Source organism: Rutilus rutilus (assembly GCF_951802725.1).
Source record: "Rutilus rutilus genome assembly, chromosome: 18".
NCBI lineage: Eukaryota > Metazoa > Chordata > Actinopteri > Cypriniformes > Leuciscidae > Rutilus > Rutilus rutilus.
This window is the reverse complement of record NC_140231.1, coordinates 27,620,165-27,692,253: the sequence shown is the minus strand read 5'-3', so window position 1 is coordinate 27,692,253 and position 72,089 is coordinate 27,620,165. Positions and strand designations below refer to the sequence as shown.

Genomic DNA, 72,089 nt, shown 5'->3' with positions numbered 1-72,089 from the left:
AGAATGGAGTGGGAGAATTTGACTAAGGAAGATAAGGTTGTGCTAAAAACAGTCACGATTTCTGTAGGCTACTCCCCGCAGGAAGGGGCGGAGCCTGACACAGGAAACAGGATCTTCACTTAGAACTTACACATAGAACTCTATTATGCTGATTCAGGATATCTGACTCTCTAAGTTTGCTAAATATGTTGTATTGTTCGGTTTATCCAAACTACTCCATCATAACAGATTGTGATGAAGAAAAGGAGAGAGAGGAAAGAAAACTGAATGAAGAGTGAACAAGGTCATGGGCATCTAAATTAGTTCAAGTGGACACTCAAAATTCTGCTCACAAGTCAAAAAGAGACAAAGACATTCTTCTATATACAGCATTTAAAGGCAACTCTGCAAGTTTTGACATCTGAGATCTACACAATGTACACATTAATAAAAAAATTCTCTCAATGGCCAAAGGCTTCCTGTATTTTTCCTGTTGTTTCATGAACGTTGTTTCATTCTCAATTCGTGAAGAGAATATGTTCAGATAAATCAGACCCATATCCAGTGTTAAGGCAATTAGACTGAGGAATCAGAGGGCTTTGTCAGTTTATGCATTTTGATTGATCGGATTGCTATCCAGTTGGGTATTAGCCACATACATATCTATCTACTATTCCCTTGCAAGTTTAACTTCACTTCTGTGATGTGTCTGCCCACTTGTTCAGCAGCCTTGGTTACGGAAGTATTTTTCCCATAGGTATTAAAAAAAAAGTATTTCTTTAAGAGTTATAGCCTAAGCCTTGAACCAAATCAACCAGCTACGAAGTGAATCACAACATTACGAACGTTGATTCAAGACTGAAGGTACAAGACTGTGTATACATATAACGAGGCAATCTCATGAAACATTGTGAACAACATAATCAAAATGAAAACAATGGATAAATATAAAACTATTGATTGAAATATGTTAATTAACTGTGGTTACACTTTATTTTTAAAGTGACGTTCTATTGCACTTACTCAAGTACTGAGTAGCCTAATATTAATTAACTACATGTACTTACTATAGAGTTATGGTTAAGGTTTGGTTAAGGGTTAGTTACTTGTAATTATGCATAATGTACTGTTATTACTACAGTAAATACATTTACGTAACGTGTAACTACATCACCTTAAAATAAAGTTATACTGGAACTTTTTTATTGCAAAAATACGCTTGAGTACTTTTGGCTTTTTGCTTGTTTCTGTTATGGAGATTTTGTTGCAGACTCATCATGGGTAATGTAGTTTTTCACTATGAGTTAAAAACTGTGTAACTCACAATACTGTAGGTCTATCTTTAAAGGTTTGTAAGTTATCATTTAAAAAAATCAATTCCTATATTGGAATTTTTACGTCCGAAATCTGACTGTTGCACTCTGGCAGACAGCAAAATGTTCTGTTGAATAATATTGGTATGTGACAATAAGTGTTTGAATTTTACTGAATGGTAAATTCAGTTTGGGATTTGGGGAAGGTGATGAGCAACAAATGCTGAGTTTGTACATTTTGATCTTTGCTGATCGAGTTTTACAGACTGTACAGAAATACAGGCAAATAAGGTTCCTTCCTGTATCCTGCATATGTCCAACATCATAACTATATGGGCATGCTAGTTAGTTACTAGCCATGAAGCAGACTAACCAAAGCAGTTGATCCTTCACTAATATTAAAATGTTACTAACCAATCTTACCTTAGTTTCTTCACAGTGAGGTGAACACATTGTATTTTCCCGCTTTTGAAAAATCTGCAAGTAAATATTAAGAAATGCAACTGTTATTTCTCAAATGTGATAAAGTTTGGTTGGAGGTGGTATTCATGGGAGGGGCATTCTTAGAGAGCATTTGATTGGACAGAACGAGTCATCATTAGTTTGATGATTAGCTAGATCAATATTTGAATATTATATTAATAAAAGCTGGATGACTTGTGTTGCTAAATGGCATGCAATTCATTTTAAAATATATAGAAAATGCTGTATTACTGTTATGTTAGCCACTTGTCTCTGAGGCATGGTAAACATATTACTCACATTAAAGGGATAGTTCACCCAAAAATGAAAATTCTGTCATCATTTACTCACCCTCAAGTTGTTTCAAACCTGTAAGAATTTCTTTTTTCTGCTGAACACAAAAGATGATATTTAGAAAAATGTCTGTAACCAAACAGTTCATGGACCCCATTGACTTCCATAGTAGAAAAAAAAAAAAAAATACTATGGAAGTCAATGGGGTCCATCAACTGTTTGGTGGCCTCACGAGTTACTATCTTGAGGCCACGAGATAGTTATAATTATTTTTTTTGACAAAGTGGGACTGGGGGGGGGGCTCCATAAATATAAGTGAAAATTCTTCAGTTACACTTTATTTTAAGGTGTACACTTTATTTTACTTACACTTTATTTTATTTAAATGTCTATACATGTTCTTACTATAGGGTTATAGGGTTAATTGCATGTAATTATGCATAATTTATAGTTATTACTGCATAATATATATATATATATATATATATATATATATATATATATATATATATATATATATATATACATATATACATATATATATATATATATACACATATATATATATATATATATATATATACATATATATATATATATATATATACATATACATATATATATATATATATACATACATACATATACATATATATATATATATATATATATACACACATAATTATGCAAAATTTATAGTTATTACTACAGTAACTACATGAAACAAGGACACTAAAATAAAGTGTTACACATTGTTCTAATGTTTTTTTGTGTGTGGATATTTTAATCTGAAAATCTTACATATTGTGCCTTTAATTTAACTTTCACTGGAAAGTTTTCTTAGACATGACGCAATACCAGGGCACGCAAGTTTCTGAACGTGATGAATGACGGGATACGCTTAGCCTCAATACCGTGATGAATGACGGGACACACTTAGCCTCAATACCGCTCCGAAGCTGTATTAGAGATGGTGTGAATTTAGTGTGTGTTGAGCATACTGCACTTTGGCTTTTTTCAGACCTAGGGCACTCTTGCGCATTTACTTCCAGTCATGTGCACGTGCTCTCAAGTAGCCAAGACCCCAAGTGTGGCTATTTGGACAGGCCCCATGTGTTGTGTATATCTACTAGTTCAATTTGTCACCATTAAGCAGTGCACCAGCACATAGGCGGCCTCAAAGTGAACACATATTGTCAAAAAACAGTCATAGAGCATTTTAGATTAGATCTGCAAAAACACAATATGGATGGAATGTAGAGCACAGTGGAAAAGACCAAACGGAGACAATGATGATAAATCAACACACAGAAACCTTCTTTATGAAATGGAAAGAAAGTACAATGTTATTTTTAATGCTGTAAACATTCAAATTCATAGAAGAAAAATACAATTCTAAACAGATGAACAAGGAATATAAACAGAAAGACAGACAGCTGAGCGACACAGTCCGTTTGCCGCCCGGTCTTTATATGTCATCAACTACAGAGGCACTTCAAGGCCTCAGACGGAAACAAAACAGAGCGAGAAACGCGCGGGCACAAAGAAAATTATTACCCCCCCACCCCCGCCCGCCTTCGCTATCTATCAGAGCGAGCCTCGCATGCTATCCGCGAGTGTGCTGCTATACTCTATTCTCTCATTGTCTGCTGCTGCGGCAAAAAAAATAACAGAAATGTAAACTTTCAAAGGAATGGAAGGTTAAAACCGCATAAAATTCTTCCAATGTTTCGTAATACTTGGAATGTTCCTCCGCACAACACGATGAGGTTTCATCAAACTCAACCCTCGTCGCATAAAAAGGCCTTCCTGAGAATCGGCTCCTCTAGTAACAGTTAAAACGCATATCAACATGGTCAAAAATAGGATTAAAAATGATCCAAAAAACACTGAAATGAGGAAAAACTACAACTACGCCAAAATACAAACACATAAACCCTGTTCAAACATTCACACTTCCTTCACACATGTAACACACACCTGGGCTAAAGAGTGTGCTTATTGCATTTCATTACCCCGGCGACTGGCTCAAACATTACCGGAAGTCTCCATCCCAAAGAAACGATGATCAACAGCATGTATTCTGTGGCACACTCAACAACAGAACTAAGCTTGTGAGCTGTGGATGGTCGAAATGTCTAACAATTGAAATCCCTATAGCTCAAAACGTAGCTATCATTTGATTAAGACACATTGTTACTCGACTGAAATGCAGCACCTTGGCATATTTCATCAGTGACATCCTGTAACACAAGGACATTTTATTTCATAGCTAGTGGCTGCATAATTCAACAAATGATTACAGCGCGTTCATTTTCATTTGGTTAATTAACACAACTGTCATATGTTTTGTTCAATTTCACTGGAGAATTCAGAAGTCTTTCCTTCAAAGGCTATGTTCCTGAGGTAATCTTTGCAGGCATCTTGAAATCTAATTTGGTTGTTTGCTACATTTGCTACAGTTCGAAATCACACACAAATCGGTTTTACATTCAACTTTGTCATGTAATAAATACATTGGGGGGAAACAGCTAGCTGGAGGCGAGGCTTATGTCCTGGAGGCGGAGCTGTTGGCCAGCCAGGGGTTTTGATTGGTTGTGCAGGAGTACAGTACTGCCTTAAACAGCAGTGGGAGCTGCTCCAGAGGAACGCCCATCATCCTACCTGGAACCAATAATTACATGATTAGCAGAGCAACATTTTGATTGGCTAACGGTTGCACGGTCAAACTGCGTATTCATGCAGCATGCAAATTTTCATTATGAAATACATTGCACGACAACATATTAAAAGGAAATTAATGTATTACAGTGCTGGGTTGATTACATACAAATTGTAGTCCGTTACAGATAGCATGATGAAAATGTAATCTGTTACGTTATATATTTATTCAGACTACTTTTTGATTACTTTTAGATTACTTTTGACGTAACACATTTAAAATATTGATTTGAATAGGACAATCTTATTGATAACATTTTGATATAAAAATATATATTCCACTGTATGAAGGGCATTAAACATAACGTCAGGGTTTCGGTTTCCCAAAGTGTGGTTTGTGAAGGAACTGCAGGGGGTTAGTGAGTTCATGAAAATGTCAAAATAAAATAACAGATTGATAACAGATCAACAAGGATGAGATATTTTAGTTGTTTAACTGCATGTCATGTGACCATCAGACTTCAGAGAGCAGTGAATATGGAAATGTGTTGTTAAATTATTGACTTAATTATTAAATATATTAGGTCAAAAGAGGTTCAACTGACTAAAAAAAGTTTGGGAATAACTACATGTAAATATGAAATTACATTAATTTGTGCATTTTAATATGTTTGAAAGGCAAAAGCCTTCCCAAGACAATGATAAATGGTTAAATGACTCACTGAGTGATAATTTGAATAATCATTCAAATGTGTTGATCAGGAGTTGATTAGTTATGCAATATTGAGAAAACACTCCTTAAAAGTTAAATGATTTCTGTAAATTCAGTGGTCAAATGTTGTTGCCTCTCAATTTTCCATGAAAGTATAGCTGCTTGACTAGTTGGCAATCAATGAATATATAATCATGTAATTGTAGTCTAATTTTGCAAATTTTAAAATGTAATATAATCCGATTAAAATGTACAAGTACCTATTTTTTTGGAATCTGATTACATAATCCAGATTACATAATCTTATGAATACATAAACCGTTTCAAACAACATGGGGTTGAGTTGAGTAAACTATTCCTTTAAGATACACTACTGTTCAAGATGTTTCTAATGTTTTTGAAAGAAGTCTCTTATGCTCACCAAGGCTGCATTCATTTGATCAATATTTCTGTTTGAATTTATTTTAAAATGTAATTTATTCCTGTGATCAAAGCTGAATTTTCAGCATCATTACTTCAGTCTTCAGTGTCACATGATCCTTCAGAAATCATTCTAATATTCTGATTTGCTGTGCAAGAAACACTTATTATTATTATTATTATTATTATTATCAATGTTGAAATCAGTTGTGCTGCTTAACATTTTTGTGGAATCCATGATACTTTTTTTCAAGATTCTTTGATGAATATAAAGTTCAAAATCTGTGTTTATTTGAAATAGAAATCCTTTTTTAACATTATAAATGTCTTTACTGTCACTTTTGATCAATTTAATTCATCCTTGCTGAATGAAAGTATTAATAAAAAATAAAAAAAAACATCTTTTTGTGTTCATTTGCTCTCATCCGCAATTTCTCTCCAAACGTAGTACACACCTGAGGTATGGCGTATCTCAGAAAGGCAGGTGATGATGTCAGAGAAGCGTTTGGGCCAGTGAGGGTGGAGATGTTCTGTCAGGTCGCGACACACAGACCAGTAACGTTCACTTAACTGCTCCAGCATGGGTGTGTTGGACAAACCTGCCACATCTACAACACACACAAACTCAAATTATACACATCTGCTCTTGTGGAAAAAAAGATCTCAGTGTGTATCAGGATTAGTGTATGTGTGTGTTACCTTGATTGAGCAGGGTGACCGTCTTTAAGCAGCTGAACTCCTCATTGCTGATGTTTAGTTGATGAAACTTACGAAAGAGAAAATTTAAGCTTTCCATGACCTCCATAGCATCCTCACCAAACCTGTACTCACACATGCATACATTCATAAATATCATATTCTGCACATATAATTCTCATTAAAAATCGAATAAACTCTATATAAAATATAACGCTTTACAATAAGGTTTTGTGTGTTAAATACATTAGGTAACATGAACTAACAATGAACATTATTAATCTTATTAAGTTACTTAACATAAGTTAATGCTAATTTCAACATTTACTAATACATTATTAAAATCAAACTTTTTTTGCTAAATAAAAAAAATAAAGATGAATAAATGCTTTAAAAAACATACAGACACACACACACACACACACAAGTATTAAGTATTACCAAAATATTTTATGGTAAAGTCACTATGAAATCAAAATGGATTTATAAACTATATTTAGTACACATGATTTAACACATCATTATTTGTTTGAAATTCATGTGCACTTCCCCTCCCTCTTGCAACGGCATCTCTCCTTTAGCATGAGGGCGGGGCAACCTGTCACTCACATGAGATCCACCAATAGCAAAACACAACCATCCAATCAATTCTCCATGGACAAAATCAAGTCCCTCCCTACATTTATTCTTGTTCAAGAAGCTGTTTCACTCAGATATATGGCACAAAAAGGGAAGAATAGAATATCATGGAAACTTTGATGGCCATACACGTATATCTCACCTCTGTAGTGTCAGGCCGGACGGTGTGTACTGGTGTGTGATGTTGGCTAGTTCTCCCAGTATCTGTCCGCTGTGCACCGTGAGCAAGGAGAGCAGGGTAAGCTGATGCCAGGAAGCCCCCAGTAAACGAGTGCAGTCTTTGATGGACAGATCACTGTAGAACGGTAAACGCTTCAGCCAGACGATCTGTCTGAATAGCAGCTCATCAGCTATACGACACAGCAGAGCCAACAGCTCCGACTGAGTCACGATATACCTGAACAAATGAGAAACAGAGGCACTTGGAATTGAACAAGCTGCATCTTTCAGCATCTTTAACACTTTTATATGTAAATGAAAATCCTTTTCCATTATATGTTTAAGGGAGGGTAATACAGAATTGATATAGCAATGGAACAATGATATTTAACCATTTTTTTTATTTATATGCACAAATAAGGTATACATACATTTTATATTTAAAATTAAGTTTGGTCAGTAAGATTTTTTATGCTTTTGAAAGACGTCTCTTGTGCTCACCAAGGCTGCTTTTATTTGAAAAACAGTATTGTGAAATATTATTACAATTTAAACTAACTCTTTTTTATTTGAATGTTTTAAAATGTAATTTATTCCTGTGATCAAAGCTGAATTTTCAGCATTATTACTCCAGTCTTCAGTATCACATGATCCTTTAGAAATCATTCTAATATTCTGCTCAAGCATTCTTAGTATTAATAATTATCAGTTGTGTTGCTTAATATTTTTGTGGAAACCGTGATATTTTTTTTCCAGGATTCTTTAATAGAAAGTTCAAAAGAACAGCATTTCTTAGAAATAGAAATCTTTCATATCACTTTAATGCATCCATTTTGAATAAGAATATTGATTTCTTTCAACGAATTTCAATTGATTTGTTTGAACAACAACAAAAAATCTTAGGGTGCAAAAGATTTTCAAATATAAAATGTCCTTCAGGAGCTTCTGGAAATATTTTTGAATGATGATACAAGCAACTCATCTGTGTTTTGAACAATTCATTGAAACATTGAAAAAACACAATGATTCAGTGAAATCAAATCAAACTTTCCAAGAGATAGAAGTAGCATAAAATATACCACAGAAAATTTATTTATTTCTGTTTTTGAACACATTAGACAACCAAAGTGGCCCTAACCCTAAGTTCAAAATGTTTATTTTCAATTTTACGGTTTGAATCACCCATTAAAAAAAATATCAACATTCAGCTCAAGGTCAGCCGCCTTTTGACGACATGCAGCTTGTTACATTTAGATAAAGATGGTGTCAGAGTTTTCCATTAGACATGACTACTGACACACATGTGAAAACCTAATGGGCAAGTAAGAGTGATAATCCAACAAAATCTAGTCAAATCCAACTCAAAAATAGTTTTTGTGTCAAAAGTTGTGTTTGAAATGTAATTCTGTGAGAATCTTACCCCTTCTCTATGACCATGGGTGTAGTGAGAGGTGTGAGGTCTTCAGCATTGAGTAGCTGGGTTGAGAATGTGTGTGATTGCGTCTTCAGGCTGCCGCCAGTAGGGGGCGGCAAAGGATATTTACACAACAGGAAAGAGTGTGTAAGTTGAGGACTGCTGCACTGATCTCTACAGGACACAGAGTACGTGCTCATATCCACAGAACGGCTGCAGAGAGAGAACGACAGACAAGGTTATATGTGCCATATATGCCCAAGCAATCTTAGTATATAAATGTAATTTGATAAAAACTGCAGAGTCAACATAAATAAAATAACATTTGCAACACTGCTACTTTAGTATCATTGATGTACTATTATAGTTTTTGTTAATATTTACATTCTTAGAATTTCTGTTGTCACTTTAATTTGAGTTAGTTTTAGTATTTTAAAAAAATGTCTATAGAACTATTTTTAAGTTTTAGTTTATTTAGGTTTATTTATTTTAGTACTTCAACTTTAAACAAAAATGGGAAAAAAAAATTCAGTTAACCTTTATTTAATTTTTATGGTTTTAGTTAACAATAACCTGATTTGCAACCCATTTCAAGTAACACATTTTTAGTAAAAACTGTATAGGGTCGCTAACGACCCCAGGTGTGTAACAGTGTAAGTATATTTTTTCTGCACAACAATAATTTAATCTTTGATGACTGAATAAGTGCAATTCACTCTATTCCAGAAGGTGGCAATGTCTGATACACAATGATGAAGTGACGTTTCACTCATAGTTACAGCAGGCAGAAAACAAAAGAATAGGAAGAATCATCAGCAAAACTTGAATTAGCTCAGCGATTTACTGCAGAACAAGTACTGAACGCAATCACATATTAGTGGCACTTGATGGTGGATCTGGTGAAGAAGCTGTCAGCGGTCAAAATATTGATTTTGAAGATGTTGAAAATGATCGTTTTGAGAATATGTTTGAGATTGCAAAATGAAATGGGAAATGAGTTCTGACGAGGACAGTGATGATGATTAAAAAAATGCCTCAATTTTGAGCGTTTCTTTATCTTGTTTTCATTCTCTGAGTCGTGGAACGAACCAACAAACACGAGCAAACGCCTCATAATTCAATTTAATCAAAGCCATTTGTCCCTGCACATAAAAAGGGCAGACTGGGGTCAGTGTGTCCGTGTGTAAATGCATTAGAAGATCTCATTCGGGTCACACCTGGTTGACAGTGTGGAGAACGATAAGGTCTGACCGCCCTCTGAGATATTGTTGCCAGGTGAACTGTGGTTACTGTAGCCGTGGCTCCACGTATCTGATAGTTCAGCTCCTTCTTTGAACTCCTGGCCAGACATGATTCGTTCGATCTCCTCCAGCGAGATCTACAAAGAGAGAAATGAAGAAAATCAGAGATGAATGCATGCCATCAACTGCACTTTATCTCTGAGCAGAACGTCGCTGCGAGATAAAATACGGAGATCGGTCAATACGAAGCCATCTATTGAGAAATCCTCATGTGCTCATTCTTTATATTTTCTCTTTTCTACAGATTTTTTTTTTTTGTCTGTTTTAATCCGTCAATAATAGACTAAATCAAAAGCGAATGGGGTGTAACTCGCCACTAAACAAACTCTTGCTTATCTTCCGTGGACTGAAAGCGATGGATCTATCGATTGTTTAACAGAGTGAGATGTAATCTAATGATTGAACTCGTGTCCAGTAATGAGGGAGAGTCAGCAGCAATGCTAACAAACATAAACACTTGATAACAAGGACACCAAGACACAAACTCTGCACATTCACATTCTCTATAGATTTATATGATGTATACATCATAAGGAAAAGAGAGGAAAGGAGAGGGTTTCTGTGTGTAACAATTGATCCCCATGTGTGGCCTTCAGATTCAGAATCTCACTAAGCTCTCAGCTCTCAGAGCAAAAACAAAGCACTTTAGGTTCAATTCTGCAGGAACGCTCTGAGATTGTGTGGAGAAGAATGGACGACTCAATTCATATATATGTATATATATACACAGTATCTCACAAAAGGGAGTACACCCTTCACATTTCAGTAAATCTTCTCAAGTGACTACTATAGAAATGAAACTATATACTTTAGAGTAGTCAGTGTGCTGCCTGAATAGCAGTATAGATTTACTGTCCTTTGAAAATAACTCAACATACAGCCATTATTGTCAAAATAGCTGGCAACAAAATATCGTTTAACCATGCAAAGCCACATGTCCTATTCATCATGATCATGTTTTTGTCTGCTTGACAGGACCATACAAATTTGTGTATCTTGTACTAGAGCAGTTCAAATTTGTGCTCTGAGTACAATTCTCTCATACTGACCACTGGATGTTCAACATGGCACCTCATGGCAAAGAACTCTCTAAGGATTTAAGAATTAGAATTGTTGCTCTCCACAAAGATGGCCTAGGCTATAAGAAGACTGGTAACACTCTGAAACTGAGTTACAGTACAGGCCAGGGTCATACAGAGGTTTTCCAAGACGGGTTCCACTCGGAACAGGCCTCGCAAGGGTCAATCAAAGAAGTCGAGTCCTCATGCTGTGCGTCAGGTGCAGAAGCTGGCTAAAAAAAAAAAAAAAAAAACAGACGCATGAGTGCTGCCAGCATTGCTTTAGAGGTTGCAGAAGCGGAAGGTCAGCTTGTCAGTGCTCAGACTATACACCGCACACTGCAACAAGGCGGTTTGCATGGCTGTCGTCCCAGAAGGAAGCTTCTTCTGAAGCTGGCTCACAAGAAAGCCTGCAAACAGTTTGCTGAAGACAACCTGTCCAAGAGCATGAATTAAAGCTGCCGTCGGCATTTTTTTTTAATCATATTCAGTGAAATCAACACTATAATCCGACAGAACAACATAAATAAGGTGGTTTTAGAAAAAAAACGAGCTTCTAACTCCACCTGGAGCGTGTTATTTGTTTTGCAAAAATCCACCGCTCCCGGATCATCGGGTCCAATCAGCGCTGGGGGGTGTGAGATCTGACTGTCAATCACAGGTCGTGCACACGCCACAGATCCCCCCTCCCTCGCGCACGTTACAATATCACATGCACACGACACGCCTGAAGTTCGCCTGAAGATTGCACGAAGCGTGATGGCGGAGAGAAAATCTACTAACAAGCTTCCAATTCCTCGGTTATTGCTATCTATGGATAGATTAGCCAGGGCAGCCTACCTCCGAGTCCATGGTGTTGATCGATGCTGAAGAGACGGACGCGTTCACGGAAAATCAGGTACACACGCACTGACGAGCTCGACCTCGATGGGAGGGTGCTCGCTGGTAGTGGGGGAGGGGCATGAGAGTTGTAAACATTCAAAATTTTGGCTAAGTCGACCCAATCTGCCAGACTTGCCGACTGCAGCTTTAATGGAACCATGTCCTGTGGTCTGATTTATAACTGTCCCAGCTATTGGATGGGATGAACATAGCACTGACAATAAGAACAAATAAACCATGTGACAGACAGTGACTGTAACAGATGAGACTAAGATAAACTTGTTTGGCTCAGATGGTGTCCAGAATGTGTGGTGAGTGACGCCCTGGTGAGGAGTACCAAGAAAATTGTGTCTTGCCTACAGTCAAGCATGGTGGTGGTAGCATCATGGTGTGGGGCTGCATGAGTGCTGCTGGTACTGGGGAGCTGCGCTTCACATGGATTCCAACATGTACTGTGACATTCTGAAGCAGAACATGATGCCCTCCCTTCAGAAACTGGGCCGAACGACATGATAACGACCCAAAACACACTGCCAAGATGACAACTGCCTTGCTGAGGAAGCTGAAGGTGAAGGTGATGGAGTGGCCAAGTATGTCTCCAGACCTGAACCCTACTGAGCACCTGTGGGGCGTCCTCAAGCGGAAGGTGGAGAGAAGCACCATGTTGTCTAACAGCCAGCAGCTCTGTGATGTCATTATGGAGGGGTGGAAGAGGATCCCAGCAACAACCTGTGCAGCTCTGGTGAACTCCATGCCCAGGAGGATTAAGGCAGTGCTAGATAACAATGGTGCTCACACAAAATATTGACACTTTGGACACAGTTTTGACATGTTCACTTAGGGTGTACCAGCCGGTTCTCATCCCAAGGCGTCATATACTGACGCTTTTGACATTTCGTCTACATCCAACGCACATGGCACCCTTTAGCATCAATATGAGATGCAGATAGATATGGGCCAGAAGGCACCTCCTAGCGGTCTAACCCTAACCCTACCCCAGACCTAAACCTACCCATAACCGAACAAAGCTATCTGTGTCTCATATTGACGCTAAAGGGTGCCATGTGAGTTGCATGTAGACGAAATGTCAAAAGCGTCAGTATATGACGCCCTAGGATGAGAATGCGTTGGGTGTACTCACTTTTGTTGCCAGCTATTTTGACAATAATGACTGTATGTTGAGTTATTTTCAGAGGACAGGAAATATATACTGCTATACAAGCAGCACATTGACTACTCACTAAATATATACAGGTTTCATTTCTATAGTATTGTCCCTTGAGAAGATATACTAAAATGTTTGCTGAAATGTGAGGGGTGTGCTCACTTTTGTGAGATACTGTATATATATTAAAAAAAAACTTTATTTTAAGTAAGTCTTATGCTGCATGTATTTGATAAAAAATACAGTAAAAAAACTGTATAACTGTCTTCTATTTGAATATATTTTCAAATATAATTTATTCCTGTGATGGTAAAGCTGAATTTTCAGCATCATTCCCTCAGTCTTCAGTGTCACATGATCCTTCAGAAGTCATTCTAATATTCTGATTTGCTGCTCAATAACCATTTAATATTATTATCAATGTTGAAAACAGTTGTGCTGATTAATATTTTTGTGGACTTTTCATGATTCTTAAATAAAGAGTTGAATAGAATGAATAGAAAGTTAAAAAGAAAGAAAGAGTAAATTGTTACAGAAAAATGTGCAATATATATATATATATATATATATATATATTTTTTTTTTTTTTTGATTGAATACATGTAAAAAACAATTGCACATTTTTCTGAAATAAACTGATTAATTGCATCTAACATTAAAGTTTTTCATATATACACATTTTCATATTGTAATTTTGACAGCCCTATAAATCCAAAAGATAGGTTTTGTCAGATTTAGCTCACTTCTGGGGACAAATAGCAATAGCCATGTAGAAACGCACACAACTGTACACAACTGTCTTACCTGTACAGGTCCGATCATTTTATTCCTCCCTCCTGGCATCCCATCCTCTCTGATTGCTGAAAGTGAGATCAAAAAGATCTGTAAGGAATTGCATACTAGCATTTTACAAATACTATTTCTGCAATACTCAGTATATATACTGTGCATAGATAATTATTTAATATTATTTACCAAAATGTGCACAATAACAGAGCACACAGCTCAAAAAATATTATATCCCACATGTGTCATCATCTTTTCCATTTGACAAATGTTTTCCGTTTGACCATCTCTGACTCAATCCTCGATGGGACTTTAAAAATGCAAGACACTTTTGCACAAAATTGAAAAAATATGATATGTATATGTATGTAATGTATGCATTACACAGTATATACTGTGTAGTATGCAGTAAGCAAGTCACTAGTATTTCAAATCAAACATTGCCAGGAAGAAGTTGGTGGTTAGTAGAGCAACACAGACCAACAGCTCCCTCTGATGCACACCGCAGGCAAGTACACTCAACAGTGTGTAACATAGGCTAAAGTGTAGAAATGGTAAATTATCTATATGTATATGTGTGAGTGAGTTTAGCCCCAAGTATCAGAGAGGGACAGCATGCTCTGGATCAAGAAATTTGTTATCAGAACCATCTGAGCAGCTCATGATTATACATGCAGCGGCGCAACCCAGATCTACAATCTGATTTCTGTGCGTTTTTTCCTTCAGGCATGGCTAATCAAACCCTGATCTATATCACCTAATTTACATAGTGGATAGATCAGATATTTGCCTCTAATGAAGCAGCATCAAAGAACAGACAGAGAGGGACAGTTAAGAGGTAAATAAACCTTGATGTTTTTGTGTTTATACAAAAGACGTGTTGCATAATTAGGGTGAAATTGTAATTCTGAATGGATACGCGTAAAAAAGGAGAGAGGGAAAGAAAAATAGCACAGGGAAAAATAAGAAAAAAACAGGGGCAAAGAAAAAGATTAAAGGATGCTTAATAGAAAGGAAGTTTAAAGATATGAAATCTTATAATATTCATAGCATCAAAGAATTAAACTAAAAATGATGGTTATTTTTACTTTGATTTGGATTATAAAGAACTTTTATTTTAGATTTGGTTTTTCCTATTATTTTCATTGCATTAACTATTATGCTTTAACTAAAATTAGCGGACAATGAGCAATACATTTGTTACAGTTTTTAGTAATCTTTGTTAATGTTAGTTAATAAAAATACAGATGATCATTTTAGCTAATATTAGCTAAGGTCCATTAAACAATATTAACAGATACAACTTTTTATTTTAATAATGTATTAGTAAATGTTGAAAATAACATTAAGATAAACAAATGCTTTAGAATTATTTTTCATTGTTAGTTCATGTTAACTAATGTAGTTAACTCTTATTAACAAATGGAATCGTATTGTAAAGTGTTACTTTTTATTTCTATTTAGATAATTAACTTTATTTTTTAAACTGAATCTATATTTTAATAGTAATAACCTTGATTTAAACAAGTTTCTCACTGCATTTCTTAAGCACTTTGGATTTAATCTGCTGGTTTAAATCATCATTGTGTGTGTGTGTGTGTGTGTGTGTGTGTGTGTGTGTGTGTGTGTGTGTGTGTGTGTGTGTGTGTGTGTGTGTGTGTGTTCACCCTTGCGGTTCATTCCCATCTGAAGGCATTTCTGCAGTCTGCAGTACTGACAGCGGTTGCGTTGCTTGCGGGACATCTGGCAGTTCTTGTCCCTGTTGCAGCGGTAGATGCGCTTGTTGCAAATACTGCGTTTGAAGAAGCCCTTACACCCCTCACAGGAAATGATGCCATAGTGCAGTCCAGACGCCCGGTCACCACAGATCAGACACCAGCGCTCACCCCCGTCCTCTACAGGGAAAGAAAGAAAGAAATGTCATTTAATTGCATGCAAAATAAAAGCGAGAGGCCTCATTTTCTCCTTTTTAATGTCCCCTGTATTCTTGATTTTAACATTTTCAGTGAAGTAATATCAGCTTTGTATAAAAACAATAAAAGTCTATGATATGTCCTAATTTGGATAGCTGGATCAATGATTGTGTGATGTTTTTGCCATCTTTATGGGGACAAGATGTGTAGGACATCACAAACAATCTACCAAATAATAGCTTAATTAAAATTTAAAAAATGAAAAAACAACAACAACAACAAAAAACATTAAAGTAATAAATTACATGATTTCATGTTATTTTACTACATTATTAAATATAATAAAATTATTATTATTAAATATTTAAAAAAATATATAATAAAATAAAATATAATCAAATTAATGTAAATAAACAAAATATTTTTTGTTGTTTTAATATATTGCTGAAATAAAATAAATGTATTTTTTATTTTATTATGAATAGTTTTTTACTAAAAATAATACATTTATTAATAATAAAATATGATAAATGTCAAATACAGAATTTTATTTTTATACATTATTAATAAGGTGAAATTAATTAAAATTTCATCAAATAAAATGGGAATAACTTATAAAATTCATATTTTTGTATGATTAGCCATTCAAGACATATTGGTTAAGCACCAGTCAATGGGATATGAATATATGTGCAAATATAAAAAAAAAAAAAAAAAAAATCATATTAAAAACAAATATGACCAGGAAGATAAGAATGACACACAGATGTCTCTGTGACGTCTGATAGTAGGTTAATCTGAGTTTATCGAGATGTTGAAATCATTGTAATCTTAAATTTACACATTTTTTAAAAAAGTTCTAAAAGTTCTTATCTAAATCTCAGAGCAATAGAGAGGAGGATTACGCAGACACATTGCCCGGCCGGCGCATATGCGTATGCCAGGAATCTTCTGCAGTCTCACTGTGTGTTTGAAATGACTTACAGCATCATGCGGCGTGACCCAGATTTTACTACAAACCAAAGAGACAGAGAGCCGGCAGGAAGGGGGATGGGAAACATAGAAAGAAAGACAACTGAATGCAACATTCAATCTATATTTAAACAATAATCACACGGTATTACGGCTGGACTGATATTCAAACAAAAGAATATGTAAAATTCCATGCAGGAAACACATTGCAATGATTATTCAAATGAACCTGTGAAGAACCTGAGAAGAATCAGCTAAACTTGACAGATCTCTTCATTTCTCAGAGGTGCTGGTGAACTGTAGAGGGAGCAGGTGAGCGCGGGGGGTCACGGAGAGGTCTTCTAAAAGCCTGAACGTCGTAAACGCAAAGGAAAGCACTCAACCTAACCCTGAACTCTAGAGCCATTTTACAACCCTCAGGAAGGTTGTGTGTTGTAAGGGCACAGTATTGTTGAGGATTGGGTCAAACACAGGTCAAACTTTATAGCAAACGGGAACTATGGAACACACATTTTTAAAATTGAACGGGGTGACACACACACACACACACACACACACACACACACACACACACACACACACACACACACACACACACACACACACACACACACACACACACACACACACCCACTCACTCTCACTCACTATAATGCGCCCAATGTCTAAGTAAAAGATAAAAAATACCCCCAGGCATAATCATCATGCAACAAATCCCATCACATTCTGACAGGGACAGAATAAGGAAGAAAAAGGCCAAAAAAAAGTGCTTTTCAATTGATAAGTCAGAAATCTCAGGTCTGTTCAGACCCTGACAGACATTTTCATACAATGTTATTGTTGCAATTTTGCATGCAGTTGGACCTGATTTTGCAGGTCACTGTTATTTCGCCAAGTAGATGATCCTAGATCAACATATTTTGTTGACCCTGGAACATCATTTCTGTCTGAAAATTTAGTCCCAACCATATCCATACCCCTAAACCTATCCCTACCCATAATGCTGGGTACACACCAAAAGATAATCGGGCTGATTTTGGGCCGATTTCCCCCCTTCAGACAGTCCTATGTCCCGATTATCTTGATGGTTCTACAGATTATCTTATCAGATTTTCCCTTGGTGTGAGGTGTGTTAAGAGTGTCCGAACCTGATCGGAAGAACGTCGGAGCCGCCCCGATCGCGAATCGTAAATATTCAACATGTTTAATATTTACGATCAGAAATCCTGATGTGTGGGGGGAACCCCGAGAACAAACGCGCGCACGCTCTGGAGATTATCACGTGAAACGAAACAATATTCAATCAGAAAGCGAGATGATGAAAGACGAAAGCATAACAAACGCAGTCATGGCGCAGCCCAAAGTGAATGGTCTAAAAAAGGCTCATGTTTGTGGTCTATCACATTTTGAAAATCTTATAAGATGTAAAAAATCTTTTGGTGTGTACTCAGCATAAGTTATCCCTAAACTCAAAGAGAAATGACAGGTGAATAACACTGATGTAGAAGCACCTAATCCTGCTTTTAAGCCTAAACTTGACAAACTGTGCACTCAAATCTGATTGGAATGTTGTTCCAGGATCAACAAAGATGTCGATTTTTCAGTAGAAATTGCAGTGCGAGTCCTCGTCCTTTGGAAGTGCAGCAAAGTGGATTTGCTTTTGCAGCACTGAAAACAGCATCTTCCTGACATGTGAACAACACAAACCAAACTCTTCCAGGCCTCAGCTACAACTGCAGTATTTGAGGGCGGGTCAACGTAGACCTTGTTTGCCGGCAGCCAATGAAGACTGGTATTATGCAATTTGTTACAAACCTCCGTAGGTTCGAGCAGGAAGTAAGACCGGAATTGCTGAAGACTCGTTTCAGGCAGGTCAGAATCGGTTCCTTATTTTGGGAGACAATAAATGAGGGATAATGTCCGTACATCCAGCCGTTTGTTATCGCAGAATAAACCCAGACAGGGTGATCAGGACCCCGATGCGAAGCAGAGTTTATTCTGCGATAACAACTGGCTGGATGTACATTATCCCGCTTATTACACGGCTACTTGCCACGCAAGTAAATAATTAGACATGAAATATTGTCTAAATATTTTATTAGCTCTTTAAATGCAAAGCTTCCGTGGAGAAAGCAGTTGCTATCAAGAAGCAAGTTCAAAATAGACGGATATTTAAGAGAGATGTACAGTCATACCACTTATTACACGGTATATCACCACATAAATAACAGATATTGATTTGAAATGAAACTTCAAAATCGTACCTGTTTGTTATCTGATAATCCATTACAGTATACAAAAAAAAATCGTCGCAAAATGGCAGCAGCCGTGTTTGTATGAAACAAGAGAGAGCGAGTCTGCGATACCGGATGACAATTAAATATCTGTACAAAAAATATTGATTTAAGTTTTATTAGCTCACCAAACACAAAACTTCCACAAGGAAAAAACGTTCCTAGCAAGCGTAAAGCACCAACTTTTTACCGGTTGTTATCGGGGAATAACATATCGCTGGATGGCGCGATTGACCAATCAGAATCAAGCATTCCACAGGGCTGTGTAATATTTCTACTTTGATAGACTTTGATCTTTGAAACATTGCAGATCTTTAACACTCACAAACCGCTATATTACACACTAAAGCTAATATCTGAAAAACATACCGGCACTTTAAAATGTTTATTACTGCATAGTGCATACTGTTTCACATTCCATTTAAAAACACAGTAGGTAGTACACAGTGCATCCTACATACCGTATTCAGTAAGCTAGTACTCTACTCTGAACAAGCCTTTGATTCTGCTGATCAGAAGGAACAGGCATTTCACAGTCAGCGTGTGATGATGATGTTGGCTCATATAGTTCACTTCACAGCACCAGAGGAAACAGCAGGAGCAACAAATCCCTTGATTTCCCTACATCCCTGTGTCATTCTCACTCCATCTCTCTCTCTATCCCCCGTTCATGCTGTTCTAGATCTGTCAGTGTGTATTACCGCCACCTACATTCAGAAGCATTCTGTGTCTTGCTATCTCGTCCTAGCACTTTAGCTCATTTATATCACTCACTCATAACAAAACACTGAAATTACGGAAGTAATGGCTTTCGAGAAACGTGTTCAAATAAAATGGGCTTCATCAAAAAGATAATGTCTAATTAAATAAAAACAACCGCACAAACGAGGGTTAATCTTTAAACCGGTTAAAGAAGAATGTAAAAGCTGAAATGACTATGAAATCAACTGTTATTTTACATTATCATGATTTTAACCTTCAGTCTTTAAAGGTATAGTGGAGGATCTTGCCAAATTTTAGACAAGACCCGCCCTCTCCACTTTTTGAATAAGTTTGATTGATTCACAAGAATGATTGACAATTAGGAGGACCAATAGTATAGGTGATCCACCCGGAAGTAAAAAATCCTCCGCTATACCTTTAAGTTTGTAGATTGAAGCTTTTGAAGATGATGATGCGGGGGATTCAAAATAGACAAATCAATGGCTAAACCACAAGCTAACCGTTGCGCATGCTAAACTTTTAGTACTACTAGTGATGCACTTATCTCAGGCTAAAACAACAAGAACATTATACCCTTGTGAAAAAAGAAGTGCACTTAATTGTATTGAATGTGCACTTCCAATAATAAAAGTATATCTTTTTTAAAAAGTGTACTTTGTTGGTGATAATATAACATTAAAGAAATAAAAGGACACTTACGTGTACTTAAAGAGAGTACACTTTCACGAGCATCTCCTTAAGTACACTTTTAAAAAGTGCACACTGACATATTAACATATTGACTAACATACTAAAGCATATGTAAAGTACTTGATATTAATTTTAACTGTAGTCAGCGTGTTATTTGATATTCAATTTAAAGTTCATATATTTAAATTGCTAAATAAATAAGTACTCTTTTTAAAGCAAGCTAAAGTGTACTTTTCCACAAGAGTAACGCTAAAGAAATTTCATTTGACTTTACTTATCAGTCCTCTCTCGGATTGAGAGGTAGGAAGGGTTTAAACCTGCACAAGAACCTGATGTGACCTGATCCAGCATCTAGATCATTGGTCTGTGAACCCCAGTCCTATTTGATGGGGTTTTAGATATGCCTGGTTAGTACACATGTTCCTACATAGTGCGTTGACCTAGTTGTGTGAGAGAATCACCATAGGCGATTTCTGAGTGTTCAGAAAGATTAGGGCAAAAACGTCAATGCAACATAGAAAACAAAGCCAAACACACACACACACAAAAATTTTTGTAGGTATTGGACAGGTGTGTGTTTTTGCTCCCAGCGGAAGGCAAAGCGTAACAAACCGCATGATTTAGCTGTACGAAAACTGCCCAGTGGCGAAATGTATCCATCTACCACATCTCCTCTTTCCTCTTTGATCATTATCTTTCATCAATTATTCCCAAGAGTCTCCCGCCCCCCCAACATCTCTCTCTTTCTGTTTGTCTTTCTCTGTCTACGCAAATTAACTCAGCCTCAGCCAATCAGAGAGCTCCAATTCAGAGCATCAGGAATCTCAGCCAATCAGAATCCGTCACTCAATGCACATGGTCAAATTCGCAGCACATCATTTGGGTCATATATAGTTCATCTCGAATACGAAGAACTCACAATGAGGATGTTAGCTCTGTAGTGACTCATCCAGCAGTGAATGTGCATGTTTGTTTACCACGGCAGCTTCATGATGCGAGCATGAGAGATTCCTCCAGAAAAGCAGGCATTCCTCCAGATAGCATTCAACTCTTCAACATCACAGGAGAGTCAAGGTAACTATGTTGAGGTAAGATTGGCTTATTCTTTCTCTTTTGATATATTTGTAGCTTTCTCCATCACTCTGTAAGTTCAGCTGCTCTTGTGTCTGATTCAGCTGGCTCAGCTTTATGCATTGTGACACTGACCCAGTTCTACTTGGATCCATTTTGCATATGCAAATGACTGCAATGCTAATTAGAATCAAATTATTATATTACAAGAAAACAGTATGACACTTTTCTATATAGGATCTGAATGATTATCCATGTTTCATATTCAAAAAAAAAAAAAAAAAAGAATCATTATTATACATATAAAATTACAATAATCATATTTCCACAGTATTTCAATGAATACTATGGTACATAATCAAAATATACCATAATACCATTGTACTTTTATGCCATGGTACTGAGTTGTTTTCATATCCTTATACCATGGTATTTAAAGGTTACTCCAAAGAATATCATGGTACAAATAAAAACATGGCAATATCACAGAATTTTCATATAAACCATGGTACTGATTTAACACTATTTTCATGTATCAAGTTATTTCTGTGGTACATAATCAAATAGCATACTAATACCATGGTATTTTCATACATACCATGCTACTGAATGATTATCATATCAATGTACCATGATAGTTTCTCAAACATAATAAATGGCAGCAGCACAACTCCTTCACAGGATAATAGTATATAACTATTATTATTATATATATATTTTTTTACAAATGAAATAAAACAATATTTTCAATCTCAGCCAAGGTAACAAAAATCAGACTGCTTGTGAATTTGAATGAATACCACTAAAGACCATCATACAATAGCAGATGATTGCAACCACATACTTTCTCTTAATAATAACACATGCGTTCTCTCGGCATATAATACAATACTAATTATATGCAAAAACATCAGCATATATTACACAATCGCTCAGTGTGATCTGCCTGTTTGATGCTCTTCTTCATATTAAATTGCATTTTAACCAATTTTTAGCAACGTTTGCATATATTATTTTACTGTAAAAGACCTCATGTGGTGAAAATCATTAAAAATAAGAAAAGTTTTTAATGTTGTTTATATGTCTGTGTGGTGTTTTTAATATACTTTAAGACAAACCATGTGCAAATTCATAAGTCAACACCATTGCAGAGTTTTTCTCCTTAAAACTGTAGTGTATCAGAGACAGTCTCAAAGACACAGCCTGTTTTCTGCAATTACAAACATGTAACCAAATGAACCAATCCTGTCAAAGTGCAGGCGGGGCTTTTCCACAGTGAGCACGAGAACAACTTTAAGGAGGGACAGGGAAATTCGGGTGCATATAGCAATATAGTGGGTGAATTATGTCTATTACCATGTTATGATGAATTATGAGCCTTTCTCCACTGGCTTTATGTGATGTTCAAAGCCTTTCTAAAGATGCTGATTTTCAGAAGGCAGCTGTCTGACTCTGAGATGGCGGATGGTAACATGGTTTGTGTAACAATACCAACACATTATTAGCTGTTTGATAAAGGCTAATCATATGAATGAACGTTTACTACAGTTGAGCGAGTGGATCAGGAAGGATCCGAGCTGGTGTGAGTGAGTGGAGGCGGGGCTAATTTGCATATTCATGAACGTTCACGTTAACTAAATGAAGCAAGGGTGTAGAGTTACATTTAAACTATTTTAAGGCATGAAGAAATTATTTTCACAGGTTAAATTCTATTAAAAACTATTTTCACATTTAAATATGTCATTCTGATTATCAAATCAATGGATAAAAATGGACTGCAGGGGGACTTGAAGTATAAGATAAAGACCTTTACAGAAAAATTTTCAGCAAATACAAATCTCGTTAAATCGAAATGGCAAATCTAGATAAGGTTCAGCATATTTCACATTGAGTTTTGGACATGCATATACACACCTGGTGCATTCTGGGAACATTCAACGCTGTCGGTGAGTTTGGATGCATAAGAAACCATCGACCGTTGGCTGTGCCCTGAGATTACCACATACTACACACGTCAACACTCTCTCCTAGCAAACAAACCGGCGCTTTCCTCATTATTACGGCTGCGATATACATTCATTGATGTCGTTGGGTTTAACATGTGAGCGACTCACTGACCAATGAGTGCAAACTGCAGGAGGAACACTGAAACAACGTCTGGTAAGACATTTCAGGCACTACACATTCATGACCTTCAGACTTAAATACTGACAGACCTTACTACTGACAAAATAGTAACCTACAGATGTCAAATTAGCTGAGAACCTCTCAAACCTTCACTTGAACAAGCACAGGATGGTGTAAAATGTAAGGTAAGCAATGCTGCACTTTTGGTTTTTACAGCTCTGAATGGAAACGACACTGGACAAAATTGAGCTGAATAATGTCACTATTATCTTCTGTAGAGCTTCTTTACAGATGAAATTGAATTTGTTTCATAATTGTTTAAAAAAGGATTTTACAACATTAGCATTCATTTTTACAGCAAGTATTTTATGTGAAGCTGCTTTGAAACAATCTGTAATGATAAATAAATGTGTCTTGACTTGACTAGAACACTTGATTTTGATTGGTTAACCACAGCATTTAGTGGTCAAAAAGTTACATACACTGCCACTAAATTGTATAATTGACTGTTGCGTAAAATTATAACATTTGAAATGATTACATTTAATATAATATTAAATATAATTATTAGAATACCGTAAAATTAGAAACAATCCAAATCACCCAAATACTTTCAGCCAATCAGAGGCCTGTTGTGCCTCATTGCTGACCTAACTTTGACTTCACAGACACAGGGAGTGAAGGTGATGTCACCAGTGTGTGTGTGTGTGTGTGTGTGTGCTTCTGAAGAGCTCTTCTGATGTTTTACAGCTTAATTGGTTTCTCACATAAATCAGCTGCTTTATCTAACAATGTTCAACACTGACTTGTGCTGCTTTACAACAGCATGTATGCATGCAAGCTCCTGAACTAATTCTGACCTCTAAAAAGTGCACTTTTACCAGAGCTTTGGAGAACTTGGGAGAAAGAAAGAGCTCTGTGATATAATCTACTGGCGAAGCTGAGTACTGCGGTCACATTTCACTCTGGATGTTTGTTTGTTTTTGTCCAGAATGCAGAACTACAACTCTCTTAAATGGCTCTATAAAAGCACACCCTATAATGTTCACTATTCATGGTCTGAAAATGTTTGGGACAGAGAGCATAAAAATTAGTGTGCGATATAGCCAGTAGATGGCAGCATGGAGATCATTGGCAGTTTCCTCACCTGTGTCATCTTGGAGGGAGTTCTCTTCATAAAAACCTGAAGATAAGGGAAAGAGTGAGAGAATATGAGGGGAAGAGAAAACACTGCTTTTAGAATATGTTAATGAGCTACTTTATTCCTTTAATATAATTGTGTTCTTTTATTTCCACATCTATAGAGTGAAACCGCAGCCATCAACTTTTTCAACAGCGTTGGTTCCGGAAGTTTCTTTCCCCATTCATTTCTTCCATAGGGATTTCAAAAAAGGCTATGTTAAAGCGTTTTAAGCCATGAACCAAATCAACCAGCTATGAGGTGAATCAAAACACTATTCAAACTGAAGCATCAGCCAAAAATAAAGCCATAAAGGTATATGGTATAAAGACTGTGTACTAAACGGCTTAAGTAATGGGAAGAACTACAATCCCATGAAGCATTGTGAACAGCATAATCGAGTTAAAAACAATGAAGAAAAATAAAAGTACTAATTTAAAATGTCGATTATATATATAAATAAACAATATATTTTAAGTTTATTGCAAAATATGCTTTTGAGAGCGTAGGGAGACAGACTCTATTATGTCATTTGCGGTGCTGCGGATTTAACAAGACCTTTTGGTGCATATTTTGTTTGTTTCGACTCTCTTGTCTTGATTGGTGGAATTTTTTGTACAGCATCATGGGTAATGATGTATATAGTATTCTATATAGAATTCTAGGGAAGTATTCAATTTCAGATGCAGCGAGTGACCATCGTAACAGACAAAAACATTTTAAAAGGGTAAACTGACTTTAAATGGAGTATCTTGTATCTTCAAAAAAAAATTGTAAATGATCATTAAACTATTCCTTTAAATTCCTTCAATAAATATGCTTGCAGGAATTTCTGCCATTATCATCATCTTTTTTAATGCTGTAAAGAATGTTAAAATATTCAGCGACGACACACTTAAAGTTCATCTTACCACACAGAACATCAAGACAACTTTAAAACAATGCCTCTTCTCATTCCTAAAACAACACTTTCTCTATCTATCTTTCTCTCATACACACACCCATCTGCCCATTCCTCTCACTTCTGTCCCTCAGGACACGACCTCCGCGACCTCTTCAGAAACCGCCACGTGTGTGTGTGTATGAGTGTGATCTCTTGGGCTCGCTGGCAGCTGTGTATTTTTGATCTGCCACACGCAGCGCATCTCACACACACTCCAGCAATCCACGGCATATGGTGGACCAGAACACACAGGCTCCTTGAAGATAATCTAATATCTATGATGGCTGTAGGCCGTTGGTATTGAGCTACAGGAGCAAATACTCACCGTCTGCCTTCTATGCCACACACACACACTTTTTCCCACTTCATCAGGCCAACAAGCTACAGTACTTAAATAGGCGATGTTAAACAGGTTACATTATTCAGGGATAGTTCTGTACATTCTGGTGTTGGTAATACTGGCTCAGCAAAATGGGTTTTCAGTGATTTATACACATGCAGTGGCTCCAAAAAGCACTTGTCTTGGACGCTTCAGCCATAATTAAAAATGTTTGAAAGTCATTGCATTTGATAACAAAATATCAAACCAAGTGGCATTCACTAAAGTTTGACAACCAGAAATTACACACTGCAATCTATTGGTTTATCATTAAATATATCATATAGAAATATTATAAATATATAAATCATATAAATATTTTGTACTTGATTCGACGAATTAAATTGAATGCAATTAAATTCATCAATTTTTTGTGTAATGTTAAAATTGACAAATACTTTTTGTGGCTTTGAATATTTCGAAAATGATATTTTATTGACTTGACTAGCGATTTTTGAAAATAAATAAATATATTTATATATGAATATCAATAATTGCATATTTATATGTAATGAAAGCAACTGGAAATATTTTGAATAAATAAAAAATAGATATGCTGATATTATCATCAAATAAATGTGTATTTTATCTAAAACAAGAATTTCATGATAGCAAATGAAAATGTTTTTATAAATAATAAATATATTAATATAAATAAAAGTTTATTTTTATTCACATTTTAAATGACCATTGAATTTTAGTAAATGTTTTTATGATAAATATATTGATATTAATATAAATAAATGTGTATTCTACATACAATTTAACAATGTTATGATAGCAAATGGAAATGTCTTAATAAATGATAATACATATATGAAAATTAATATCAACAAATGTCTTTATTTACAATTTAATGATAGCAAAGGACATTTTTTCACTCAATCACTTGAATTACGTCGACCAATTACGTCGTAAATTGGAGTTCAGGAGAATCAATTGAAAAGGCTGTTAGTTAAGAACTGCATTTTTACATTTTCAAAAAACATCCCTTAGTATGATTTATAAGCAGTTTTCTTCATGGGGACCAAAAAATATCCCCATAAAGAACAAGATATCGGATATAGCCATCTTTGTGGGGACATTTGTCCTCATAACGTAGGGTTTACCAGGACACACACACACAGACAGGCAGCAATATACACAGGTATAGAGACATATGCACACAAACACACACACACATACCAACACCCCACCCCCAGCTTTCAGAAGAAAAGGATGAGGCTGCCCAGATGTCTTCTGTTCCACTTGGCTGATGGAAGGAAAGAGGGATCGGGAGGGGAGGTGTACAGATGTAGTAGTGATATGTAACCTGAATATCCATTTATTTTCCATTTTCCAGGGCTTCATCATTCAGATCCAAGGACATGAAATCCCAGCCAACCCCCCCCGCGCCTCTGCTCATCACAATGTGTGTGCGCGCATGACCATGTGTGGTAATCCACACTCAAAAAATACCTAAGCCTAAATTTAAGGCTTAGATTTGAATTGCATTCAAAATTTCCACCCATTTGGAGAACACATTTTTAACATAAACAAAATATTATGTGACGCATATTTGTCAGTGATGCGAAACAGGTAAGATTTCTGCACTCAAAAAAAAAAAACATGGCAGTTTATTATTAGCTCTTTACATCTATTTGATGGTATTTAAACAATCATATTCTCAAAATGTATTTAAATGGTTTAGAATCAGCATAAATCTGTTCATTGTGAAAACATTTACACTTATTCAGGAAACAGGCAGCATTTAATTAGTTAGTAATGAGATTGAAACAAATTGGATTTATAATGATAAATATATAATTTAAAACACATTCAGATTATTTTTTGCTATTACAGAAATCGTATCTGTTTCGTACCGGGTTCATTTATGTATGGCTGACAAATATGCATTATAGGGCTGGGGCGATGTGGCCAAAAATATTATCACAATATTTTTTTTATATCCATTTTACATGATATCGATATTTATCTTTTATTTAGGGCCACAAGAAATCCATTTTTTATTTATTTTGTTCTACATTTTGTGTTTTCCATATTTTTTTTAAATGTAATCAAATGAAAATTTAACAACAAAACATTGCATTTTTTATTTTTGTTAAATAAGATGCTGCACAACAGAACTGCATAAATTTAAAACATGGATGAAGAAAATGTCTTGGTTGTATGATATTCCTTAGAAATAATAATATTATTACTTTGAGAAGCACATTTTAGTATAAAGTAGTGTTATATTTCTGTCAGAATTTCTTCAAATTAAACCAAACTTTTATTTTGATGGTTTGTTGTGAAGATCTTTCAGTTTTAGCTTTTACACAACAACGGTCTAAAAACCGTTTGCGTTTTTCACGTACAGACGATAACATTGTCAAAACGATAATCAAAAACGACTAAAACCGCTGTATTATACATGCCAGGCAAGTATAGTTGGCGATTTCACTTTGTAAAGAAACACTACGCCTATGCACTGACTGGCTGTAGTTTGTTCATGTTATTAAGTATTTTGTAATGAGAACAATAGTATAATAATTGTTTTCTTTCTTACTTTTACCATTTCATTGTTAAGCCCTTGTAATTAAAGGTTTTCAGCTTTTCATGAATATGTCTTGAATATACTTGCAATACTTTTTCCAAATTAAATTATGTGTGAGAAATAGACATATATTAATAATTAGTGGTTAAGCTAATGCATCTATCACTACTGTAGCTTATGGGATGGCCTAGAGATTAAAAAAAAAAAAAACCTTAAAGGGACAGTTCACCCAAAAATGAAATTTCTTTCATTGATTAATTAACTTTTTGAAGCGTCACAGTGGTAGCTGCGTATGGCTGTCTTTGGAGGGACAGAAAGCTCTCAGATTTCATCAAAACTACACACACATCAATGGGTGCATGAAGAACCTTTAACATCCATGGAACCTTTACATTCAACAAAAGGTTCTTTATGGAAATTCATTCGATTTTAAGTTTAAGTTCTTCTATGGCATCGCTGCGAAAGCCCCCTTAAGGAACCTTTATTTTTAAGAGTGCAGAATATCTTGATATTGCATTTTACAGGCGTTTTAAAAGAGATTAAAAATAAGATACGATTCAAACTATGAAAAAGTAGAGAAAACATTACGCTGAACATCTTTTTAGGATGTTTATGTTACGTTATCTATATAAATTCAACCTAAAATGCAGAAAACCGATACAACAACATTAAACCGCAATAAAGTTTTTTTGGTTTTAAATTGCACATAATATTGAAAAATTAATGAAAACAAAAACTCTCATGGGACAGAATGAAACTACCTGTTCCGTCAAAGTTTCTATGGCAACAAGGGGGTCGAAACAAGAGGTCATGGAATGGCCAGCGCAAAGGGGGGTTTTATGATCCCTGTGTGGGTGGGTGGACAGGAAGTTTATCTTCTATGTGTTTATGATGTGTGTTTGTGTGTTTGTTTATTTGTGGGGGAAGGGCTACCAACCGTAAAGACTAAATTGCAAATCAGATACGCACTCTCTCACACACACACACACACACACATTGGGTTTCCATGTTTTGTGGGCACTCTCCATAGACATAACAATTTTTATACTGTACAAACTGTATATTCTATCCCCCTACACTAACCTTAATGCTAAACCTACCCATCACAAAAAACTCTTTGCATTTTTACATTTTCAAAAAACATCACTTATTATGATTTATAAGCAGTTTTACTCATGGGACAAAAAAAAATCTACACAAGTTAAAAAAAATTCTGGTATTACTATCCTTGAGGGGATTTTGACCCCATAACATAGTGAATAAATACCTGAACCACACACACACTTCTTTTTTACCTAATTGTGCAATGGAGGAAATCTGAGCTTGTTTTGTTGTTGTTGTTTTTGCTTTATAACAGATTGATTTACATAAATCACTAAAAATGAATTACTCATACTCTATAGTGAAAAATGTTGCACATATAAGATGTTGGCTTCGCCTTCCTCTCTCTTTTTCCGCTCTATAAGGTCAGTGAGAGTAGAAAGGTCACTCAGAAGTGAAAGGTCAAGGCTGTTGACTATACAGTTGTATTCTGGTATGTGCAGTGACCAATCCAGTGTTGCTATAGCAACGCTGATCATCTAGACTTAATGTAACTGTTAAAATGAGGAGTTTCAGTTTGCTAAAACTTGAAATTAGTTGCGGTGTGTGCGCATATCTGTGCCAAACAGATGCTGGAAACGCAGCTGTAAAAGCTGGGAAGTCCTGGCAACCTTTGTCTTTGCTTAAAACAAGCTGGTCATCTTAGAGTGTGTGTGCGTTTCTTTCTTGGAAAACTAACAGAATATTAGACTGAAGGCTTTTCTCTCTTCAAACAAACACATTTGCAGACACTTGCACATGTACAAGTATAAATAATGTACAAAAGATTTACACTATGCATGGATGATAATATGCAAATGACACAAATTTGCATACTTATGCACTATTCGAGGACATTCTGCGCTATTATTAGTGTGAGAGTGTTCACACTGAAAATTCCTAATAGAAAAAGCGCACTTTAAATACCCGGATGATGCACTTAACTTAACTAACCGAAAAAACTATGTATGGAATGTCAGACAGCTTTAATTATGTAGTTGGACTCCAATGTTAAATGGCAAAATAACCTTATACAATTCATATACTATATGGATGAGTACATTGCGTATAATAACATACTGTTTATGCATAGTGCGTCATTTGGGATGTAAATACAGAAAATTACCTAATTATCCCCTTCATTAGTTTGAAAGGTTTGAGATTTCTATAAAATAATATAGCATAAATGTTACACTATATTAGTGTAGGGATGGCTTAAAAGTGAGCTTTTGATTCCAATTTCTCTTGCTTAAGGCAACAATTGCTCATATTAAGAGATGACTGAAAAAAAAATCACCTAAATGTGTTTTGTGTGGCAATATATAAATGAACTGATTTTAAATAAAAGAAAATATTATTTAGAATGACTGAAACAACCTGACTGACTCGAAACAAATATCTCATGGCGCAAAAAAAACGTAAAAAAAACCTAAAATGAATTCATACAACTTTTTTTTAACCCTTACCCCATAAGACACATTATTTACAAATGTTTTTAACTGATGATTTGACTTTTTACAAATAATCTTTTTTGGTTGTTGTCGCCTACAATGGAAACGCCACTGATTATGTTCCAGCTGGTTGTTTGTTGTCATTGACGTGTTTTTGTGGCGCTCGAGGGTGATTCGCTCAAGTTCAAAAGTTCATCTTTTACGATTCCTCGCGGACGTGCATATAAAAAACATTCCTCAGCAGCGTTTTAAAAGACCTCACTGTCCCCAATCCCCAAACTCCAGCTCTATACGTCCATTCATCACATTACACACACATATAACTCCATATGTTACAAGGGGTAAAACTACAGATTGCGTTAACATTGCTGAAAGTTGCATTGAGAATGCTCTAAAATTCACTAGCTATTTATATTACACCTGGGAGAGATAATAGCCTATATACTTTGCCTGAATTGTGACCTCATGCATTACACATAAGATGCAGAACTGGATTTGAAACACCTTCATTTACATCTGAGACTCTATAATAACTGTGCACGGGCACCAGAAACTCACCGCTGCTCAGTAATTTGTCCCGTTTGGAGAAGTGAAATCCGTTGGCTCGGTTCTCCACCTCCATCCTCCTGTAGATGAACTGAGCGAGCGTGTCTCTCCGCGGTCCGCCTGTGCACTCTGAGCTCTGACTGACCTCCGCGAGCCCTCAAAGAGCCGCGCGCTCATGTCAAGCGCTCGTGTCAGCGTGAAAACACCTTGCTCGGGTCACGTGACGACACGCCCCCGTGTCGCCTTCTGGGATTTGCAGTTGATAGATAGATAGATAGATAGATAGATAGATAGATAGATAGATAGATAGATAGATAGATAGATAGATAGATAGATAGATAGATAGATAGATAGATAGATAGATAGATAGATAGATAGATAGATAGATAGATAGATAGATAGATAGATAGATTATTTTTTACATACATTTAGCTCTAGGCTATCAAATGTTTAAAAATGCATAATAAACCAAAAACGTTTTGTCACAGATGGTTCATGTTATAGATATGCTGTTTTGCTTTCCTGTTTATAATAAACAAGGACCGTAATTACGAACTCTATAGTCATATTTTTAGACATTCTGAACACTTGTTGTAATAAAGTTTATTAGGGAAGCACAGAAGCCAATGGAAGTCAATCCAATGGCGCATCTCGCTGTCATTCATCAGTTTGACTGTCCTCTGCTGCCGCACAGTGGCCATTTACATCAACACACCTGTCATTGAGCCTTTGAAGAATGTCTGACGTCAAACCAAGACGACCAGAATACAAAAAAAAAAAAAAAAAAAAAAAAAAAAACCTTCCAAATTGGAAAGTTTCACATTCATACATTTGAATGGTCTGACTCTAAACCGAGTTTTTTTTCTCACTCTAAAATGACTATTCTTTATTGTAAGGTTTTACATAGTCGTAAAGGTAAATACCGGGTAGGCAACATTTATTTCATACTAAGTAGCCTATATTACAAATCCATTAACATATCTACTGAAATATCGCTTGAGACTTACTTATAAATATCATAATTAAACTTTATTTGGAGCACTTTATTGCACAATACGCATTTATTAATATTAAGCCTAAAATGTGTTTTAATATCACTAGTAAGGATAGTGTGATCTCTCTATAACATTAGTATTTAAATGCAAGATGTTTAAAGTGAACCTAAAGTATACTTGCAATAGTTCCTTTTTAGCACAATCAAATTAGTATATCTTTAGTTGAACTTCAGCATTATTCCTGGATAACTTAAGCAGGCCTACATTTAGAACAAAATTAGTTGTTCCAATTTAGCTGACTTTAAATAGCCTATACCACAACAAGTACAATTGCAAGGTATTTATATTAAGTAGGCTATAATAAATGTATTTCAAATAGCCTACATTTCAGCATATTTATTTTTCATTAGGGCAGGTATGATATTATTGCATAAAGCACCCTTTTCCTCTTGTATATTATATTATATAGGCTAGATTTCTTTTTTATTATTATTGTAATGCTCTTCTAATCTATAGTCGCTACTGGCATTAATGAAACAAAAATAAAGCATACAAATTGAAATGTCAAATTTACATTTAGGCTAATGCCAAACCTTAACCATAATCTAAATATTCAATATATGTTAATATATTTAAAGATATATTTATCTATATAAAGAATGAAATTCAACCAGTTTTAATATGTATTACGTGAAAACTATTTATATCAAAACTTACACAAATTGAGAAATTCCACAATTGTGTCGTCATTTCCACCACTGCTACTGCTTTGTCACTATAAAATAAAATATATTTTATTTTTTCTTTAAGTTTGAACTTGGTTACCAAGAAGGCAGCAGTGAAGAAACGTAATGTGTCTGTCAAGATAATTAATTGTGAACATTAACTGTCAAATTATGCAACAAACAAGCCAAACCAAAAACACTTTGAGTAGTGAACTGTGAGTAGTGTAGTGTAGGCCAAATTTAATGCTAGCTATGAAATTAGCCTTAGCAAAACAAAGTCGGAGATTTTTTCACCGTCGTTTCTACCACAGATGAAACACGACACATGATTTGAGATGCGGTGGAAATCTCCATGGCTTTATGAGTTATGACATAGGCCTATATTTTGAAGTATGTTTTTTTTTAAGCATAATTTACCACATGGATTGTCATATATTATTAACATGCAAATAATTTTTTTTTTTTTTGCATAAGTCATCTCCTTATGATGCTGGCCACCTCAGGTAAAAATCGCCCACATATCCTCAGTTGAAAAAATCATGCAATTCTACCCCTGTAGAATAATGGCCTATGTCAAGAGTGTGACTTATTAGGCCGTTTTATTTTACCTAAGTCAAAACACAATGAGACTTAGGCAATTTTACAAGCTTTTCAAGATGGCAGCTGCATCAAGAAGAACGAAAATCTACTCAACCTCAATTATTGGTTCAGTTTTTTGTGTTTTCTGAGAAACATGAAAAAATGACTTGGGCAATTATTTTAGGAAGGTGACGATATTCATTACATTATATTCATATTTACTTGCCTTTTTTAGTGGCGTCCAGTAGGTGGAGGTGTTGAGAGCGAGAGAGAGCGAGAGAGAGAGAGAGAGAGAGAGAGAGAGAGAGAGAGGTGGTGGTGATGATGATGATGATGATGGGTCAGTCGGTGTAGTCGCATCAGCGCACATCTCACACATTCACACACACAGTGGAGCTTCATAGTCCGGCGAGATGTGGGGGATTGTGGAGCTCGTGGCTTGTTTACTTATGATGTCCAATCATGTGTCATCTCTGAACAAGGTAAGAAAGAATTCAACTTTGAGAATGAGTTTTGCATTTATGTGCATTCATTGAAAAGCTTGTTAAGATATTATTGCAGAACTGTTATTCCAGAACATGCAAAAATAGCCTAAAAGTTTTATTTACTAATTGTATTACTAATTATCACTATAATGAATTATTCTAAAACATACATATATAGAATATTATTCATTATACTCAGTTGCAAACAAAAACAGCAATTTATTATATAATGTAATTTTATAAATATAAATTTTAATAAAATGGGACTCATGCATGACAGTGTTAACTTTATCAGTTGGAAGTGGAATGGCTTGTTTTCAAGAACAGTGCAGTGGAGGAAAAAGCAGATTTTATCATGTTCAATTCAGTTCAGTATGGATTTGGTGTTTTTTATATAGTTAAAATGATTATTCGCACGGGCGGGCACTTTGAAAGTGCTGGGATTAACCTCTTCAACAGGGCACACACACTGAGCGCAACGCAAGCGCCACCGGCACGAGTTCAAAGGTCTTGGGTTCATGATTGGAAAAATATCATAACACAGTCTAAAATCACAGGTGCTCAATCCTGCTCCTGAAAGATTCTGCTGTGTTGTTCTAATCTAATACACCTGCACAATAGAACATTTGATTGATCAGAGGTTTTTCCATTCATAACTTATTAGCCTTATTGTTCAAATGAAAAGAGTTCTTCAGATCACCCCACCTCCAGACACCTTTTTACAAGATCCAAGAAAACAGTGTCAGTCAGTGGTTCCTCCAGTAGAATCAAAACTGTTTTATCTGTTGTTTTAAAACCACAAAAACAAGGGGATCAAACCGTTCTAATAATACTTTTGTGACTTGCCTGGTATAGAAAATGTTTTAATGATTTAATTTGCTTTCAACATTGACCTAAAAAAAAAGCTTTTATCATTTGCATTTAGTATCAACTTGGTCTGATGTTTCTACTGAAATTCCTATGATTTTATGGAGCAACTAAAAGTGTGCATAGACTGATTATTTGCTCTTGGAAGAATCTGATGAGTCCGTATTGAAATATCTGATATTGGTGTCTATCTTGGCAAATCTGAGTGTACTTTGAGACATTGAGATCATTTCTCTAACTCTAGAGGAGACTTTTTTTTTGTCCTCAGGAGAAACATCTTAGAAGGAAAATATCATTTGCTCTTTATTTCATTGCTGTCTACACTCTTAAACACCCTTTTGGAACCTCTTTTTCTTTTTCTTCACATTAATGCAATGGAAGATCTATTTTGGGTTCCCCAAAGAACCTTTTTGTGAACAGTTCTTAAAAGAACCTGCATTTTATTAACATAAAGAACCATTTTCCACTATAAAGAACCCTTGGTCTAATGGAAAGGTTCCATGGATGTTAAAGATTCTTAATGGAATCATCAATGCCAATAAAGAACCTTCATTTTTAAGAGTGAGAGAAATGTTCAATATACGTTTTTTCCTAAAGATGCCTGTTATTTTCAGATAAACCGCAAGACCTTGAGGAGCAGGTGTGTTTGATTATAGTTGATCTGAACTCAGGAGGGTCTCCAGGAGCAAACCTCAGCATCCTAAATCATGGATTTGAGAAACATATATGGAAAGAGTGCAGAGACATCTTTAAAAAATAATAATAATAGTAATATTCCAGCGTGCTGCAAGACAGCTGATTTTCCTGAATTCCAGCATCCATCCATTATAATCTCCGCTCCATACTTCAAATGTATTTTATGGTGTCTTCAACGCCTTCTACGTTTTTCATCCCAAACGTTCCCATTGCACCTAATGAGAAGTGTTTACCACTTCATTGGAAGCTTTCTTTGAGCCCTCCAGCTGTGGCGGACAGATGAAAGGCTGATGTGTATGCGGCGAAAGTCACTTCAGCTAAAACGGTTGATTTACCACGAATAAAACCACACATGAGAAAACGACACTGAGACGTCACGACGCATCAAGAGCCGCACTTATCACAGGTCACGGCTCACTGGAGAGGAGGACAGGGCCCCAATACTCACTTTTGGAGGATTGTTTTTTTGCTTTATTCCTTGCACTTAATTGTTGCCTATGCTGAGCACAGAAAATGTGAGGAATGTTTTTTATTTACAGACCCTTTCCAAAAAATTTGAATATCATGGAAAAGTTGATTTATTTCCATAATTCCATTCAAAACATTAAACTTCCATAGATTATAGATTCAGGGCCCACAACTTAAACGATTTCAAGTATTTAGTTGTTTATTTGTACATAATTTGGGCTTCCAGCTCATAAAACCCACGAGAACAGGATTTCAAAAAATTAGAATATTACATGAAATCACACAGTAATTACACAGTGATACCATGGTCATTGAACCAGGTTTTGGTTCTTTTGGCAGTGTGGGCAGGTGCAAATCCTGCTGGAAAATGAAGTCAGCATCTGCATAAAGCTTGTCTGCTGAAGGAAGCATGAAGTGCTCTGAAAATGTCCTGGTAGACGGCTGCGTTGAGTGGACAGCACAGTGGACCAACACCAGCCGATGACCAACACAGACTGTGGAAACTTCACACTGGACTTCAAGCATCTTGGATTGTGTGCCTCTCCATTCTTCCTCCAGACTCTGGGACCTTGGTTTCCAAATGAGATGCAAAATTTGCTCTCATCAGAAAAGAGGACTTTGGTCCACTGTGCTTTATTAAATCCAGAGTCAACGCAGCCGTCTACCAGGACATGTTCAGAGCACTTCATGCTGACTTCATTTTCCAGCAGGATTTGCACCTGCCCACACTGCCAAAAGAACCAAAACCTGGTTCAATGACCATGGTATCACTGTGTAATTACTGTGTGATTTCATGTAATATTCTAATTTTTTGAAATCCTGTTTTCGTGGGTTTTATGAGCTGGAAGCCCAAATTATGTACAAATAAACAACTAAATACTTGAAATCGTTTAAGTTGTGGGCCCTGAATCTTAAATCTATGGAAGTTTAACGTTCTGAATGGAATTATGGAAATAAATCAACTTTTCCATGATATTCAAATTTTTTGGAAAGGGTCTGTATACTGTATATATAGATATTCCTATTATCAATGTAAAGCCGCTTTGGAACAATCTACATTGTTAAAAGACGCTATATAAATGATTTTTTTTTTCACATGCAATTTGATAAGAAATGTTTTATCCTTGCACATCATATTTAAAAAAACAAACAAATAGTGCCTTCGTAATCTTCAATCAAAATAACTTCCCTTTCCTCTTGCAACGGCATCTCTTCTCTGATGATGGGCCCTATTTTAACGTTCTAAGCGCATGGTCTAAAGGGCAAGGCGCAACTACACTTAGGGCATGTCCGAATCCACTTTTGCTAGTTTAATGATGGGAAAAATGGTCGGCACGCCCGGCGCATGGTCTAAAAGAGTTTTCCCAAATTCTCTTAATGAGTAATGGGTGTGTTTTGGGGTTTACGTACAATAAACCAATCCGAGTCTCATCTCCCATTCCTTTGCTATTTACATGGCGGAATTTGCAAGCTGAAAGACTGAAAGCGTCTCCCGAGAGTAAACGGATCTGCTCGTGCGCAAGGTTAAAGCATGCAAGCAGACCATCTACGGGACAAGCCGGATACCACCATATCTTTATGTACACAATAATAATCTTTTACATTGTAATCCTTTTATTTTTCATATTTAAAAATGTTTGTGTGCTGCTGCGCGTCCCTGTGTGTTTAATAAGCAGAGTGTACGCGCGTTGTGGACCCGCTTATAGGCTCATATTCCTAACACGCTCTTTAAATAGCAAAAAAAATACTGTGCCATGGACTTTAGACCAGGTTTCAACATTTTTGAAACCTCAAATTGCCTCGAAATAGCAACGCTCCAACAATGCATCTGAACACACCTCGTTTTCAGACCAGCAGCCCATGGGCGCACAAATGGGCGCAAATGCATTTGCTATTTAAATAACGTGGCGAAGGACGTGAAAATGATAACTGCGTTGGGCTGAAACTAGGAAAAAACACTTGCGTCGCGCCTGGTGCTGCATTGCGCCGTATGAATGATAGGGCCCGGTGTGTTTACTGGCGTGAGGGCGGGGCAACCTGTCACTCACATGAGATCCACCAATAGCAAACCACAACCATCCAATCAATTCCCAGTGGACAAAATCAAGTCCCGCCCTACATGTATTCTTGTTCAAGAAGCCGTTTCGCTGGGATATACGTCACAATAAGGAAGAAATGTCCAACGCAAATATCGCTTCATGCCGACTTTAACAAATTGCACTTAAAAGTGGGTCAGTCCAATTTAAAAAGTCTCAAGGGGTGATAGATGAAGGGTAGGAACGAGAACAGAAAGACTGTGTGAAATAGTGGTGGTCCTGAGAGAAAAATTCACATGCTTCTGTTTTTTTCTTTGTTCCTGGCAGTGCATCAAAGATTGATATGTAGCTAAATTGCTAATTATCTCAGTTTAAAGCTGAAGGACAAAAAGCCAGTCCAGTTCCTCACATAGGATTACAGAGGATTTGACCTACAAGGAGGATTACTCTTGTCCTTCGACTTTTATCTGTCCTCTCCTCGTGAAGTTTACATTTCAGAGTTCTCACAGTTGTTATGTCAGCTGCTGTGTGAATCAGAGCTTGTGCGTTTGTAAGGATTGTATTTGTGCCACACGGGATTTGAAGCACATTGCGTTTGGCTACTGAGTGCTGATCATCGTTCTGCACCTGTGCTTGGTGGTTACAGTCAGAGTTGAGACGGGGCAACAAAGAGAGACAGAACTATATGATTCAGCATGGACAGAATAGACAAAGGTTTGAGGTCTGTGAGAACAAAATTAATATTTTTGTTCAGCATGGATACATTAAATCAATCAAAACTGACAGTAAAGACATTTGAAGTTACAAACCATTAATATTTCAAGTTAGTGCTGTTCTTTTGATTTTTCTATTCATCAAAGAATCCTGAAAAATGTATTACGGTTTCCACAAAAATATTAAGCAGCACAGCTGTGTTCAACATTGATAAAAATCAGAAATGTTTCTTGATCAGCAAATCAGCATGATTTCTGAAGGATCATGTGACACTGAAGACTGGAGTAATGATGCTGAAAATTCAGCTTTGCATCACAGGAATATATTTTTTAAAATATATTAACATAGAAAACCATTGTTTTAAAGTGTAAAAATAAACATATAAGGCATTTGGTAAGCATAAAACAAAACTCCCAAACTTTTGAATGGTACAGTATCATACAGTTGTTTTGCTGTCAGCATGAGTATATGGTGTAAAAAACAATATTGCTACATAGTTGTTCTATCTGTTTAACTCAATATAGCTATTAATTCCTTGGGATTTGACATCCTGCCAGCATCTCAGTGGAAGAAATTCATCCCTGCTGTGGAAATCAGATTGGATTGGCTTATTTTAGCACAACACAGCTGACACTTGCCCTCTGTTTGTTTGGAGACTTCGGTTGCTGTCCTAAACATGCCAAATAATAGCTGGGAAAGAGGCAAACTGATTATATTGTTAATAGATCATCATGGATGTCAATGACCTGAACTGAGAAAAAACATATAGAAGTGTGGGGCAATAGAATAAAAACATGTTTGAACAGCGAGTCTGCTCATAAATCACACATCAATCACCCACATACCCTTCACACAAACATTATTAGACATGCGGATCAAGCAATACGATCTTTCTCACGTTTTAAATTACCAAAGTTGGCAGGGTTTGATGATTTGTGTTTCCATTTGTTTTTTAAGAAGGTCTCAGGATTCCTGAAGAGGATATAAGTAATCCAAGATGTTAAACCTCTCTCTCTCTCTCTCTCTCTCTCTCACACACACACATACACATACCTGCATGTATTTGTCTAAATGCATTTATACTTTCTTTGCATAGTGTCTAAACTGATCTGAATAAGGACACACTCTGTATGATGCGGTTTTCAGTTCTCAGAGGTCAAAGGTTACTCATTTGACACCATCTGTTTGCTTTCCACTCAGTCCATTGACAATAACAGCCCAGAAGACAGATGACGGTCACTCTGCATCCCTAAAGATGGTGTATTCTACAGCTTATGTGATTGATTTACTCGTGTCAACATTCACTAGTTGATTATGGACTGTTGGTCTGTTGAAGTTAAGATGTAAAGAAAAAAATTGTCTTTATATGATTAGCAGCAAAAATAAATTCACCATATGACTTGACACTAATTGAGTAATGATGGACACGGGGAGCTAGGAAGGAGAAAAGGTCATAGGTCATTGTAGCACATGTGGCTGTATTCTGTCGTGCGGCACTGGTGACCTTTTGACCTCAAACTTTTATATCTGATGTCAGGAAGACAGCTCGGGTTTAAGCACTGATCAATAAACTCAAGTCTCAGGCTGGCTTGCATGTCTCTGAAGAGAACTAAAGTGAACATAGTTTTGCAAAGTGGCTGAAATGACACTGAAATAGGTCATTGGGTCACAGCACACAATGTAATTTCCATCGCTTTCTATCAATTTCCTTTTCAGATCTTCGGGGAGGAACAAGTCCGCATGACATCAGAGGGATCCGACTGCCGCTGTAAGTGCATCATGCGGCCTTTGACCCGGGACGCGTGCGCCCGCTTGAGGACTGGAAGTGTGCGCGTGGAGGATTTTTACACGGTGGAGACGGTGAGTTCCGGAGCCGACTGTAAATGCTCCTGCACGGCTCCGCCATCCTCTCTCAACCCCTGCGAGAACGAATGGAAGATGGAAAAACTCAAGAAACAGGCGCCAGAGCTGCTCAAGGTACACCTGATACTTTTAAAACACATCCCATATCCCTTTGGCTTGCATGATAACCGCAGTTTAAGTTCTTTCATGCCCCATTTGCAAACAGTTTTTTTTTTCATGTTTTAAAAATAAACTTCAGTAATTTGTAAATGGTATAAGCATGAAATATATATTATATATATTTTCTAAAAAATATTTATAAGCAATTTTATTTAGTAAATTTATTTTATTTTGTATTTAGATATTTTACTGAATTAGACAATATATCTGATTAAAGTCACCATGAAATCAAAATTGTCTATTATTTATTTTTTATGAAATATTACAGCATGATGCATCCATACACATTATTATTTATTTATTTTTAAATTCATCGTAATCTGTAATCAAAATAGCTTCCCCTCCCTCTTCTCTTCTCTGATGATGTGTTTACTGGCGTGAGGGCGGGGCAACCTGTCACTCACATGAGATCCACCAATAGCAAACCACAACCATCCAACAATCCAATCAATTTCCAGTGCACAAAATCAAGTCCCGCCCTACATTTTTTATTGTTTAAGAAGCCGTTTCACTCAGATATGAATCACAATAAGGAAGAAAAGACTATCGCAACTTCCCTTTAATGCCGACTTTAAGCAAAAGACTTTTGCAGAATGTAAGTTTACTATAAAAAAAACTTTTTAAATGGTAAAAAAGGTAAAATAGTATAAATAATATAAATGACACAGTTGTAATAAAAATGAATATGATGAATTAATATTACATTTACCCATAAAAAATATGTTACAGTAACTACAGTTCATTTTAATTTAGTAAAAACATGGTACATGTTTGTAAGGATAGCCTAAAATTGTACTTTTAAATTAAATTTTACAGATCCAGGCTTTAAATTACCACTTGACTCACTTAAACATTATGTTATTGGTATATTAATCAAATTCAGCATTAATGATGCTCAGTCTATAACTTCAACCTGTTTGCACTCAAAAATATAAGCCCGACTTTTAACAATCTACTGCAATGTACTAATGCGTTTGGATGTTACTGATATGCTACTAAAAACATGACTGATACACAACTGTGACATAACTTTAAAAGAGGTAGGAAAGGAAGTGCTGTTTTTGAGGTTAATGGAACACTGGCTCACTTTAGAATGTTAAACGGCAGAATTCTGGGCATGCATGTGTTCGCAAGTGTGTTTTTATAGCACCTGTCCTCTTTCCTCCGCACCATTCCTGTCTGGTTCACTCTTTCCATCTTTTCTTCTCCTTTGTCCATCTGTCTGAGCATTCCAGTCCATATCTCCACATTACACACACACACACAGAGCCACATGACAATCCAGATGATCAGTCCAGGGTTTTATATTACTACAGTCAGGCCTGGCGCCAAGGACACACTACTTGGGGGGGGGCTTTTATATTTCTCAGACTGAAAAGAAATCGCATTTGGGGGTGTGTGGTGGGACCCCCTAAGTTTAAAATCGCATTAGGGGTTGGGGGGGGGTTTGCCTTGGGACCATTGCAAGCCCCCCCTTGACGCCAGTCCTTGACTACAGTTCTGCTAAAGGCTGCAAAATCATTCAGCAGCCTTTAGTCAGTAGTTAAACACAATGGTATTAATATTTCCACCTAAAACATTTGCTGATCGTGTGCTGTTTAGCTCCAAACATGTGGCTCTATTTTAACCTCGCTGCAGTTTCTTCATATCTGTTGATGCCGCATGAAGCTGTTAATCATCACGACAGTCAAGCTGTTACACGACTGAACTTTCTGCGGCACGAGTCAACAATATAAGCATATGAGGAATTCACTCTCATGAAAAAAAAAAAATTCGGTCTTTTTTTAAATCTAAGCTAGTTTTTATGGAAGCTTGTTTCTCCCATGAAAAAATAAATAAACAAAAAGCTAATTGCAGCTTTTATCTCATATTCTTTTATTCTCGCAATTACGAGTTATAAAGTCAAAATTGCAAGTAATAAAGTCACAAATGCGAGTTATAAAGTCCGAATTGTGAGATATAAACTTACGAGAAAAAAGTCATAATTGCAACATGGATTCCACATGGCCCAGATGTGGGCCGGATCTGTGCCGACACTATGTTGCTGTCTGGAAGCTTGTTTCTGCCAGGGAATAAAAAAAGGTAATTGCGACTTTTATAAACAAATATATAAACATTTTAAAAAAGAGTTTATATATTGCAATTCTGACTTTATATCTCACAATTCAGAATTGAGAGATATAAACTTTGTAATTCTGAGGAAAGAAGTAAATGCTGCAAGTTAAAAAGTCAGATATAAACTCGCAATTCTGATTTTTCTCTCTCACAATTCTGACTTTATAACTAGCAATTGCGAATTTATACATCACAATACTAAAAAAAAAGTCGCAATTACCTTTTTTATTTTTTATTCCCTGGCGGAAACAAGCCTCCAGACAGCAACATAGTGTCGGCACAGATGTGGGCCGTGTGGAATCCATGTGTACCAGATGTGGGCCGGATCTGGGCCGACACTATGTTGTGAAGATGGTTGACCAAAGTAACAATATTTTAATCATTATTGTCAATCACTGACGTGACGAACTGTCAAACATTACTGCAGATTGAAAATAAAACCCAAGCAGCTGCTTTGTGAACCTCCAAAAGTAATTTTCCACTCATGTTTCATTTGTTGAAAGTCACCTGATTCTTTGTGTGCAGTTGCAGTCCATGGTGGACCTTCTGGAAGGAACTCTCTTCAGTATGGACCTTCTTAAAGTTCACTCGTACATCAACAAGGTGGTGTCTCAAATGAACAACCTGGAGGAGGTGAGTGTGATTACACTGGCCGTGTGCGTGTGAACACACACATGTGGACATTAATGAGCCGTGGCTGGCTTTAACTGGACATTCTGTGGCTACCCTCAATGCTCTGGCTAAAGTTATTAACCGTTATACCACTTCGCTTTGGCTTGAGGGATGGGAAAATAATGTGTGTGTGAGAAAGAGTGGGACAGAGAGAGGAAATGACCAAAGGATGAAAACCACAGTCATTTAATAGTCACACTTATGTACTCTGTTTTTATTTCCAATTAAATTTTGCTCATTATCGGGTAAAGCTGGGCTAGAAATCTGCACCGTAATACATTTACTGCATGTACACTGAGGGTCATTATCAAATACCTTACATATAGTCTGAGACCATTAGTGAAAATGCTTCTATTTTGCATTTTTCGAATTGAATTATACTTTTAATTTAATTACACACAGTCCCGTTTGGTACTAAAGTTTGGGGTCAGTACGTTTTTTTGAAAGTTTTTGATAGAAATTAATACTTTTATTCAGCAAGGATGCATTAAATTGCTCAAATGTCAGAGTAAAGACATTCATAATGTTATGAAAGATTTCTATTATTTCAAATAAATGCTGTTCTTTTATTCATCAATTTTTTTTGAAAATGTATCACTGATTTTTTTTGTTTTCAGCATTGATAATAATAATAATAATAAATGTTTATTGAGCAGCAAATAAGCATTTTAGAATGATTTAAGAAGGATTTTGTGTCATTGAAGACTGAAGTAATGATGCTGAAATTCAGCTTTGCATCTCAAGTGTTTTAAAATACATTCAAACAGAAAACAGTTATATCACATTTAATAATATTTCACAACATTACCATTTTTATTGTATTTTTTATTAAAAAAATGCACCCTTGGTGAGCATAAGAGAATATAGACTATATTAGCAGCATACCAGTTTGAGTAAAATGTGTATGCAGATGTATTTATGTACAGTTAAATGCAGAAGTGTTGTTGTATGTAGTAGTATGATGTAAAGTCGTGTACCTCATCCAGATGATAAAGATGAACCTCACTCGGGAGAATGACTTTGTGAGGGACAGTGTGGCGACTCTGACCAATCAGCTACGGCAGTACGAGAACCATTCTGACATCATGATGAGCATAAAGAAGGAGCTGTCCAATCTGGGCCTTCAGCTGCTGCAGAAAGACTCCTCCTCAGGCCCTAAAAGCAAAGCACAGGTAAGTAAGGGTCATGACCTTTCATCTCTGACTTTGATGGTTTGACTAGGTTGTGTTCAGAATGGAATACTGCATACAGTTCAGTTTACTGCTTTTTTTTATATATATAGTATGTGAAAATTATTCAATTTAATTCACTTAAAGCGGTCCAATTATGCTTTTTACATTTTCAGCTTTCTTTAGTGTTGCTGATTGAATATGAAAAAGGTCTGCAAAGTTACAAAGTACAAAGTCAATTTAAAAGGAGCCTTTATCTATATCAGTGCACACTGTTTTTGAACTCCTTTAAATGACTCGATTGTAGTCTTGAGTTTCTTCCAGGAACATACACATCACAATATTCCTCATTTAAATAATTCCCGACCAAGGCATACGCAGAGAACGGGGACATAATAGGTCCCCAGTCCCCTTTAATAGTGTGCTGCACTATATCACAATGATCATGTTCCCCATTTAATTCAGTGAGTGGCACCCAGATCCTCTCTGACATAAATATGGTTATTTTGCAGTTTGGCTGTGCAAATCAAATGGTTATTCAAGAATGAGATGTTAAAAAAGTTCATTTGTCAATGGAAATGGAAGTCAAAGTTTAGATATGTTTAAAAGTTTAAAATATGCATACTGTGTGCATTTGTAATATGAGACATGTCTACATAACTGCATAGAGTATATGTAAGTGTTAATATAGTTTTTAGGATGAGATCTCGAACATCTGTTGAGTTAGACATGTGTTATGATTGTAGGACACACTGGGGACAAATATCAAAGATGCTTCAAAGTTTCCAGCAAAGAAACCCGAAAAAGGGAAACCTCCACCAAAGCCAGTGAAGGAAAAGCCAGCCAAGCCAAAGAAAGAGACCACAAAACCAAACAAACCCAGTAAACCAGAGCAAACAGAACTGCCCAATAAAACCAAACCATCACAGAACCAGCCAGGACTCATCCGGGGAATCACATATTACAAAGCCACCAAAACCGATGAGATGAGCAACCAAAACAGAGGTAAGATACACATTGTTTACACATTATCTTAGCCTCTAAAGCATTGGCATTGAATAAAAGACATTACTCTCTTTACAAACATTTCTCTCTTTAGAGATAGTGTTGTAGAGAGGTATGAGTTAGCTAAATTCTGGGGAGTAACTTCACCAATTTTGCTTGCAAAGGCAAACTTATATAGATCAGAAACACCTAGAGAAACATATTCTTAAGGCCAATTCACACTGCACTGACAGACAAAGGTTGGCGTCAACTTTGGCGTCTGTTGGCGTAGACCGGCTCTTGTTTTCGCCAAATGAACGTTGAAACGGCATTTGTCGGGTCGTAGAATGTTCGAGAAGTGACGAACTGTAATCTGGTGATTGTCTGCGTCGTTCGCTGTCTGTCAGTGCAGTGTGGATTGGCCTTTATAGAGACATTGTTGTTTCCTTAGTGTTCCCCATTGAAGCACAGCTGCTTGTATCCATGCCAGTCCAGACACACACACACACACTTAGATTTTAGCACAGACACTATCATAACTTAAGACACATGTGCACACGTTCATACACACAGTCATTCATTTCAGACCACTTCATCTGCTGAAAGGGTAGAACTGTTTTCTGATAGCAAGATAATGAACTATATTAATAATCCACTCACATAACCATGTTAAGAGCAGAATAAAATGCAGACGCATCGTCTGTGTCACATTATCCACACTAAAACAGAGACAAGAAATTCCAATTCCCTTTTCCCAGGAAAATCTCCCAGATGCACTGATTAAATATTACACACACACACACACACACACACACACACACACACACATACACACACACACACTTGTGCACTTCGCTATTTGATGGGGACATACCCTTGACTTCTGTTGTTTCTATATGAATTTAATTATAAATATACTAATGCTAAAATAAAACTTAGCATTTTTACAGTTAAAAGAAAGTATTTTCTTTATTTATGAACCTGACAACAATTTCTGCTGCATCTACTGTGGCAAATAAAGTCCCAGATGTCCTCAAAGGGAGGTTTTGTCAGATTGCTCTCTCTTTTGGGGATATTTTTGGGCTCCAAACTACAGCCAAGTCCATGCACACACTGTACTCTCACATAATGAACATCTTACAGTGAGATTCGATCTCAGTATCTTGAGACTAGATGATCCAGCACTCAAGTTAACAGGATACAGTGTAGGATGCCAGCCAGAGAGTGTCTTTAAAGTCTGAAATGACAGCCAACGCACACTAATGAATCAGTTTTAGTTTCTGACATGACATTCATATCGGCATTAGGGTTTCTACAAAAAAACAGCCAAATGTCTCCAATTCAACAGTGTTTCCATTCATGTGGGCTTTCAGCCTCACTTCCTGTTTAAGCTTTAGATGTGTGCCTCTCGCCCGAAAGTCTCCATAGTTACCGCCGTTTGCTTGACAGTCTGTGTGATTACTGATTCTTTTTTTCCCTGAGCTATACAAGAATGATTCTGAAAGCACCACAATCAGTTGTGACTTGTAATGTGGTCTGATCTAATCTTGTGTTATCCATAGGCGTAACCTAATCTCTACTTCCTAAATTGGGTCCCGACTATTTCAGTGCACGTTAGATACAATCACAAGGAATTTGATTAAGGCATAAATTACAGTAAATGAACGTCACTAAGATGGACACACATTTGAAAAGTTTAGTCTGTAAACTAGCACTTTGGAAACATCTCATATTGCAGTTTTGGTTTACAGATAAAAACTCAAAATTAAGTTGAGCTTAAATTGTAAGAAAACTGTGCCACTGTGCCACCATCAAACCTGTAGATTTTATTCTGTGCACCATTTAAAGTTGGATGTTGGATATTCAACAGTTATTCAAGATTAGGGGTATGGCACTGTTAACAGCCCTAGAGATGTTGGCGAAATAGACGAAACACGACTATGCAAGCATTCAGTTTGCAGGTGTACGATTATTAACAGAGGATGATTTACAGTTTTAATGCACACTTTGTGCAATTAAATGCAACAGAATGCAATTCTCCCAAAAAAAAAAAAAAAAAAATCATGTAAATACATAAAACCTATAGATATTAGGTAGCCCCGCCCCTTTTCAGCACCGCACTCGTTGCGTTCTGTCTTCCGGTTTGTATTTCCACAGCATGAAGGTAAGATCTTATGGATGAATCTTCCCTATCTACTGACATTTATTATGACATGCTCTTAAAAAATTACAATGCTTGTGATAACTTTCGTTAACTGTACAATAAATACATCCACTTCAGCTAATTACTCTTCGACAGCGATGCCATAGAAATATAGAGAGCTTCCACGGAATTTCCAAATAATGCTTTATTTTTCCAAGTTGGAAATCCTGACTTTTGTTTGTCTAGTTTAATTTTCATGGACTTTTAGTTTGCTTTTCATTATTTCCTGTGCTCTTTGTTGCTCTTTGTTGCATTTCATTGGATCATTACACCTGTTAATCTCTTAGTTCACTATTAAGCATTCTTAAGTTCCTGTGTTTCCTCGGTTCATTGTCGGCTATTGTTTGTGCGTCGAGCACTGTGCTACTCTATGTTGGATATTCTTTTATTAAATACCTTTTGATTAGAACTTTTGACTCATCTTTGTCTTTGGACTCTTTGAACTTTGACAGTTACACAGCATTAGTCAGAATAGAATTACATAGTTTCAGTGTTTCATTCTGTTAAAAGAAACTATCTCTGTCCATCAGATGCCTTGTTTTTGTTCTTGTCAAATTGAATATGGCATCTCCTCTGACTAAGGACTATTTAACTTTGTTAGCATGTCTTGGCTATTGGACTGCATGGATTTGTTTGACTGGTTTAAGATAATGCATAACAGAGCTGTGATGCAGATTCAGTATGATCAGTCCTGACAGGAATGCAAAGCCAATACGAAAGCCGGCGGACCGTGCGTAAGTCAAGTAAAACATTTCTAATAAACATAAATTACTTTCACTAATAAATACAATGTTTATTTTCGTCGTCCCACCCTGTGATCTAATGTACAGTAATCAAATCCATTCTCTCGTTAAATATAGCTTTCCCTCAGTCCCGTGCCACTCTAGCAGGTGCACCACCACAGTAAATATATGGAGAGATCGAGCGTGTAACATGCTCAACGTGACAGCGGTTACAAACCAGGTGTATTCATATTCTTGGAGAGCAGATTGGCAAAATACTTGTTTTTAGATGCAAGTCATTTTGTCCTGGAAGTGTTGAGTAATTGGTGTCGAAACAAGTTTAAAACTCAAACTTCAACATGTCAACAAAGCTTTATTGGCATGACGGGTAAAGAAGTACAATGTTTCCAGAGACTTCATGTACCCACACAGAGCAGGTGTAAGAAATAAAATGAGTCTGTTCTTGTCTAGTATTTCTGAATCCGTCAATTCATATATTGTTTTTAGCATTTCAGTATTATAATGTGGTTTGAATTCATTTTACCAATTAATTTGATCTATTTGATGATTTGCATGAACGTTTAGTTTCATTACAACAATTCAGTAAACAAGTTTTAGGTTTCTGACAAAATTTGTCAAGGTGCTTTGATTTTTTTTTCAGTCAAAGCTTCATTATATGCAAACATGTAAAGATGTTACCGCCAGTGCATAAGGTTGTTGCCTGGAGTGTGCAGTGCTTTTATTGAAGTGACATGTGAGATGATTTTAATATCTTGCTCTGTTTCTGTTGTATTTCTATCAGGTGAATTGAAGCCTGATGAAACAGACACGTTGCTTGAGGTAGAAGTAGAGGAAGAGGAAAGTGCAATCGCTCCCGTCACCTTAGCAACAGAGACCACCCCAGAAACTGTACCCACGACAATAACAACAACAACAACAACCACTCGTCCCACAACAACAACCCAGAGGACAACAACACCTAGCAGAACAATATACAGAGAGGAACGACCGGCCCCAACGATTGCACTAGTGCTGGACAACACCAGCAATAACTCATACATCGCAGGTACACTAGGCCTATATTAACAATAAAACTCAGTTTGTACAAAAGCAGCACCACAAAAATGATCCTAAACTAAAAACTATTAGTTTAAAAATGATGTAAACTGGAATGAAATAATGCACAGTAAATATTAAAACTAAACTAAACTTTTTTTTTTTTAACCAAGCGAAATGGTTGAATCCTGGTGCATGTGTGTTGTTGGGCTGAAACTGTTGTTTTTTTGGCAGTTAAAGAGCACAGCTGTGAAGGGACGCTGGCGTCGGTGGATCTGCCGGTCAAACAGCACAGCTACGGCAGGAACGAAGGCGCGTGGATGAAGGATCCCACCGCCAGAGACTCCAAAATCTACGTCACCAACTATTACTACGGCAACAACCTCGTAGAGTTCCGGAACTTAGACAACTTTAAACAGGGTGTGTAAAATAATTCTGTTCTTTAGAGACATACAAATTAATGATGCACTTATATATTCAATGCGGCTGTCTATAGATAGACAGAGAGACGGATATTGATTGGATAGTGTGTGTTTTGAGTTAAAAGCTCTTCATACTGTTTTCTGTGAAACAAAAACAGGGATTTTCCATTGGAAAAGGTTTGGATTTCTAAATATGTGTAAATGTGAATGATTTGGATGTTTGGGAACAAGCCAGTTTGTTTGCGTCTGGATGTGTGCCTGTGTGTTTTGCTGAGTGAATGTGTGTGTGTCCCTGGAACAAGAGAAAGAGCTTGGAAGATGTAACAGTTGATTTCGGTGCCTGTTAAGACTGGTATTAATAGATTTCTAAAAACATTTCCTGTTAAGACAGAGCCAGGGGAGTCATACACTGAATTTTTTTTTTGTCTTGGCCACTTTGGTCCACAAAAAGTTGCTTGGCTTGAAAGTGACCTGTCTGAGCTGTGCTTTATACATCTCTACACCTATGACACTAGACAATGGAACTTTATGGCTGTGAAATTTCACTATTGTGACATTTACTCCAAAAATGTAGCAAAAAATGTTTACCCGCTTTCCTCTCTCTTTTCCTACAGGCCGTTGGAGTAACCTGTTCAAGCTTCCTTATAACTGGATCGGAACGGGTCATGTTGTGTACAGAGGAGGGTTTTACTATAATCGTGCCTTCACGAAGAACATCATCAAATACAATCTCAAGCAACGGTACGTAGCCGCCTGGGCTCAGCTTCACGACGTCGTCTATGAAGACACCACACCTTGGAAGTGGAAAGGCCACTCTGATATCGACTTCGCCGTGGATGAGAATGGACTTTGGGTAATTTACCCGTCTGTTGACGATGACTACGGACAGGCCGACGTCATTGTAGTCAGTAAACTAGATCCCAATGACCTGTCGGTCAAAAAGGAGACCACGTGGAGGACGAGACTGAGGCTAAATTCGTTCGGGAACTGCTTCATAATATGCGGCGTCCTGTACGCAGTGGACATTTACAATCAGAGGGAAGGGGAGGTTTCGTACGCGTTCGACACGCTTACAGGGGCCGAGGCGTCTCCGCGTTTACCTTTCATTAACGAATACGGGTTGACCACACAAGTCGATTACAACCCTAAAGAGAAGATTCTGTACGCCTGGGACAATGGACACCAGCTCACCTACAACATCAACTTTGTAGAGCAGGAAAAGAAATGAAATCAGACTTTATCAATGCCATCTACTCTACACTGCAGTGAAGCAAAAGCCACTTCTTGTGTATCTGATCACGACTGCCTCATTGGTTCCACTGACAAACACCCTCATGAAACGGTTCATCACGTCCTAATGAACTTTAATGTACATTTGTTCAAGATTATATAAGGACAAAGGGATTACATAACTTAGAAGTTTAGTAGTTGCGTGCTGCTCTACAGTTCTTGAATTCACTGCCACTTTCTCTTTCACATGATTCACGTTAACATTTCCAATGCACTGAACACCATGGAGCGAAGCGTCAAGGTATACTCGTAGTGTTGAGCATTGTATCTTTGACCCGTTTTGAAGTGCAACAAATGGTTACCACACAATTACACACAGCTTAAAGTCAACCAATTTCAACTTTGATCCCACATGCCACTGACCTTTCAAAGCATGATCACTGGACAATTCGCATGACGTTCCTGCTTTACTTTAAAAAATGTAAGATTTACCCGTAAAATTGGCCTTTCGTGACAGGACAGAACTTTGCAGATTTTTTTTTTCAAAGTCACACAGTTAACTCGTCCTTAAGCGCACTGAAGTCCTAATGCGATTCATGTGAAAGGTTCTAAAGAGCTTTCCATTACAGCTTGTAGAACTTTGAATTGATTTTTTTAAATATCTATTAAAATTTTTTTACATAATTTACACTGTTCTAACCAGGCATGCCGCAATAAAGCGACAAACCCGTTTGTACAAGTACGAGTACAAGTATGTACTGTATATGGTAACATTTTATTCATTTAATTTTTAGTGTATACAAGTATAATAATTGATAATAAAAAAGAAAATAATGTTTAAGTAATAAAATGTACGTTTTTAATTAACGCTCTTTTTAAAAAAATTTTTTTAACTTTTTGTCTAGTAAAAATCAAAAAAACTTTACTTGAGAAACAATAATGCATAAAGTAAAACTTTTTTTCATGGATTGCATCTTTAATACCAGTGTATTTCGTCTCGTCACTAACAAATTTAAGTATAAAACGTTCAAGTATAAGTATGTTTAAGACAAAACACATTCATGTTTAGAATATACTTCAAGTAAATTGGTCTTGTTTAAAGGATGTTTAGATTTTACACTAAAGCATTTATTAAGAATAGGATTTCGAGCAGCAGACACCTATCCTTTGCATTTCATTGGTCCAAAATCCGGCTCACACACTGCGGACAAAGGTCTAGTATCGCTCCTGGTTAGGACACATGTAAACCGTTAAGTTACGAGTTACGTGACATGCTCCTCTTTACTATAAATAAAAGCTTACATGTCATGTCAACTATACCAACAACATAACGCAACCACCAATCTTTCATGTACCTATAATGATATTCTATAAACATAACAAGCATTCAAGACACACCTGCAGGAAACTTGGTGCTTGTTTTCACATCAAGAATGTGCCAGAAAATTGTCTTCCAGTGTTTCGGCCAATATAGCCTCAGTGGACTGGTAAAGCAAAGCATCATAATGGAGAAAGAATGCTTTGTGTGCTAATGCGAACGTATGATTATGTTTGTGAGTCTCTCTAATGACTGGGCAGGGTTACGTATAGAATGTTTAAACAGACAGGTCGTGCGAGGAAAGCCTGTGTGATGCATGGGTACAGATACATACGTCATGTATAAACAGTTTACCAGTGTTTAGAATGTTGTAGTTTTTGTGGTTTAAAAGCAGTTTCTTGTCCTCGTGACCACTGTAAATAGCAGAATATTTTGTTTTGACTGAGTTTTAGAAACACAATCTTCCCAAGGGGAAGAGATTTCCGAGACTCTGTCAATGCAGCATGTCTGGTTTTAATAAACTCTATTTGGATTGTGTTAAATGTGCTGTTGGAGTTGTAAGATATATTTCTAAACATATTAAAAAGACTGCTGGGATGGAAGTGGGTGCAGTTTGTGGGAGTGTGTGGGTTTTGTTAAGAAAGCCTTGAAGGCCATTAAAATTTAAATGGACCCTATTTGTCTTCTTAATGCGTGTTACGAGTCTTATTGTGAATGATTAATCTGTGCATTTTTGCAATCTTTAATCAAAATGTAACTTGCTCTTCTTCTGATATGACTTGATATCCAATGCGATGATCACGTTTCACAATCCAGTCGATGGGAAAATGGGTCAAATGTTGCAGCCGATTTATGTCACAATATGGCAGTAAAGTCGTTGCTTTCATTCCATGCTGACTTGACAACTAAAAAATGTACAGGCTTTATAATATTTAACAGTAGCTTGTTGCAAAATATTTTATTGGTATTTTGCTAAGGAAGGCAATGCAGGCTGTCACATTTTTAATACGGTGTAAATAGTTCTCCATTATGACAACTAGCGCTCCCTTTGACTGGGAACTTGGATCTGGGTACTTCATTTCCTTCATTGGTTGCACATGGTTACATAGTCAAAATGTAATTATAAATATAATTTAGTGACTTATATTTTTTAAATTTAAACAATAAAATTACGGTCTAACTTTTATTAATGCCGCAATGCACTCTGGGAGCCCAAGCACCAGCATACTACTGTGAAAATCACACTATTAGAGTTAATCTGTAAAGAGATCACTGTAAAGCAAACACAGATACTCGCTGTGATTCTACAGATCAGTGCTGTTACATCAGTCATTTCCTGAGCCTGTTCGCTCTGAACACACGCTATACAGTGTGCATTTAGTGCAATTACTACTGCTTTGAAAATCACTGTGAAAGGACTATACACAGTTCTTTGCATTAAGGATCTATATGCCTGAATTCAAATGGTGTGTTTTATCAGACTTTGTTGCAATGGTTAGTGTTATCGTCAGTGGATAATTGGCCAGAAAATGTGTTTTTGTCGTTTTTGAGCGGGTTTCGCTTGCTGATGGGTGGTTCTGTGTGGTAGTCCAGTGTTTTTGGCTGTAGTCACCGTCTGTAAATCATTCAGATTAACTCAAGAGACATTTGTTTTAATAATTGTGGAGTGGTGTTATGGAGAATGAAACTGTAAACTCTGTAATCTGCAATTAATCAAACTCACAATGAAGAGAATCAGGCAGCGGATGAGAGATGTGCCTGAAAGCGCTTTATGGTTTTGGCTGATATAGTTTCAGGAGAAGTGGGACACTAGTTTCTCAGAAAATACAGATGTGAGGATGTTTGAGCACTGCTGTTAATAATTCGCATTAGTTATTAATGTTGCCTAATAAAAAATAAAAAAACGAATTACTTGAAATTAAATAAAAAATATTTGCTTAGTTTGAGTTGAAGTACTAAAATAACTAAAACAAACAAAATATATTTATATATATTTATTACATGGCTTGGTTGAATTCTACTGTAGAATGCGGTCTGTTATTTCTTGATAACAGACCGTTGCTAAGTATAACACACCGTTGCCATGAAAAACAGAGCGTTGCTATGGACGCAGGATTCTAACCGTAAAGACGGAACGGACTATTTTCTTTAGCGGAAGCAATACAATCGTTTTTAAATCGATAAACTCCTTTTTAAATCAATATTTTGTGTCAAATTATTGATTTATTTGGTAGGTAGCCATGTAATAAGCGGGATAATGTAGAGCGAGGCAGTTGTTATAACGAACATTATCCCTTACTTATTCTTACTCCTACTGCTCATAAAACATTCACTACTAGGCTTAAGAGGTATAAGATGGAAAGGATCTCAGCTGAAGACGTTACTGTAGCTATAGGCCTATACCATTAATAGACATGGTACTTCCTTGAAAATAAATTCCAGCACAACAACAACCCATAATGAAATGACCCTTCAAAATAGGTATAATGCTTTACAATGAACTGCAATTTATCTGTTCAATGAAATACATTACTCACCTGTTGAGTAATAAAAACTTCTCCTCGTCGCTTTTACAACAATCTCCGAAAAGCCAAGCCAATGTTGATTCTTGTTTTATTACAAGCGTTTTCTTTTCGAGTGATTCCCCGGAGGTTGGAGATTTAACGTTCTCCATGTCAACCTTTCTTGCTTGTTGTGACAATGTTACTCCCAGAACATACACGTGTCAAAGGCACCGGAGCAACTTCTCTCTATTTACTGATACGCACAGGCGAGTGACATATGTGCTCAATTTCCCATGAAAATCAGGGTAATGATGATGTATTGAATCATTATTTCAATTTTGAAGTAAGAGATGATTAGTATGTTGTCATGACTTATTAATCATATACATTTTTACATACATGCTAAAAAAAAACAACGACTTTATTCAACAATTTCTTCTCTTCTGTGTCAGTCTCTGATACTGTTCACGTAAGCCCTACGACACTTGCGTGCTGACGCAGGATCCGTCAAATACTGAGTCGGCGTTCTGACATAAAACCCAGAAGCACTGCACTGTGTTTACTACGTGAACAGCGTCAGAGACTGACACGGAAGAGCAGCAATTGTTGAATAAACATTAAGGTTTAGCCACTGTAGTCACGGACTGTTTTAACACTGTCTTTATACCTTTTTGGGTATAAAGTTTTATATTTAAAATATATTACGTTGCAGCCTATATGGGGTCAGAAAGCTATCGGATTTCATCAAAAATATTTTAATTTCTGTTCTAAAGATGAACAAAGGACTGACGGGTTCGGAACGACATGACCCTTTAAGGAACACGGTAACTGGTTCGTTTTTGGTTCGTGGTGGTCTACCAGGCCTCGCTTGATTCACCAACTCCAGCAGTGGATGTTCTGCTGACACATACATTCAGGGCATATATGTGTTTGTTCATTTGTTAAGGCTTCAGAGGTTTCAGGGATTAAAAGTGAGCCCCAGATTATAGAACAGAGGAAGCTCACTCTCATTATCTGGCATCTCATCCTGTGGTATTTTAGGCTGGGCCAGCGGGGGTTAGTTAGCTAAAGTCCTCCAAATGTGCTTCTACAAACAGACACCAAAGTGTCATATGTTATAATTGAATGTCCAAAAGCAACAATCCCTCTGAAGCTTCCTGGGGTTAAGTGCCGCATTCAAGGGCACGTTTGATAAATGAGTTTTGTGATTGTTCTTATGGTCCATCCTCATTCAAGACTGTGCAACCGTATTCATTTACAAGTGTGAAAAGGAAAGAGTGTCAGTAGTGTCAGGATTAATCGTTAAAAGATCGCGATTTTATTCCTAAATGACAACCTTTAAGTACGATCACAGTGTTTATTCAAATCTGCATTGGCGCTGCTGCTTCGCCAGAAAAAGCAATTGCCACCAATATGTATAGGTATGAAAAGCTTCATAAACAGTCTTTTCAACCATACAGTATCACTATTACTGTTACAATAATTCAAATGATCACAGAAGTAGCTACTGGGATTAAAGTTTACAGTTCGGATATAAACACTGATGTCTACGGTTGTGATAAACAGCTCCTAAATCAAGGAACTGTGACTTTTTTCCTCAGAATTTGCGAAATATCTACTCGCAATGGCAAGATATAAACTTGTTGGATATAAACATCTGCCATTTTTGTTTAGACCAGTGCAGTTGGAAAAAAGAGTGTTGTGGCACTCGCATAGACTCCCATTAGAACTGGAGACTGCGAAGCAATGCGTGTCGTGGGGAAAGATTTGAATAATCACAGGTCAAATGTCATTGTCATTTCTTTCAGTAAAAACATGGCTTATAAACGAATGTTGTGGATGGAAGGCGGTAAACGGAATGTTATTAAAAAGAGATGCTTGTGTATGTTTTTATTGATCATGACAGCAGTAATTAATCAAACTGTGAAGAGTATTACAGCAGGCATAAACCCAAACCCACAATGGAGTCGTGCGCACTTTTGGCATTTTATAGAGCTGATTCAGATGTCAGGCCTGCGAGATCGGGAATTGTGACAAACAAATGTTTGCACCATCTGCATAACTCCTTAGTGAAAATACAATATATAATATATTAGTGTAAATTACACCGTCAGATTTATCCTTTGAGAATTCATTGTGAAAATGTGCACAAACCAAGCAAAAACGCAAGGAAATGAGCAGCTTTAGTTTGGAGCTATTCCTGATGTCAGGATAACAGTGATTCTTCATGGATTCCCTTAAATGGGAGAATCATCAAAATAAGTAAACGATTCGGATTTCCAGGACTTTTCTTTGCTTTTGAATATGAAAGTGAATCTCTCCTTTCTCATGTTCTCTTTGTCTCTAGAACTAATTTTGAATATCAGCTCTAAATGTAGAAACTTACCCTTACGAAAAAGAAGTTTATTCAAGTGTGCTATTAGTATACTTATTTTAAAGAAAAAAAATAAGAAAGTATACTTTAAGTCTACTTTTTATGTACTTCTCAGAAATATACTTTATATACTTCTCAGAAATAATTACACTTAACTCAGAAATATACTTAATTACACTTAAGTGTACTTGACTTATACCAGAGACTATTTATTATGAGACATGCCACTTCCTCAATCCTCAATACAACTATATAAGGAAAACCCGTAACGGCAAAGATGGCGGTTGTATGCACATGTCCCGCCCCTCCCGCTGGTAAGCCAATCATCTGCTTTTAAAAGTCAAGCCAGGAAACATTTAAGCCTATCGTCTGGTTCCACTGGCGCATGCGCACAGTTGAGGTTTTGCGACAGCGGAGAGAGAGAGAGCGCCCCGGTCGCGCGCGCGCGCGCTCTCTCTCTCTCTCTCTCTCTCTCACCTCAGAGCCAGGCAAAAGTGTAAACAAGACTTCACCGTCTCCAAATTAAGCGCTGTCTTGCTCTCTCTCCCGCACGCATATTAATCAAAATAAAACGACATTATGGTAAAAGGTCGGAAGACCAAAGTTTCATGTGAAGCATTCTGAGATTTTTTTTCCCTGAATTACTGCTGGGTGTGATTTGTGCTTAAATACGTTGCCTTATCTTCTCTGAAATGCATTCAACATTCAGCTGACATAAAATTACTCTCTAAATAAACGAAAAAACCTATCCAGTGATGTAATGTTTTCTGTGTTGACACTAACCTTGTGGGATGTCCATGTCCTAACTGCTGGGATAATCACACAACCGTATGACACGTCCAGTTCGCGAACTAATGACTCTTTTGAACCGATTCATGTATGAATAGTTAAAACAATTTATCTATACAATACATTGTTATTACTGATAAAGTGCAAACCTGCTTATATTTAAATAATGGAGAACAATATTGACATTGATTATTGCACAACACCGGCATTCTGGATAGAGACGTAAATGAAGTTGGTGTCGTAAACTCTTGCGCATGCGTAGTAAAGTATAACCTGTGGGGAAAAAGGCATTTTAAACCTTATTTTGGGGCAAAGTCATCAAACTTTTTCAGCGATTTTTATCATATTTTACTGCTGTTTCTATACATGCAGTTTTTATGTCCCGGTGACCAGTTAAAGTGCAGTTCTGACTCTCTGCCCATTCATTTAGATAGGAGCCTGGTCTTGTTAGTCCGAAATAGCTGCCCGGAGGCGTTGCCAAGATGGCGGCCGAGTGGCACGACTTGCCTAAAAGGACTTTGCTTATACTGAGAGAAAAGTCCAAGAATATTTGGCCTATACTTGTAATAATAATAATACATTTATTTTGTATAGCGCCTTTAAAAGTAGCTTTCTCAAAGCGCTTTACAGACAAGCATAACAGCAAATGAATAAACACAATGGAAATACAAAACAAATAAACACATAAAATCAAGTTCATGTAAAAGCAATCCTAAAATAAAATGTTTTAAGAAGAGATTTAAAAGTCACTAATGTACTTGCTTCCCTGATGTCGGCCGGGAGAGAATTCCAGAGCTTAGGAGCATAGGCAGAAAATGCTCGGTCACCCCACGTATGAAGCCGTGTCTTCGGAACAACCAAAAGACCACTCTGAGAGGAGCGCAAATTGCGACGTGGTGTGTAGGGGATTAATAAGTCAGTCAAATACTTGTACTCAATCTTTTGATCTTGATATACTTAAAAGTATAATTAAGTATTCAAAGTATACTTGGCTTGTAGTTGTGTTAACTCTTTTGATCGAGTAGCCTATTAAATATACTTTTTTTACATAGTTTTTCATTCACAGTCTTATGAAACTAACATTGTTTGAAAATATTGATATAAAACAGATATGTTTCTAATTCTGCGTATCTGAATTTTTGTGTAGGCTAGTCCACTGGTGTACATAGGAATTTACTCTAATTCTACTTTTTCCCTACCCTGGTAATCCAGAGTTCTGGCGAGAGCACAAGTTGAATTTGCTCAGCGAGTTACTCTGGTGTCGAGTAATGATGCTCATTAAATATGCCCCTCGATCTGAGCTGCACCAATCACATCGGGTTATCTGATATAGGCGGGCCAGAGGCGAGCTAAACAGATGACGAAAGCGCTATGACGTCGAAGTCATTAGTAAACATTGCAAGATGGCTACGGATGAACACCAGTTGTTTGAAACGGCTTTGGCCGCTACAATGAACGAGTTAGACTTGGCTTTTTATCTAAAACAGGAACAGAAGACGGCGCTCGAATCGTTCCTTTGGAAGAAGGACGTTTTTGCTGTTTTGCCGACCGGATACGGTAAAAGTATAATCTACCAGTTAGCTCCGCTGGTAGCTAAGCGTATGGGGCTTGTTGTGATTGGTCGTAGTGTTATCCAATTGCGTGCAGTGAGATTTTCAAATGCATGCTTGGTGCCGCCCCTCGAACTGGCCGATTTTCATTAGTCGAAGCCAGACCATTAATCTTTCAGATTTAGGTCTGGATTTCCAGGCTTCTTTTTCCCACCATTGACTGAATTTTCCAGCTTTCCAATTTTCTAAAATAACGTGATCATCAAACATTAAACAGTGTGTAAATCAAAACTGCTTAATGTTTCTAAATGAAATGAAGAGTAACCCATGAAGAGAAAACGACTGTGAAGCTTTGGGGGTGTTGGACTCGATCTACTCCATCTGTGTTTTTATCATCGTTCTGAATCTGATCAAGTCTTTTGACAAAAATGTGATTTTCTCATCTTTTTCGTTTAAAATGTTGCCTTTCTTTATGAAACTTACCAACATTCAAGTGTTGATAAAAAAGGATGCATGAAGCTAATAAAATGTTTGTTTTTTTTAAGTTAAAGGTATTTTTCAAGTATAAAAAATAACATTTGAACATAGTAGTATACTGCAAGTGCAAAAAATATATATAAATAGTAAACTATAAGTATAATGTTAAGTTCGCTTAAAGAAAACGTAGTATAAAAACTACTAAACTAGTAGTTTACTGAGAGTACACTAAAAGAAAACTTGCAAGTATACTTGCAGTATAAAACTACTATAGTTTGTTACTACAGTTGCTACAAGTATTAAAATAGTGAACTACTAGTATACCCATAAGTTCACTTGCAGTACAATGAGAAACGTAATTATGAACTAGTTGTGCACTTAAAGTTTACTACTGTTACTCTAGTACACTTAAACATATACTTTTATATACTAAAAGGGGGCCAATTTAGTCCCAAGTGGTATTAAAATAGTACACTTACAAGTTTACTACTAGTACATATTGACATTAGTATACTTCCTTTATAATGTATACTTAAAAATATACTTGAACATTACTTAAGTATACTTCCTTGAAGTATACTTCTTTTTCGTAAGGGTAAGAAGGCCGTTCTCCTTGAATTGTGTGTTTAAGCATGGCAGAGAATGATTTTGTGAGGACTTTCCAGGAGAGAAGAATAGCAGGATATCCATGCAATAACATAATGAAGTGTCTAGGCTTCAATAAAATAAAATAAACAGTCAACTGTTTCACTTTCAGTGAACAGGTCTTAAAAGGGCTTCTTATTTTTCTTAGTGTGAAGAACATTTTTAAAACAAAAAACAAAACATAGAACCGTTTTTCCACTATTAAGAACCTTGTGTGCAAAGGTTCCATGAATGTAAAAGGTTCTTCAAGGAACCATAGATGTGAATAAAGACCTTTTATTTTTAAGAGTGACTTCAGGTCTCCAGTGGAGAGAATGTAGGCTATGTTTATCTTTTTAAGAGGAATCTGAGGGTTTTTTGCTCTCAGCTGACCTTGGCTATTCAGTCAACAGAAAATACTTGTCTGTCTGTATCAAACACTCACACACAGTCCTTCAGAAACAGATAAGAGAGACTCAGAAACAACACAACAGAGTCTTTCATTATTCGACTGGAACTGGAGGCGAGGAAATATCTGCACATGGACAACACACACACACACACACACACACACATGTTGGGTTTTCATGTTTTATGGGGCCTTTACATAGACAAAAAAATATTTTATACTGTCCAAACTGTCTACTCTGTCCCCTACCCCTAAACCTACCGATCAGAAAACTTTTAGCATTTTTACCTTTTCAAAAAACATCACTTAGTATGATTTGTAAGCTGTTTCCTTCATGTGGACCAAAAATGTCCCACAAGGACAAGGATTTTAGATTTTGCCATCTTTGGGTGGACATTCTGTCCCCATAACGTAAGGTTTTCCTGAACCACACACACACACACACACACACACACACACACACACACACACACACACACACACACACACACACACACACACACACACACACACACACACACACACACACACACACACACACACACACACACACACACATACACATGCCATGATATGATATGTCATTGTTGTGAGTGTCAGGGTGGGTCACCACTGGAAAACTTTTATTATTAATAGACAGTAATATGGGGCGAGCAACTAAAGCAAATGATATGACAGTTTTGCCCCCCCCAAAAAACACTAGCACTGCAATGCAAAATGTAATTATAATTTTTTTAATACGGTCTCAGTGCCAGTAAATAGTCTGTGATCTCAGAGAAAACACTTCTCCTTATCTCTCACACAAACACACGTGCCACCACACATGTATACATCTGGATTTATTAAACGCGAATACTTCTACAGTTTACTTGTCTAATATTCAACACAGAAAGTGCCTGAACACATTCCAGCCCTGTAAGACAGTGATTCACCCTTTTTTTCCTTTAAAATAAATACATTTCATCTCCTTTAACCCATCTATACTCTCAACAGGCTTGGAAATTACAAGGCTTGATGGTTTCTCCATAAGAAATCAATTTGATACATTTTTGCACAGAGATCGATGGCTAAGAGATCTGTGGTAGGAAGCGCATAAAAGATTCAAAGTGAGAGTGGATGGTGTGTGCACTTGTGTTAGATTATCAGTCGGATTTCATCATTATTGATGTACGGCAGAGCTTTGTTTCAATAATCAGATTGGCTCAAAGATAAACTCCTCTGAGAACTGAGACGTTATTCTTCTCTCTATACGAGCACAACATGGGATTGACTCTGTTTGCCTGTGAAATCACAATATTTTGCTCTGACCCTTTTAATTGCTTAAGATAAAAGATGAAAGCATTCAGAAACTTAAGCAGCAAATAAATAAATAACAACACAGCATAAATGTTATTGTATTAGAAAACAAAATATCAAAATATTTACATTTTAAAAGAGCAGCATTAAGCAATAAATAAAGAACAACAAATATTACTGCCAATTTATGTGAAAACAAAATATCAAACTATTTAATTTTTAAGATAGTACTAGCAATAAAAGATAAACAAAAACATTCAAATAAATACAAAGCATGAATGCCATTGTATAATAAAACAACGCATCAAAATAGATTTTTTTAAAGCTAGAACTATCAAACTAAACAATCAAAAATAAATAAATACATTTAAATGAATGTCATTTTATGAGATAAAAAAAAGATTAAACTACTTAATTTTTAAGATGGCACTAGCAAAATTTAAGCAATAAATAAGTAAATAACAAAAAAAGCATGAATGTCATTTAATTTATAGTACTGGCAATAAAAATATACAAAACGTTTAATTAAATAAATAATGTTAAGCTTTGAATAAAGCAATAAATGTACTTTTCAAAATGATGATCAAAAGTATATTGTCATGCACTGTACCCAACAGTCTTGGCTCCGCCTCTTTAATGAAACTGAGTATTAGCCCCTCCCCTCTGTCAATGACATGTCACCTTTTCAGACCTCCAGGGAGCCCTGCATCCATTTAATATATTAACCCTCACTCAATATGGAGTCATAAAATGAGACTCGGTTCCACACCAACCAGTAGGCCTAACAGTTCTATCATTATTACTCATTGAAACACCGGTCAGCACCTCCACCCCGGTCATCCATTAGCTGATGAAGGAATGACACCAGCGTATGATGGTATGAAGGGCTACAAAATCTCAATGAGTGAGACTATCCATGAAATCATTAGATACAGTGCAGTGAGTGGCTGTTTGTTTACAGTATGTCTGGTCCAGGTTTATTGTGGGATGCTGGACCTCACTGTAAAATGCGTAGAATTTTTTTGTTGATTAAAAACAAACTCCATATCCGCAGGATAGATCAGAAACAGACAGATGGTAAACTTAGTGGTCCTCACAATACTAAAATCCTCAGAATACTCTACAGTAAGAGCCAAACTGTTCATTTGCCTGTAGAAATTCAATGAAGGAAAATAGATTGTGTATACACAATCTATTTTCCTTCATTGAATTTCTACAGGCAATTTCAATGAATTCCTTCATTGAATTTCTACAGGCAAATTCAAACGTGTCCCTCGATTTCACATCTTTCAGTTTGGCAATATAGTAGGTAAAGCAGTAAACTATAAGTGCAGTTTTTATGTTAAAATATGCCTACTTTCCCCTATCCTTGAGTATTAAACTTCAGTGCGTATTTCTACCCATACTGTTTGTGGTACAGGCATGAATGATACCAAAAATCATGCAGCTTTAGGAAAGGTTTTTATTTTTATTTTGAGTGATCAGACTTTGGATCCCCCAAAAAATCAATCAATAAATGTTGCAAACTAAATTAACATTGGTCAAGCCTAAATTGCATGTATATAAGGAAGGACTGTTAACAATTAATAATAACATTATGTAGACCAATAAGTGAGGCTAGAGATGATGAAAATCACAAAAGTAACAATTATCTCGTTATTTTCTTATTAACTAATTTGAAACTATTAGGTTGTCCCAAAAAAAAAAAAACTTAGACTGCCCGTATTTCAAAGCATGCAATATTGTTTTGCAAAATTAAATATATATATTTTACAAATCGCAGAAAATTTCAGCAACATGCTTTTAGCTACCATTGTTTTTGACATTGCAGCATTGGTTCTGCATTGAAAGCAGTCTAGACGACCACTTGCACCAGCTTCAAACCGCACACAACACACAAAAGGGAACTAAACTTGAGTGAATGTAAAGCCTTCATCTTCACCAGTTCATGAGCTGTTCATTAACTGTTAAATGGGTTTTATTAACTGTTTATTTAATGTTTACTGTGTGCCCCTGGGCAATGTGCTGCGGGTACTGTCACTTTCTGCCACTCGCTGACTTTCCTTTTATCTCTCGATCACATTCCCATGCCCTTCATTTCTCACTCGATATCTCACTCGTTTAATCTTGCTCAGGCCGTGGCTTGTTAAAGGCTATGATAAATTAGCTCATGTCACGCTCTGTTCTTTGTTACCGGGAACAAAGAGCTCTTTACGTCGTAGATCAATGCATACCCTCTTTCAAACGCCACACATTTAGACTCATTCTCTATCTCTCCTTCAAACTCAACACAGGCTTGTGGAGAAAATGCCAAATGCACAAACATGTAAAATGTCACTGACTTTTAATACACACTAGCACACATGCACATTGGCATAGATCACTGGCTTTGCTTTATGTAGCTGACACATAAAAAAATATGAGTAGGCCTATTAACTCACATAAAATGGCACTTTATATCATAAATCTCTAATCAAAATGTTGGCGTAGCAAGATAAATTGTGTTTCTGGATGCTGGTGATTTTCCCTCCTGTGTGCCAGCTGTTGTCTCCAGAGATAGAGGTTGTGTCCTGTAAACACTACAGAAACACTCAAGGCTTTGCTGGTTAGCACAACCCTTTCAGCCCCTTTTGTTATAATTGACAAACTGGATAGTTGGTGTGTTCAAGTCCTCCTTGGAAGTTCGTATTTACGTCACTTTAAGTCACTTTCATCGGAGCAAGATGGCGTGTACCTTTCTTACTTAACTACACAAAAATACTGCAAGGTTTTTTAACGCAACCTCTAGAAAACAAAGAACAAAGAATCGGCATCATGTGTGTTATGCTTTATGTTTTTTATTAATTTATGAAGCCACTGTAAACTATCGTTACATATTATATTGTTATATTAAAATGCTAGCATATTTTGTGCAGGGAATTAGCTTACTTTGTTGTAAATTTACAATTACAATATCACTTCTTAATAATACCTATAAGTATTATTGTATTCCGCTAGCCTGGTTAAAACCAGACCATTCTCAGTTGTAACTGAGTTATGGTCTGGCAAAGCTTCATTAATAACTCATTTCACCAACGGACGTTGCTCAAATGCCTCTGGGCGCAATTGGATAGACCTAAAACCAATCAGAGCGATCATCATCGTGTAAAGCCCGCCTCAACGTTTCTGATTGGTGCCTCGATTTGGACGGATTAGAAATCGACTTGAATGGGCTCTTTGCCAGACTACTTGCAGAGCAAATCTAAATTTGCGGAAGTTTGTCTGGGTTTTCCCAGGCTAGTAGACTGAAACGACCCTAACTCAAGAAAATCCAGAGCTTCCGCAATCGTATTTAGGACTTTGTAGTGGTGTTCATGTGCATTCAACTCAGAAATTCCGACCTGACCTGAAATCACCAATTGACTTTCCTGAGGTGAATGTAAGGTCACATGACATGACGCATGTCGTTTCTGCGATTAAAACACTGGCTGCGTCCGAAATCTCCCCCTATACCCTTAAATAGGACAATATTTGAGGGGACAGCCATTTGTAGTGGTGTCCAAAACCATAGTGGACATTATGAAGTGCACTCATTCAATCCCATAATGCACAGCAATAACGAGTGTACATGGGTCGTAACGAGGGTCATGCCGAATGAATCCCCGCATCGGTCCAGAAGATGGCGCAGGCAGGTGAATCATCCATCCATTCATTTTCCAAACCGCTGATCCAATGTGGCTACAGCGTAATATCATACATTTATACATTTAAAGAAACACTCCGCGCACTGAACACAATAAGTCTGCGCATGACGTCACCATTTGCACAAATTCGCATTTTTGTAGTTTACATGATGGAGACAATAATGGTATCGTTTTCAAAAACGTAAACTTTGGAACCTATTTTCAAAAGTTTGCGTTTTCAGGCCCCCAAAACGCCACTGTCGTGTAAACGAAAGGCTAAAAAGCATTCAAAGTTGTCAATTTCTAGTTAAAATGGTGTCATGTAAACGGCCCCTGAGGGTTTTTAAAAGCTTCCCCATCACCTGTATAACCTGCGATCACTAATTAGTCCAACCCGGCCCATAATTTTGCCCTTTTGTAGATTGCTGGACGCAAACAGCTTCAGAAGATGGGAACAAGCCAGAAAATAGAATGTGCAAGTGGCACATTTTAAAGGGATAGTTCGCCCAAAAATGATATTTAAGCCATGATTTACTCACCCTCAAGCCGTTCGAGATGCATATGTCAATCTTTTTTCAGACGAACACATTTTCAGTTATTTTAGAAAATGTCTTAGATCTTTCAGTGGTTATAATGTGAAGCAATGGGGTCCAGCTGCTTCAAGACCGAAAATGAGCATGCATCCTTCACAAAAGTAATCCATCCAGCTTCAGGGGGATAAACGAAGGCCTTCTGAGGGTAATCCGTGCGGTTTTGTCGTAAAAATATACATATTTAAAACTTTATAAACGAAAATAACTGGCTTCCGGTGGCGGTCGGCGCGCGTTCATGGAGATGGAAGCGTCGTGACGTACAAACGTGACAGCGCCGCCAGAGAGCAGAGCAAAACAAAACTCTACGTTCGTTCTACGTCACGACGCTTCCATCTCCATGAACGCGCGTCGACCGCGACCGGAAGCCAGTTATTTTCGTTTATAAAGTTTTAAATATGTATATTTTTACGACAAAACCGCACGGATTACCCTCAGAAGGCCTTCGTTTATCCCCCTGAAGCCGGATGGATTACTTTTGTGAAGGATGCATGCACATTTTCGGTCTTGAAGCAGCTGGACCCCATTGCTTCACATTATAACCACTGAAAGATCTAAGACATTTTCTAAAATAACTGAAAATGTGTTCGTCTGAAAAAAGATTGACATATGCATCTCGAACGGCTTGAGGGTGAGTAAATCATGGCTTAAATATCATTTTTGGGCGAACCATCCCTTTAAGCACGTGCCTGAATAAAGCATGTGATCAGGCTCTTACCAATGATCTCAATATCTAGGCGTCTGATTCCATTGTAAATCATGATTTTTAGACTGACTTTTAATATGGTGTCCAAGAATTTCCTTAAGAGAGATCTCAATTCATTATTCCCAGATGATTTGAATCGCAAATCAAAAGTCCAAAAACAGGATCTATGGCAATTTTATGAGAGTTAGGTCCAAAATCATTATTCCTATTGAGATCCAAAACTAGTATATATCTAGTATAGTACATATATATGGTATACTATATATCGATTTTTGACTCATTGAGTGGGATACTATAATAAACTGTTAAAACATGCAATTATATTGTTATTTTTCAATAAATATTACCCAGTAAAATCTTTTATCGCCAGCAAATAATAAATAATAAACAAGAGAAACATTGATAAAGGCTACAACATCCTACTGTAAATGGCAAGTCAGGTTATATTATACTTTTATCATTATAAATGTGAGCGTTGCAGCACTTCATTTCCCTGGGCAGTGAATTAATAATCAGAGAATCGAACAGGGTTTGATAAGAGGCAGAAAGCTGCAGGAAAAGCAGCAGAAGTTGGAGTGAGCGGATGAAAGTGAGGAGTTATTTCCGCTGCAGATGATTCCTGTTACTGCATTTCTGCATTGCCTGGAGGCCATCTGCTGCTCTTTACAATCACAACCCAAAAAGAACCACTTTATATCTTATCACTCACTGCTTCACAGGAAATGAACAAAATTGATTGACAACTTGATGGACAATTTCCTTAATCAATATTATGAAGGAGTCATTTAAGATCCTTGGCAAAAGGCTGAAACACACACACACACACACACACACACACACACACGCCATGAAGCTGCTGAACACATGTACACTAGGCAGACAGACACGCATCTAAAGATTTATCATATTGTTGACCATATCTTCTGAAGTACACATACAGAAAATGTTAAGCCAGTGCTATTGGCACATTTCCTCTGCTCTTATCCTGAACCACAAGTTGGATGGTGCCAAGTTGATAGAGGATGGGGTTCAGTTGATAGAGCACCTATTAAATTCACCCTTCGTTGGCAGACTATAGCAGATACTTATTTAATTCAATGGAGCAAAGATCAACATTCATTGGACAACAATTGTCTGGACGTTGTGGTTCACTGTCAGTCTATGAACGCTGTTTGCATGGGGAAAGCGATCTGGGCTGCGTTTCCCAAAAGCATTGTAAGCCTATCGTACAACCATTGCCGCAATGGTCTCTACGATCAGATCACAATATTAGAGAAAAGCAGCCCTGTTGCTATCATGGGATTTTCAATCAATGTATTTTTTTCCACCTGGAAGCCCAGCTTCTCTTGACTGATTATCCAGAGGGGCGGGGCTTTGTAACCAACGGCCAATAACAATGCAACAATAATATAGGTTTTTTTAGAGATACATATGCAGCTGAAGTCTGATGTAACATTTAGTTTATTGTTCATTATATTGTCTTTTGTTTACATATTATTGTAGGCCTGGAGCAACAGCTGCTGAAAAGCTTTATACCATCACAGGAATAAATTACATTTTAAAATACATTAAAACAGTAATTTACATTTTACAGTATTACCGGATGTACTTGTATTTTTGATCCAATAAATGCAGCCTTTTCAAAAACATCATTTATTCTATAGCGAGTGTGTGCATATGTAGATAGGCTATATATAGTAAAAAATAAAAAATAAAATTAACATTAGCCAGCATTGTTGAGCGTGTTTGGAATTCTAAGGCCTGAACTGAGTCTAAATTTCCTTGATATATTTGCCATAAAACATAACCATAAAAAAACACTTTGCTCTGTTTACTCTATAGTCATATATCCATGAAACACACACACCTGATTCTGGGACTTGTCTTGGCTTTGTTTTCGACATGGGTGTCTTTTGCTATAGCGTTTGAGCATTTATGCGAGAAGGTTTGTAAAGTAATTGGCTTGTCTAAACAACTTTTAGATCAATCTACCAATCAGCTAATCACTGAAGAAAACCTTTCTGTCAACAAAACTAATGAATTTGTCGTGAGCCACATAGTGATTTTGGATGGTCGTATATCATGCCAAACTAAAAGGATTTGTCAATTTCCAGCACTCTAAATCAATTGCACATGCATGTCCCGGCCAAAATAATGACACTTTATTTAAGAAATGTGAGATCCTCCATTGTTTGTGGGGATTTCCAATGCTGCAAGTGTAGGGAGGGGGATTTCCTTCTCTGAAAGCTAGTGTGTATTTATTGCCAGGCTTGATGCGTCAGCGCACTGGACTGCACATTCATTCCAATAGCAAAAAAATTATGTCATTCAGTAAAGATACAGATATGGCAGAATGCATAATCTTAGATATGTGATTCAAAGAAGAATTAATTATAAAATAGAAAAAAATTTGTTTGTTTTTTGCAAGTTATATACTGCATTCAGTGCTCTAAATAGGCTTTTTGGAAACCGTTTGAAAATGCCATTGTGGAAGGGGGGCATTTTTAAACAAAAACGCTGTTTTGAAATGTATCCAAATTAAGTATGCAAATTAACAGGAAGTCATTCATTTTTATTTACTTTTTATGCGTTTTGGTTGTTCGTTTACACGACAACGGCGTTTGGGTGCCTGAAAACGCAAAGGTTTGAAAACGAGTTTCAAAGTGCAAGTTTTTGAAAACGGTCTCTGTAAACAACAAAAACGCGAATCTCTGAAGACGATGATGTCATGGACATGCGTATTACGTGTTCAGTCTATAGTGTTTCATCGCCATCTAATGGCCTGGGAGCAGAATACAGGGGGTTTTATTCGTTTTCACGGATCCGTGTGAATGGGAATCGTTTTGACAATGGTGTCGTTTATACATGGAAAACTCAAAGGAAAAACTTCTCCGTTGTAAGCATATCATTGTCATGTAAACGTACCCTTAATAAGAATTCGCATTTTGAGGTGACGTGACATGCAGCATCTGATTGAGGTCAGGTGAACCTGAAACCTGCCTAATTATGCATGGATGGAATAGTTCAGGCAACTTACTGACTAGCCCACATGAAAACATGTAGCTTTACACATTCATAACCAAAAGACACATGACCAGCTGCTGTGTGTGTGTGCGAGAGAGAGAGAGAGAGAGAGAGAGAGAGAGAGAGAGAGAGAGAGAGAGAGAGAGAGAGAGAGAGAGAGAGAGAGAGAGAGAGAGAGAGAGAGAGAGAGAGAGAGAGAGAGAGAAGGATCAGGTGATGATGGTCATTAACTCATAAACCTGCTGATTCTGAAGTCACAGGTCTTTCACCTGATGCCCTACAGACAGACAGCATGCTGAGAAAGCATGAGCATGTAAATCAGCCAAGCTAATGAAGCACAATCATCAGTCTGACATACGCTTTATCCACACACGCACATACTGTAGTGTTTGCTTGGTAGATTTTAACTGGCACTTGAGTCGGCTACTTTAAAGAACGTGGAATGTATCGCAAGGCCATCAACCTTTGTGTAAGATCAAAGTGTATGCATTTATGAGCAAGAGAGAGGGTACTACTGTACAAACCCCAAAAGACAACCATGCTCTTATCTAGAGTGACTTACAGTGCATTCACAGCAGTGTTAGTCCTCATGGTGCAGACTGAGGTTAAGTGCCTCGCTCAAGCCACACAAACCAGATGCTTGTCGGGGTCCTCTGCAGAAAACACCTGCGGTCGATGCAATGTGCAATTAACCATATAACTGTGCATAATGCATATAATATCAAGAATTATGTAGATGTTAAAGGGAAAGTGGACTATA

General features: G+C 36.7%; 2 protein-coding genes across 2 annotated transcripts; one reads left to right on the top strand and one right to left on the bottom strand.

Moving 5' to 3' along the window:
• Positions 1–3,343: 3,343 nt before the first annotated feature.
• Positions 3,344–32,032, bottom strand: nr6a1b (nuclear receptor subfamily 6, group A, member 1b). Its single transcript, XM_084386246.1, has 10 exons — positions 31,859–32,032; positions 24,879–24,914; positions 15,609–15,836; positions 13,960–14,015; positions 9,967–10,127; positions 8,756–8,962; positions 7,319–7,573; positions 6,541–6,662; positions 6,297–6,449; positions 3,344–4,712 (listed from the first exon to the last, which is right to left on the bottom strand). Exons 1-10 carry the CDS (start codon positions 31,920–31,922, stop codon positions 4,597–4,599), a joined length of 1,398 nt encoding a protein of 465 aa, XP_084242372.1. The 5' UTR covers positions 31,923–32,032; the 3' UTR covers positions 3,344–4,596.
• A 2,494-nt stretch (positions 32,033–34,526) lies between these two features.
• On the top strand, positions 34,527–54,006 carry LOC311277295 (olfactomedin-like protein 2A). Its single transcript, XM_084387566.1, has 8 exons — positions 34,527–34,627; positions 41,128–41,388; positions 44,074–44,181; positions 45,207–45,392; positions 46,136–46,394; positions 50,101–50,364; positions 50,589–50,774; positions 51,391–54,006. Exons 1-8 carry the CDS (start codon positions 34,559–34,561, stop codon positions 52,002–52,004), a joined length of 1,947 nt encoding a protein of 648 aa, XP_084243692.1. The 5' UTR covers positions 34,527–34,558; the 3' UTR covers positions 52,005–54,006.
• Positions 54,007–72,089: the final 18,083 nt, after the last annotated feature.

Excerpts from the sequence above, each read along its gene's own strand:
- nr6a1b (XM_084386246.1), bottom strand. The coding sequence starts at position 31,922 with ATGGAGGTGGAGAACCGAGCCAACGGATTTCACTTCTCCAAACGGGAC. Across the intron at positions 8,963-9,966 it reads TTCTCCACACTGTCAACCAG|CCGTTCTGTGGATATGAGCA; the intron begins GTGTGACCCGAA and ends CTCTCTCTGCAG. Across the intron at positions 6,663-7,318 it reads TCCGGCCTGACACTACAGAG|GTTTGGTGAGGATGCTATGG; the intron begins GTGAGATATACG and ends GTGTGAGTACAG.
- LOC311277295 (XM_084387566.1), top strand. The coding sequence starts at position 34,559 with ATGTGGGGGATTGTGGAGCTCGTGGCTTGTTTACTTATGATGTCCAAT. Across the intron at positions 44,182-45,206 it reads AAATGAACAACCTGGAGGAG|ATGATAAAGATGAACCTCAC; the intron begins GTGAGTGTGATT and ends TACCTCATCCAG. Across the intron at positions 50,365-50,588 it reads CAATAACTCATACATCGCAG|TTAAAGAGCACAGCTGTGAA; the intron begins GTACACTAGGCC and ends TTTTTTTGGCAG.